The sequence below is a fragment of the Diplotaxodon limnothrissa genome, linkage group LG18 (assembly GCF_057381915.1).
Source record: "Diplotaxodon limnothrissa isolate DT_005_m linkage group LG18, D_limnothrissa_male_GT1.1, whole genome shotgun sequence".
Lineage (NCBI taxonomy): Eukaryota > Metazoa > Chordata > Actinopteri > Cichliformes > Cichlidae > Diplotaxodon > Diplotaxodon limnothrissa.
Window position 1 is genome coordinate 39,533,502 of NC_140613.1, and position 72,089 is coordinate 39,605,590.

General features: G+C 40.6%; 2 protein-coding genes and 2 pseudogenes across 2 annotated transcripts in view; 2 read left to right on the top strand and 2 right to left on the bottom strand.

Moving 5' to 3' along the window:
- The first annotated feature begins 10,138 nt into the window (after positions 1–10,138).
- LOC146614164 (uncharacterized) lies at positions 10,139–11,694 on the top strand (annotated as a pseudogene).
- A 2,234-nt stretch (positions 11,695–13,928) lies between these two features.
- On the bottom strand, positions 13,929–30,583 carry LOC146614165 (uncharacterized; annotated as a pseudogene).
- On the top strand, positions 15,745–19,815 carry LOC146614166 (uncharacterized). The gene is made up of 2 exons (XM_085377578.1): positions 15,745–16,827; positions 19,780–19,815. The coding sequence occupies exons 1-2, from the start codon at positions 15,751–15,753 to the stop codon at positions 19,813–19,815; spliced, it is 1,113 nt and encodes a 370-aa protein (XP_085233704.1). The 5' UTR covers positions 15,745–15,750.
- A 31,959-nt stretch (positions 30,584–62,542) lies between the features above and the next one.
- Positions 62,543–72,089, bottom strand: part of brinp2 (bone morphogenetic protein/retinoic acid inducible neural-specific 2) — a 278,121-nt gene continuing 268,574 nt past the window's right edge. Inside the window, exons 8-9 of the mRNA XM_085376930.1 lie at positions 64,688–64,994; positions 62,543–63,364 (exon numbers count right to left, since the gene is read on the bottom strand). Coding sequence (XP_085233056.1) covers positions 62,543–63,364; positions 64,688–64,994 — 1,129 coding nt within the window. The remainder of the gene's footprint in view (positions 63,365–64,687; positions 64,995–72,089) is intronic.

Consider the following 72,089-nt stretch of genomic DNA (forward strand, 5'->3'; position numbering starts at 1 on the left):
GCCTGATACCTGCAGGCCTGACAACAGGAGATGTATCACTCCTGTGACATGCAGTAGTCGCCTTATTGTTCTGACACTAGTGATGTGTCGGTCGCGAACGAAATGGCTCTTAGAGCCGGATCTTTGACGTGAACGACGCGAGCCGGCTCCTTATCGCAAGCCGTGGGTTGTTTTTTTTCCCTTCTCTTTCTCTCCTCCTCTCACACTCTCTTGCACTTTTTTTCCACTTCACTCCGCACGCGAGCCCTGTGCTTTGCTGGGCAGAGGGGGGAGGGGCGGTAGTTACACTCTCAGTAGCACAGGAACAGAGCGGGAGGGAGAGACAGAGAAAGAAAGCCAGGGACAACAACGTCACATTAGAAAGGTATAGTAAACACCCACAACTATATTCAGTTGACAGAGAATATGCATCTTCTTTTTGTTTTCATATTTTAATTTATATTTAATTGTGTTGTGGTTTGCAGTGTTTTTTGTTGTTTCACTTTAAATTTGTAAAAAGAAAAAGCTGAAAATTTAAATAGTTAAAAGTTGAAATTTGAATAGTTGGTTTTTGTATTATATGATTTATTTATTACATTTTATGTGGAGTGAAAAAATAAAAGTTTATTTAATTTTCAACTTTAACACTAAATGTTCTGCCACTCAAATATGAGCGAAGCCAATCCAGTGCTGCACCTTTAATGCCAATCAGTAAGATCTAAAACCACAAGGATCACGGAACTTCCACAATCAGTAGCTAAAAAGATATAGTTAAAAACACGTAAAAGTGCTGTTTCAGTGGAGTGTAGATGTTTAAAACCAGACTGAAAAGGTTCCATGATGCCATTAGCATCTAAAAACGTATTCAGTTGGGTAAAAACAATTTTTACACACAACCGGTTGAAAACGTCCCAGTTCAAACATCAAAAGTTCAAAACTGGAGGGAGGAATCAGTACATGGAGTTGCTTGCAATTAAAGTTATTTTTAAAAACTTTCAATATTCCTCCTCCTCTTCCTGATATCCTTGGAGCATTTAACAATGAGCAGTCAGAGGGCAATATTTCAGAAATGAAGCTAGACTCACCAATTTTCATCCATGTCTCAGTCACAAAAAACGAGATCCAATCCATTTGAAGAAAAGAAATCGTTTATGACAAACGTTTTACTTGCTGTATTCTAATAAGACACCTTATATTTTGGTAAGAAACTGCACATATTTACAGTATTATAGCAACATTTATCAGGCTTAGCTATTAAAATAGTAAAACTGAAAAAACAAACTCCAAGAACAAAATATTACTGTTCATTTGTTTAGCATAGTTTCCTTTTATAATGCTCTGGTTATTACTCGAAGTTCTGTGAAATTTGCAGATTTTAATTCCTCAGTGTTGTATACTCATACAGGGTAAAACGTGTCCTGTCACTATTCTTCCGCATAAGCCTAATATTTACCTACTATTGGCCTAGAAAATCTGCCAGGAAACTCATCATTTATTTTCCACCATTTGATGCTCTTTAGACTTTGAGTGTTTACATGGAAATCCAGAGGGAAGGAGAGAATCAACAAGAATCCATCATACTAAGGAGAGCAGACATCATTGACAAACAGATACGATACTGATTATGAAAGGATGAGCTGGAGTGGAGGTGCACCTGATCCTCCTGGACTGTGAATGAGGGAGAAATTATTGGTTCAGTGATGCCAGCATGCTGACAGTACATTGGCAGCTGGCAAAGTCATATAGAGAACTGAAGTAGAACCAAGTGCTTAAAACAATAGAAAGTGTCCAGTGCAGCCAATGCCTGAGCTTTCCATTTAACATTGTTTTCTTTTTGCATTCTTCATCTACTATGTTGTCATGTTCTTCCCTGTTCTATCTCACTTGTCAACCAATCAGCTTTCGACCAATGCACGGCATCATTTATATCAAGCAGCATGCAGTTAGGATTCCAGAGGACTGATAGAGAACATCCTTGTTTCGGATCAACAGAAGGACACCTCTTACATATCATCACTTTGGGGTTTTGGCCCTTACATTTTGGGCAGCTCTGATTTTGAGATCTTAGCTTTCATTACTTCAACCAACCAGATGAAAACGTGTAGACCACTTTGCAGTACAGAATGGTGGTCATCATGTCAGGATGGGCATTCTGCTGCATGCTTGTGGGTGTCTTACCAGCAATGAACTGACAGAAACACTGTCAGATGCCAGTTTTATCAGTGGGTGTTACTATACAAAGAAATGTTATTACATTCAAAGACAGTATTTGACAACAGTATTTGAGACTAGTAATAATTAAATAAATTTCATAACACATTAAATTTATTTCTTACCATTTTGTCTTTAAGTAGCGTTGAATAAACCTTTGTTTGGATCAGGCTCCAAACAAGCAGCCAATTGTGGAAGGGTGTTGCCAATGCCTAGTGACCTCATCACACTCAGGTTTGTAGGCTGCTGTCAACCACAATCCCGTGGCTGTGTTTTGAATTCTTCAAATTTGTTTTTCATACCTGCATGAAGGAAAAGACTTGAAGTGATGGCGGTCATCCGTACATATAAGTCTTAGAACAAAGGAAGCCATCAAATACTGTACATTTTATTTTATGCATAACTTCAATAAACACTTCAATAAAAAAAAAATAATAATTCTTTGAATTTGAATAGTTTGAACGGATGGTGGATATTTAGCTTGATTTGTTGTTGCTGTGCCACATGTTGCCCATTGTTTCCAATGATCTTTTTAGCCTTTTTAAAATAGTTGCAGTGGCACACCCATGTTACTTTGTTTTATAACTTTAACCCATTTGTTGAATGTGTTTCAGCATTTTCACTCATTTATTTTGTAGGTTACAACAACAACAACAATCTTTATTTATAGAGCACATTTAAAAGCCTTGGGCATACCAAAGTGCTTTACATAAAACAATAAAAAATAAAACAATTCAATTGTACTTTCACATTGTCTGTGTTAAAAAAAACAAACCCATGGTGTTTCATTTCTGTGAGGCTTGGGCTTTGTCCTTTGTGTGTTTTGTCCTTAGGGGCCACCTCACACAAAGTTGTCACCCACAGCACGCCCATGCTTGTCAGAAGGCAAGTGGCAGAACAAAGAGCCATATGAAACATCAGGTGGTGACTTCTGCACTAGCTCAGGGGTTACATACGTGACCTTGGAGGAACTCTGAGATGCTTTCTTTGCTCAAAGAAAATCACTCCCAAACTGCTCTTTTCTTTTTGCCTGCACTGCTTTCCTTACTCTTTGAATCACAAAGCACAGCCTTGATTGTTGAATATTCTTTCACACACCACTGATTTCTCGCCAGTATACTCGCTGTCACACTTCTTTCTGCCTCCTTTTCTCCACTCTGTCTGTTATTTTCCACCAATCTCACCCTCTGTTTTCTTTATTGCTAGAAACATAGATTGTTTTTGAAGAAAGTCAGCTCAGATCAAAAATATGTATTTTAAATAAATCCAAAAAAGCAGGTCACTCAAAAAAAAAAATAGTAGAAATGAGCTTAAAATATGCTTCCAAAAAAGTAACATTTGAATTTTTGGTTTTGTCTGTTTTTAACCACTTGATTTACTTGTATTTAAATATATGTAGGTATATTTATTGGAATGCTTGCCCATTTCAATCACTTTCTTGTCTCTTCTGATGAAATTGTTTTATTAGTTAAAGCACATTTGATAAAGGACTGTTTGCCAAGAGAGAGGTGATTAACTCAATATTAAATAGCTTTCGTAGCTGAGGGATGAAGCACAACTAAAACAACACATTATACTGTATGTAAATATATGTATGGAATAGGCTAATTCAGTTCATGTTACATTATGGAAATTTGATTGTTTTCGAAAACGTGACTGAACTTAGTTGTGGGCCCAAACTAGCGTGATTAATGTGCTCCATGAAACACCAAAATGCAAATACATAAAAATATCCCATTGCTTTCACATATGAACTACTTCAAATCAAGCGATGTGATGTAATGCAGGGATTCCTATTTCCTTCTATTCAGAGCTAGCAAAGTTAGTAAACATGAGGCAGACAATCAACAATTTGATTGATTTTCAGATCAAACGCTTTTTTTACACTTTGCTAATATTAGCTTACACATGTATTTTGAGTGCTACCTAATGGCGCAGTCGCACGAATCAAAACAACCTCCTTGTATTGATTTTTTTAAAATTTTATTAATACTTTTGCTTTCAGAGCTCGATTGCAAGTAGGTGTTTAAGGTTGTGTGTAACAACAGAAGGAGTAGACTGAGTAACTAAGGACACTGCTTATTCATACTGTAGCAACTTGTCAATTGTAAGACAGTTCCACCCTGAAATATATACTGCTGTATTGTACTTTGTGACTGTAACAGGAAATAATTTACAAAATTATTATTACAGTGTATTCAGTAACATTTAAAACTATCAACAGAGACCATAAATTCATCACGGTGTGAGGAATTAATTTTTTGACATAGACTTCTATCTGCTCCTTAAGTCTGACTTCATCAGTCATATCTAGGACAAACTGAAGTATTTCTAAAAGACTAAAAGTTGCAGCTCTGTTATACCTTTGAACCTATGGATAAATTTATCATTGAAATATTAGGTTCAATTGTAATTATGTAGCGCCAAGTCACAATACCTCAAGGTATTTGATAATGAAAGTTAAAGACACTACAATAATAACTATAAAAACTAAACAGTAGTGCTATTTTGGAGGGTTGGTTGAGTTGGGTTAGTTGACATATAACATTGTCATAGCAGGTGGTTGGTTACAGAGCTGGAAGATGCATGATGAAGGCTAAATTGTTTTCAGTAAAAGTTCATGTTGCGTGTCCAAAGACAAGTTTCATCATTTAGCAGGAGTATGCCATAGATGGTTATAAAATACGACACAAAAGAATACAACATGCTATAAATAAGAACCCAGAAAGAAGGTTGGTATGTTATTACTTAACAAAGACCATAAACATTTCCGAGCCTTAATTGATTAGTGCCTTAACCATCATTAGGAACTTTAGATTTTCAGCTATAATGAAGCAATCTTTTCAATTCAAACCATGACCTTTCTCTTGTGTCTATATGCAGACACTTCTGACCTTAAATGTATTTGACTGACAGGACAGCAAATGGTTCTTTTGTATTTGTACTATATTTTAGAAGGTGTGGATAAACAATTCATTCAATTCATTTATTATTTATTATTTATATAGCGCTTTTCACAGATAAAAATCACAAAGTGCTTTATAACACAAGAAATGGAAATATAAAACAATGTAACAGTAAAGAAAATAGCAATGCAAAACAATAAAAACAACATAAGAGGAAATTAATAAAATGCTTTTCAAAATTAAAATTTCTTCAGCTGTTTTTTAAAAGAATCAATGGAGTCCGTGCAGCTTAGAGACAGTGGAAGAGAATGCCACTCCCTGAAAGGCCCATCACCACGAGTTTTAAAACGACTGCGCGGTACCACCAGCAGTCTGTGATCTAATGACCTTAAAGCTCGAGAAGATGAAAAAGTGTGTGAAGCCAAATTACTGTACCAAACCCCACGGTACCACTGTCATAAAAAGTAGTTAAAAAACACCCATACTGCAAGAACTTTATTTTTAAAGCAGTTTTAAACAGCAACAGCACACAAACTGGTAACAAAAATGAATAAATACACTGAAGACAATTGAAAATATATAAAAACAACACATGTAAAGGTAACTATCATTAAAATAAAGACAGCTAAAATAAATGTCTGACATTGGATGTCAGGCCACAGGCTACGTCTACATGTACACAGGTATTTTTGAAAATGCTGCTTTTTCTATGCGTTTGGGCCTTGTTTGGCCCAAATTGCTGTTATTTCGCAAATAAATGCATTTTTAATAGAAAGTACAATAAAATAGCAGCTTACATTCAATGCATTCATGCTTTTTAGGACATTTTTAGACTTCTGGTGTTTTCTTAGTTTATTCTAAATTTCTCTGCTTATTCAGGACCTCCAATGTCAGGGAAATTCAGATAAAAAGAAATGTACTGTATACAAAGGCTGATAAATCTATTCAAACTTGCTGTGCATGCATGAGGAGGATTTTCATCAGCAGCAGGCCACACTGCTGATTGCTGATGAGAAGCGTCTGAAGTTGACCAACCATATGTCAGCCAACTCCCTGCTGGTGACCTTCAGCTTGCAGCTGATGAGATGTTCACTATGTTGTATTTTTTTTTACAGCCTCTAAGCTTTATCAGTGATGAAGCCTTTAAATATAAAACTGTAATAAACGTACAGTAGTGCCTGGTTATTTTTTTTATTTTTTTTTTGTAAATTTACAGTAATTATAAATAGTTTGAACACCAAGCAGCCATAATCTTGCTTATTTAAGTCAAATTCATCTGAAGACAAGACAAAAATAATAAATTAACATCACAGGATACCTTTAACTGTATGGACAACATTTCTGGTGTCTAATTATCCCTTTTAGCAGTGTTTGTCAAGTCTGGCTGTGTATGACGGGTAGGAGTTGGACCTGAATGCAGGATTTGTAAACAAAGGTTAAACTGAAAAGCAGTTTTTATTGTTGAACTTAAACATATTGCAAAATAATGCAAAATAAGTGAAAAACAAGAAACCAAATCGTCAAAGAGGAAAAACTGCAAGAGATGACATGACAAAGAGCAGAAAGAAAACTGAAGACTTGCAAATACACATATCACCCACATGGAAAAGATGTATATAAATCTTATAAAGTTTGTATCTGTCTTGTGTGAAACTTGAAAAGCATATAAGAGTGAAAACAGATATAAGATTCCTTGAAAAATTATATAACGAAACGTGTATGTTTTGGATACTTACTAAAACAATATATGAAAGTAATGAGAAAGTGGCCACTTTCATGAGTAAATCATATAAGCCTTATATGATTCACTATATGAAGTAGGCCATATCTTATGCAAGTCTTTTATAAGTTTTTTCTATTTCTTTTAGATATGAGCAGGTAATTAAGGCTAGAGGAACAGCCAGGGGAAAAAAGACAGGCTAACAAAATGTGGGGAAGCAAAACTAAACACAACAAGCATGAGGCAAGGGACTGTTTAGATAAAACAGGAAATATAAACACTGAGAAATTAACACATACAAACTTGAACACGACAAAAAGGTAAACAAACATGGTGGCATGAGAGACTTCAAGGAAACAAACAGACAAATACAAAAGACAAAGCAAAGACAAAAGGAGCCATAACTAAACTAGAGACATAAAATAAGATCATGACAGTGACAGTGTTGGATTTCACGTCTCCTTTAATAAATGAACAAATGAAAATTCTTTAGAAAGCTTACAAAATATCATCATCCTGATGTCCAGCTTGAACCTTCGATATTTTCATTAGTATTAGCATTGCATTGCAGAGCTACAAGCATTTCACCTCATGTCATACTGTGTATGGTTGTGTGTGTGACAAATAAAATTTGAATTTGATTTGAATTTAGTGACATCTACCAAACTCATACTGAAGTAATGATTACAAACAAAGGACTGAATGGACTTCTACTGAGATAACAAAATGCTGAGGCTGTTATACAAGAGTCGGGGCCACCTTTAAATTGGTAAGAACGCTGTTTTGTTTGATTTTGTTATTCTTGCTTCCTGAGTACTGTATGTTTTTAGTTTTGAGGTTGCATACAGTTGACACTTGAGACTTTGTTATTGTTCTTATGGCATGCTACCTGTTAATAAGGGGAACCTGCTTAGTAGAGGTGGGCGGATCGATAGTAACAATACCAATGATGGTATTGGTATTGGATCTATACCATGGTGACAGGGTCGATTTCTTTCTATCCTCTAAGTTCAGCATGTCGCCCACTCAATTGTGTTAAATTATTTCAAGGTTCAAGGTTCTTTATTGGTCACATGCATAGTTGTACAAGTATAACACACAGTGAAATATAACCTGACACGCTCCTCGACTTGTGCAAAAAAAAGGGGGAGAACATTATATATACTAGAAAAAGTTGCATTTCCTGCGAAAATGCAGTGTGAATGCCTTGCAGTGGAATCTGAAAACAGCAGAAGAAGGAGAACAATCTGCTGAAAAGAGCTGAAGAAGCTGAAGTTTGTGGTGAAAACAGCTGACGAATTCGGAATTTGTGCTGAAAAGAGGTGAAAAACTGAAAATGTTCATAACATTTAAGCGTTCATGTTAGTGGAAGGTCTTTTGGATTTTATGTTTTTGAAAGCTTTCTCAAAATTTCTGACAATTATCTCAATATTTTGGAAAAACAAAGTAAAGTTTTAACTTCTAATTGAATTATTTCTAATTAAAAATTTCTACAAATTTCCCAGATGATTATCTCAGTAATTAATAAAAACACGACACATTTTTTGTAGCCAAGTGAATGCATTTCACTTTCGTAGGTTAGAGCATTCTAAGACAATTTTAAAAAAGAATCAGTATCCATATGTTTTATGAAATGTTGCATGACATGTAATCATTATATTTTTGCTATAAACCTATAATTAAAAAAAAAAAAATTGAAACCATGTTACTGGAGATGATTTCTACTGGAATACTCAAATAATTAACAATATAATTTTCAGGAGCTCTAGTTTTAAGAGTTCTTTGAAATGTTGTGCATTACACGTAGATGATAAAATAAATAGTCTTATCCTTTTTCTATCCATGTACATGTGATAGTTGTCGTTTTCTGTGTCTGTCTGTGTCCTCTGTGCTGTAACTTTACATCATGTTGCCAGCCTTTGATTGAAACCTTCCTTCCCCAGCCATCAAATGCTCAGGAAACATCCTATCGGAGTCTACACTTTCAGATCCTTACAACACCTCAGAGACACCTCAAAGATTTCTCAGACCTTTTTTTTGAGCCTCGAAATGAGAGATGTCCAATAACAGAAGTCCCATTGCCTGTCCTTGTTAAATTACATACAATAGCTAGAGCACCTGTGTCAGGTCAACTTGTGCTCTTCTATTTCTTATTTTATCATTTTTAAGGCAGTAGTGTAAGCAGCTCTCTCTACTCCCTGCCCTCGGGACTTAAAGATGATGAGTCATTTCTTGTGCCCTCCCATTTTATGCCTGCTCCCTTATTTCTGACATTAGAAGCTCATTGTGTTGCTTTTCACAGCCGTAGTTATCTCTGGTCTCCCTTTTTGAATGAATTGAGTTCATTTCGCAGCTCTTTCACTCTCTCCTCTTTTTTATCATCTTTCTCTTGTCCCTTTAGGTTGCTGGAACCTTGTCTTTCTACTATCACACTCACTTCTACTTTCTTCTCTTCTCTTTTCATTTCATTTTTATTGTTGCTCTCTGTTAAGTTTTCTCTTCTTGCTTTTCATTTTCATCTCCTCAGCAGCTGGGGCAATAGATGCGGTCAGCGGAATTACTTATTGTGTATGATTTTTTTCTTATATTAAAAAAATAGACCTAAATGTGTTCACTGGCCATCATACTGACACAAGTGAAACTGATTAAACAAAGCAAATAGCATTAGCATGCTGACATGCTCATAAGACCTCCTGTCTGCAGTAATTTCATGGCATTCCCATTTGATAAGATTTTAGATGAACACTGGTTTACCTGAAGCCATGCTACTAGTTGTACAGGATTTTCACAACACTAAGATTTCAAACAAAAACTCTAATTTAAAATGTGTCTACTTATTTTTTCTTTACATACTTTTTCCCTGTAACCCACATGTAACATTGAGATGTAGCGTGGCATTTCGTGTGGGAGAGTTTGTACGGAGCCCCGCAGGGGACATGGGAGAAAAAAAAATTCAGACGGACTTTTGCGAGATCTCGCAAAAGTTTTGCAAGATCCCGAGTTTGTTTTGCGAGATCTCGCAAAAGTCTGTACCATACACCTCCAAATCAGCACTGAAACCTTAGAAACAACCACAGAGATGGAGGACACACACCCATTTGAGCGATTCATCGATTTTTACTTTGAGCTTGGACTAAACTATAAAGACATTAAAACTGTGCTTTGCAGTAGACACAGTTTCCATATAAGCGAAAGACATCTGAAGAGAGTTCTTAGCGCAAGGGGACACACTCGCCACAAAGCGTACTCTGACCTGGCCGTCTTGGTTGAATTTATAGACAACCAATTGCAGTACTCTGGGCAGCTTCACGGATACCGATGGATGTACGCTAAATGCAGGGCACATGGACTACGCGTGAGGAAAGAGGATGTGCGCTTGGTTTTGAAGGAGCTGGATCCCCGAGGCGTCGCACTGAGGCAGGCAAGACGTTTCAGGCGAAGGAACTATTTTTCAAAAGGGCCGAATTTCATCTGGCACAATGCGTACACAACAAATAGTAATCCGAAAGTGATCGGGGGGTATTACATAGAAGCGGTGCAGCGTTTAAAGGGCTGCCCTAGAGTTGTGAGGGGCGATCTTGGAACTGAAAATGGCCATGTTAGAGACTTTCAGCGTTTCCTTGTGCCCGTGGCTCCTAACGACACCCTTGAGAGTTACTTGGAGGGAGCAAGTACCGCCAATCAAAGGATTGAATACTGGTGGCATTTTCTTCGCAGCCAGTGTCTGGAGTTCTGGTTATCCTTATTTGCAGACATCAGAGACAACGCGTACTTTGATGGTGGGTTTCTGTACAAAAACCTCCTTCAGTTTTGTTGCATGGGACTCACCCAGGTGAGTTAATAAAATATGTTTTGTTGAGTGTATGGATGCATGCGTGTGTGAGTGAGAGATAAAGAAAACTGAGGAAGTGATAGAGAGGTAATACACTAAGTATTGTGAGAGATGAGACCTGTGCCAGGTTTAGGGAATGGAGAGACTTGCAGGAAGAAAGAGACAAGACAGGGAGAAGCGGTTGACAGGAGCAGAGAGTAAATGAAATGAAAAATTGTGTAAATACTATAATTTAGGTTCAAGCAATCGGCCGCCTTAAGGAAGAGCTCAACAACCAAGACTACAGTAACATCTATGTTGTTTATGTTGACATGGCATATGAAAATTTCTTATCTATAATATTAACTATTTACAATTTGGAATTATTTCGATTGTGATATCAAAATAACTTACAAATACAAAATACGCTGATCAGTGACATAAAACAAATTGATTATTATGAGGGGAGTAGATGAGCCAAGCAGGTAGTAATAAGACTAATAGTACTAATGTAAGATAACACAGCATAACAGTAACCGTAGTTAGTGTGTGAAACACTTGTACAGATGACATTAGGTAAAGTACATGATTACAAAAATGCACATGATTGTTTAAAAATAATAAATTGCATAAATATAAGAAACCTTCCTCTCAGTGAGTGAGTTGTCTCATCGTGATTTGCGTATATGTATATAAGTACATGCGATCGCATTTCTTAAATTTCTGTATTCTTTGGATGAGGATGAGCTGGATGACACTGCACAGGTTTGGAATACACACTCCATCAGGCCATCAACAAACATCAATATCCCCAGTGGTCGACCTAATGTAATGTATACATTACCTGAGCTCTACAGGACAAGAGACTTCCTTTGCCCCACTGAAGAAGAACATGTTGAAATGTGTAAAACTGAGTGTGTTTTTTGACTGACCAAACCATGTGACCCCGATGTATATGAACTGTGCAATATCATCATGACTGAGTCCCATCTTCTCCACCAACAGACCCATATCAGGCTGTGAACTTGTACATGCATTTAAGAGAGAACATCATGGCATTAGTGTAAATTGGATACACTGCAGCAGAGAACATTTCTCAAAATTGACCTGTGCTATATGTGAGAAAGCTAACTTCTGGATGTTAAACAGACTGTAAACTGTAAGCTTTCTAGTACACAGTTATTTATGAGAATATCTTATATAGAAATATTTATTGTTGTGTTCCAGGAGGGTCAGTGAACTAATGATATTCTGAGTGTTCTTTAGCACAAAAACATTGTAATGTTCTGTCAAATGTTATCAAGTTCTATGTCTGTGTATTACTTCGAATTACTTTAACTGTGTATTTGGCTTGATACATGGATCAAAACATAAGACACATCTTAATTTAATGTGTTAGGAGTTTTAATGTACAGTGTTTACTCAGATAATGGTGGTTTATGTTGAGTATTTTGTAATAATTTTTAAATGGTGAGTTGTTTTTTATTTACACCATCTCTATTTGTTAATGATGGGAATGTTTAGTTGTTGATGTTGGCTAGAATACAGTTTAAAATCGAAGAGATATTCTATTATGCCTTGTTGCTTTATATATATTATAACGCCAACTGTCACACTGGCAGGCTACATGAAATGGTACTAAGGGGCATCATAATCTGAGAGGGGGCACCTTGGCATTTTTCTGAACTCAAGTTTCTCTGGCTAAAAATATAATTATTTCATGTCATTTTTGCTTCTTTTTCTTTAACTATTTATTCTGATTCCAGAAGAGCTTTAGTTTTCTAATGTTGGTTAAACAAAACTGAAAAAATAAAGAACTAAATTGAGACCTTTTGAACTCTTAGAATTTCTAATAGATATAAACATTCTTTTTTTGGTCACTGAATTTATCTGAAGCTTATTTTATCAGTTGAATAACAAATTCTTTGCACCCACCTGTTCTGTTGATGAACAGCAATTTCATTCGAATGCTATTTTTGCAAAACTCACCACTTCTGAAAGGATGATATGTGTTGTTGAACTACCGGACAAATAAACTGAAATCTAATCAATTTCTAATTTTTTTTTGGACTATGTAGTACAGACAACTAAAAAATTGCAAATGACAAAAGCATATCGACAACATCTGTGTATTGACTGCCTGTGTTCCCAGGCACTTTAATTTCAGAGAAGGGTAGACAGAAGTGCATAATCTGTCAAAAATGTAGCAATATTTTATAATTAACCATATATACTATTTAATCTAATTAGAAATCCTGGCCTACAATCTTGTTTATCCAAGAAACTGTTAAATCTGATTATCATTGCTTGTTAATTTGTAATTATATAAGACAGTATAAAGAATTGTAAATCATCTGTATGTCACATTATGGCAAAGTCCTTTCAAAAAAAATAACTTGTGATGGCAAAATGCTTTTTAACAAAACAACTAGTAAACATTTTGGAAGCTAATCAAGGGAAAATAGGACTTATTGTTACAAGATGATGTTTATAGGCCACATCAGCTTTAAGAATTTGTCATTATCATTCACTTTCAATAACTTTTTTCGCAACCATAGTGACATTCTTTACTAATATTAATGGACTTTTCACCCTAAAATCAAATTTACACATTTTTCTGTTCGCTAGCTGTAGTATTCCTTAATCCACATTGTTTTAGTGTGAGTTGCCCAATTTTAGAGATATTGACTGTACAAGCCTACCCTTCTCTTGTTTCACGTGGTACTTAATGCTTAGTAGCAATGTCTTTATGTAGACCTTATGTAGCTTCATGTAGTTTTTCAACAAGGAAGAGATCTCTACAGCTAATATTTCCCAAAACTAGGCAACTCACGACAAAACATTCTAGATGGATAAACAGCAAGCCAATGTGTGTCACTGCAGGGTATGCAGGTGTGTTGAGAGAACGTACCCAAAAGCAGACAAGGAGAGAGAGAGGACACTGAACTTAAAACAAAAGCGAGCCTTTATTCTGGCTGATGGCAGGAGTAAAAGAAAACAATGACAATGTGTACAGCAAATTTTGATGTGATCTGTCCCTCTAACGCTAAACACAAACCTTGTTTTCAACAGAAGTTAAAGATGCGGTCATTTTCAAAGAATTTTAAACAATAAAGAGTCCTTGTGAAATCTGAGCTAACATACAACTAAACCATCAGAAAATTAAATTTGTGACTGCTTGTTATACGGCTGAATATATCAAATGCTTCAATGACAAAATGAAACAAGACAGAATTTATGAACTCAAGGATAATCATACAAATAACAATTACAGCTGTAACCATTAGTACACTCATCAAGTTCAAATGATGTCCATTTCAAAGTAATTGCTGGAAAGGACATTGTCGAACTCTGTGCGAAATTCAGGATAAGAACTGTAAGTGCATGGCACTTTAAGGGTAGCTCCACAGGTGTGAGCAACAGGCCTTCTGTTGAGCCCAGTTTCAGCATTAAAGCACACCAAAATTTTGTCAACACATATCACAGAAGATCCTGTGCAGAAGCGCAGGATTTTTTCAGCTTTGGTTTCATCAGCGTTTTTAACATAACGCTGAAGATGGTTAAACTTTGGCTCTTGGAGAATGGCCTTATGAGCCATTGTTTCAATGGCAGGCTGCATGTTGTTCTTAGGTGGTAGGAAGTGGGAACCCATCCTTGTAAAAGGTCAAGCAGGTCCTCTTCATCATTTTCATCCATTGTGCCTTGGAGAGCCTTCTCAACAGCTGATCTCTCAACAGGAGGGAGATAGTTGAGAAACGATGCAATCAGAATGTCTACATCAACTGAGTCCATTCCGTGGATGCAAGCTAAAATGAAAGCCCTTGACAGCCTCACTGGAAAGACACCGTGGTCTAGTAAGCCTTTCATCCATATCTGCCCAACTGCTTGCCATTCAGCCTCACTAAAGTCTGGCCTCAAGCCTTGGAACTCGTTCATTTTCACCTTCACACTGTTCCAAAAATTGCTCCCAAAATGCAGTGTAAACCTCCCTTGACACCCCAGCATCATCAACAGCATTTTCATTTACAAAGTTCATCTTTAAAGTCTCATTCAGAATGCGACTGTCCATAAATACAGCCAAAAGATCATCAACAACTTTTATCCTGCGAATTGATACATGTAGGGGGCTCTGTGGGTCTCCTGAATTTGATGGGGAAAGTTGGTTGCTTGAATCTAAAGGCAAACCTTGTGCGATGAAATTCAGTCCATGGTCCTGAGTAAAAGACAAAACATGCACATTCCATAAGAAATGCAAATGAATTGTACAGATTACACAATATCAATGTTCTGAAAAAGTTTGAAATTTATTTGTCTAATTTTAGTGGGCTGTATATTCCCAAACCATGGTTGCACTGACAATTTATCTATAACATTAATATTGTGGCCTGATGGATGTCCTTGTATGCCTCACAGAAAATTATACAAGTGTTCTTTACATGTATGAGAAGACTCCTGTGCAAAATAGGTAGAGAACACAATAGTGACACCAAAACAATGTCTCACTGCTGTGTTATGTAAATAATTTTATTTCAAGACTATGTCATGGTCCTGGGCCATGTGGGCCCAGTATTCTTAGTTTTCATGTATTTTTGTATTTTGTTCCTTATTTAGGCCATGTTTTCTGAGTTGCCCTGTTGTGTTGTTCCCTAAGTGTTTTCCCTTCATGGCTCTCTCCCCCCTGTGTGCCCTCTATGTATTTATGAGCCCTCGTCTCCCTTTGTGGTTGTTTCATGTTTCCCCAGCCCGTTACGTCTGTGTTTCCCCGTGCTCTCTCTCCTCCTGTCTGAACCTCTGTGCCTGTACATGTCATGTTCAGTTCACCCCGCCCTGTCTCGTTATGATTATCAGTGTCACCTGTGTTCCCCGTGTGTGCCCACTTTCCTCGTTTACCCTCTGTGTATTTCTGTCTGAGTCTCCCTCTGTTCGGCGTCGCGTTCTCCCTCATGTTGTGTGTAATTCTCCCCGTGGTTCGGTTCCCTTGTACAGTTCATGCTTTAGTTTTCCCAGTTTTAGTTTATTTGTATTGCCTCCCGTGGCCAGCAATAAAGCTGTGTTTTTGAGTTTATCCCCGTGTCTGCGAATCTGCATCTTGGGTCCTTCCCCTGCCTGCCACACAACGTATCATGACAGAAGAACGCGACCACAACATGGACCCAGCAGTTCACAACCCCTCCGCGGACCTCCAGTACGATCTGACCATGTCAGACCCAGCGGACAGTCCGGACGAGATTGGGGAGGAGCTGCAACGGCTCTGCCGGCTCATGACGCGCATCTGTGGGTGCACGGACCCCAGAGTGGTGTCCACCGGGTTGGCGGCCATTGACGCAATCCTCCAGCAAGCGCCACAGCTCCGGCGGTTTCCCCAGCTTTTTGAGGCGTTCGACTCTCTGGCCCCCCTGAAGGAGGAGCTTCGCGCCCGCACGCTGGCCCAGAGGGTGTTAAACGCCGCCTCCGCACCTACGACTCCGACCCGCAAACGGTTGTCGTTGCCGCTGCCTCGCGAGCCGGAGGCAGTCAGAGTAGGGACTCTGAGGCTCACCGCTGCACCGCCATCAACTCACAGTTCGTCTCCGCCACTGTCAAACTACATAGCCCAGCGCACCGAGATGGTGGAGGCCACAGATTTCGACGACGATGAGCGACAGCAGGTATTGCTAGCCTTACGGGAGGACGAGCTTCGTTGGAAGCCCTGGCTCATTTCAGAGGAGGAACTCACACCTGTTGCACCGCCTCGGACCAGCCGCTCGCCCTCCCCACACTGCTCAGACTTTACTTCGCCTGCCTCTTTTCTGGCAAGGATGTGGGCGGACGACGAGGAGATCGCCGCCACATCACCCTCTGCTTCGGTGGCTCCAGCATCCATCGTACACACTTCCAGAAAGAACCGGCGTCAGCGCCGCCGTCGCGCACTGCTACGTCCTGTCTCGCCCTCCACGAAGCGTCCCGCGGACGCTGTGGGGGTCCTGGACGTCGATCACGAGGGGCAGCAGCACGCCGCAGGCGCACAGCTAGTGGAAGAGTTCGGGAGGGAGCCGTGGCTCGCTCCTGATCATGACGAGCGCTCTTTCCGGGGGACTCGACTGGCTCTTGGGGGTCCCCGGAGTTGCCAGGGACTTCCACCGCTCACCCCGCCCGCTTCCACGGATAAAAAGAAGCGGCACTCTCGCCACCGGCACCCTGAGCCTGCCATTTCTCGGACAGTTTTTTCTGAGCCTGCTCCTTTTCCTGCTCGTGTTTCTCCTCCCAGGTCAGTTCAGTTAGCTCCCTCGCAGCCACCCTCAGTTCAGTTAGCTCCCTCGCAGCCACCCTCAGTTCAGTTAGCTCCCTCGCAGCCACCCTCAGTTCAGTTAGCTCCCTCGCAGCCACCCTCAGTTCAGTTAGCTCCCTCGCAGCCACCCTCAGTTCAGTTAGCTCCCTCGCAGGCCCCAGTAGCTCCAGTGCCGCCTGTAGCGCAGGCCCCAGTAGCTCCAGTGCCGCCTGTAGCGCAGGCCCCAGTAGCTCCAGTGCCGCCTGTAGCGCAGGCCCCAGTAGCTCCAGTGCCGCCTGTAGCGCAGGCCCCAGTAGCTCCAGTGCCGCCTGTAGCGCAGGCCCCAGTAGCTCCAGTGCCGCCTGTAGCGCAGGCCCCGATAGCAGTACGGTCCGCTGGTCAGCTTAACATCCAGCCAGGGGTCTCAAATCTCTCTGGCTCTGCATCAGCTCCTGCTGGGAGCTCGGATGAGCTCATCCAGGACTCCGCGGCCCCCACGCCGCCATCTACCTCGTCAGCTGGAGGGTCCGAGGGGCCCGTTCAGCCTCCTGTCTCCGCTGGAGGGTCCGAGGGGCCCGTTCAGCAACCTTCCTCGTCAGCTGGGGGTTCAGGAGAACCGCACCAGCCTCATGCCACGTCAGCTGGAGGGTCCGAGGGGCCCGTTCAGCCTCCTGTCTCCGCTGGAGGGTCCGAGGGGCCCGTTCAGCAACCTTCCTCGTCAGCTGGGGGTTCAGGAGAACCGCACCAGCCTCATGCCACGTCAGCTGGAGGGTCCGAGGGGCCCGTTCAGCCTCCTGTCTCAGCTGGAGGGCCCGAGGAGCCCGTCCAGCCACCTTCTGCTACGCCTGGCTCAGCCTGTGCTTCGTCAGCTGCAGCTCCAGCCTGTGCTTCGTCAGCTGCAGCTCCGGCCTGTGCTTCGTCCGCTGCAGCTCCGGCCTGTGCTTCGTCCGCTGCAGCTCCGGCCTGTGCTTCGTCCGCTGCAGCTCCGGCCTGTGCTTCGTCCGCTGCAGCTCCGGCCTGTGCTTCGTCCGCTGCAGCCTCAGAGTCTTCGTCCGCTGCAGCTCCGGCCTGTGCTTCGTCCGCTGCAGCCTCAGAGTCTTCGTCCGCTGCAGCTCCGGCCTGTGCTTCGTCCGCTGCAGCCTCAGAGTCTTCGTCCGCTGCAGCCTCAGAGTCTTCGTCCGCTGCAGCCTCAGAGTCTTCGTCCGCTGCAGCTCCGGCCTGTGCTTCGTCCGCTGCAGCCTCAGAGTCTTCGTCCGCTGCAGCCTCAGCCTGTGCTTCGACTGGTCCCGCCTCGACTGGTCCCGCCTCGACTGGTCCTGTGCCCACCGGGCCTCGGCCAGTACGCCTGACACTGGAGAGCCGCCGCCGCTGCCTTCCGCGCGGCCGGCCCCCTGAACTGCTCCGTCGTCTCCTTCGCCGCCGCCGCTGCCTTCCGCGCGGCCGGCCCCCTGAACTGCTCCGTCGTCTCCTTCGCCGCCGCCGCTGCCTTCCGCGCGGCCGGCCCCCTGAACTGCTCCGTCGTCTCCTTCGCCGCCGCCGCTGCCTTCCGCGCGGCCGGCCCCCTGAACTGCTCCGTCGTCTCCTTCGCCGCCGCCGCTGCCTTCCGCGCGTCCGGCCCCCTGAACTGCTCCGTCGTCTCCTTCGTCGCCGCCGCTGCCTTCCGCGCGGCCGGCCCCCTGAACTGCTCCGTCGTCTCCTTCGCCGCCGCCGCTGCCTTCCGCGCGGCCGGCCCCCTGAACTGCTCCGTCGTCTCCTTCGCCGCCGCCGCTGCCTTCCGCGCGGCCGGCCCCCTGAACTGCTCCGTCGTCTCCTTCGCCGCCGCCGCTGCCTTCCGCGCGGCCGGCCTCCTGAACTGCTCCGTCGTCTCCTTCGCCGCCGCCGCTGCCTCCCGCGCGGCCGGCCTCCGGACCAGCTCTGCCACCTGTGCCACCCGCCTGGTCGGTCCCCCGACCGTGTGACCCGTGAACTCTGGTGCCTGTGGGCTCTGGGTCAGCCCCCTGAACTTTATTTTGACTATGGTCATGTGCTCCCGTGTTTTCTGTGGTTTATTTTGTTTCCCGTTCTGGTCCCTCCGTCCTGGTCCCCCGCCCCCCGCCCTGGGTGGGTTGTTTTCTGTTTTTGTTTTTGTTTCTCGGGTTTGGGCTGTCGGGAGCCAGCCCTTTAGGGGGGGGTGGTGTCATGGTCCTGGGCCATGTGGGCCCAGTATTCTTAGTTTTCATGTATTTTTGTATTTTGTTCCTTATTTAGGCCATGTTTTCTGAGTTGCCCTGTTGTGTTGTTCCCTAAGTGTTTTCCCTTCATGGCTCTCTCCCCCCTGTGTGCCCTCTATGTATTTATGAGCCCTCGTCTCCCTTTGTGGTTGTTTCATGTTTCCCCAGCCCGTTACGTCTGTGTTTCCCCGTGCTCTCTCTCCTCCTGTCTGAACCTCTGTGCCTGTACATGTCATGTTCAGTTCACCCCGCCCTGTCTCGTTATGATTATCAGTGTCACCTGTGTTCCCCGTGTGTGCCCACTTTCCTCGTTTACCCTCTGTGTATTTCTGTCTGAGTCTCCCTCTGTTCGGCGTCGCGTTCTCCCTCATGTTGTGTGTAATTCTCCCCGTGGTTCGGTTCCCTTGTACAGTTCATGCTTTAGTTTTCCCAGTTTTAGTTTATTTGTATTGCCTCCCGTGGCCAGCAATAAAGCTGTGTTTTTGAGTTTATCCCCGTGTCTGCGAATCTGCATCTTGGGTCCTTCCCCTGCCTGCCACACAACGTATCATGACAGACTAAATTTCCTGTTTAATCTTATCTTAATGTAAAACACTGGAATTTTCTCTGTCAACTGACAATATCCTTTTAATTCAAATGGACCCACAAACTGCCATATCCTCCGAAAATAGCATGAAATTTTGGCATCTCTACAGTATGTAAAGGTAGGTGTTTATGGTTGCCTGAATTGATCCATGTTACCTGTGCAATCTGGGGTGCTTCCTCCTGTATTGACTGCATATGGGGTGTGGGCAAGCCATTAGCTGAAGACAATGGTAGCAGGAAACCATCCATAGGTAATCCATTTGTGTCGGCATTCTGAGAAGGAAGTATGGCATTAATTGACAACAGACACCTTAACCCTTCAAGATTAGAAGACTCTTCTTCAATCTTCTACCTTGGCCTATTCCAAATCATGAATGTTCTTAAAAAGTCTGCAAAATATGTCAATAGGTCTTAAGAAATAGAACAAAAATACACCTCTTTATTTTCAGCCTACATGTCTCACTTACAAGAGTAAAAAAACATATTACAGTGGAATTCCACGTTTTTATCATATCTTCATGTACTTCTTACTACTTAAAATGTTGTATTATTGCTGCAAAAAAATCAAGTTTTAAACAAACAAGAGATTAATTCTGATTAATAGAAATCGAGCAAGTGTTTCACAGTACTGTAGGTTATTTCTTTTAAGATCCAAAAGAATATTACAGAAAATAACACACATGCTTAAATTTTGTCCAAGCAGGAATGCATGATCAGCTTTTTTTAAATCAGAACTATGCAAGTTACTGAATTTGATTATTAATAAATTTCCATATTTTGTCACACTTAAACCATATCAACCACAACTGTCCATGGTCTTACCTGTCTGAGATCCTCACTGTTGACATAATTCAGGGTTATCACGACTGTGTCATCACCATCTGCTCTGACAAGATCCTCTTCAGGATTCCATACAACCGTATCCGCTTCGTCTATGTGTGGAAAACGAAATTCAAAATCTTCTGGAAGTTTGTCCCAGGACTCTAGTTTGAAGGATTTGTTAGGAACTATACTGGTCAGATCAATAATTTCAGAGCAGTGGTCAGGGAAATCATGATCACTTGAGTCAGTCTGCTGCCGCTTCCCACGACAGTGTTTTTAATGTCTGTTGGGGTTGAATGCATATGATGGGATTTTCCTGGACTTTGTGTTGTCACTGCCTCACAGAGTGATTTCAGTTTTTTTGGATTGTGTTCCATCTGGAAATTGTGAATCTGTGAACCAGAAAACAAACACAAGACACAAACGAAAATAATTCAATTATTTTTTCAGCAGCCAGTCATTTTGTACATGTTAATGAATACAAAGCTGTAAGTCTTTCACAGATGTATTAAATGTACCTTACCATACAAGTCAACAACAAATTCCTGGAATAATTTCATCCTACAGAAGTGCAAATATTCGTAGATGTACATAAAGCACTTGAATAACTCTTTATTGCAGTTACACAGTCATACCTAGTACAATAGTACAACAAAATTAGAAAATGTCGCATGTTACCACCGAGCACTACTAAACACAACAAAATACAGTAACTTTAAAGTGATCATTATTTGTAATTAGAGATGGACCGATCCAATATTACGTATCGGTATCGGTCCGATACTGACCTAAATTACTGGATCGGATATCGGAGAAAAATAAAAAATGTAATCCAATCCATTAAATATCACGAAAGCACCTCACAAAACTTGCAACACGCCGTAACTCACCTCAGAACGTTAGCACGTCGGAGCAGTATGCATCACGTGATAGAGCGGCTGTGGCATGCGGGACCTGTGGTCTGGATAGCATTTGGAGCTTCGCTAGCAACCCGGCATTTCATCTCCGACAAAATTATCCCCGAGAGAAGTAAAGCAAGTGTGTAAGTCCATCTCTGAATGTTTGTAAAGCATTCCTGCGTTAAGCTTAAACGATATATGGAGCGACTGCCTCTTCTTGCTGCTACTTCAATCATGAAACTGATTAATGATCAGCTGATCGGCTTTTCTGTCGCGAGTCCGTGTCTCTCTTGTTTGTTTTTGGCCCACTTTGCACCAGAAAGAGGAAACCAGCGGATAAACAACAGCAGCACATTTAAGCTTGATAAGCTGTTGTTAGAATTTATTTAATATTACTTTGTACACCAGGATCTTTTTCTACGTAGCTGACGCTGGTAACTGTGCAGGGGCGGATCTAGCAAAGTTTAGCCAGGGGGGCCGATAGGGCATTAACAGGGAAAAGGGGGCACAAAGACATACCTTTCTTTCTTATTCTCATTTAAAATGTCTAGCTTTTAATAAATAATTATCTGACACCCAAAGTTTTAATTTGATGTAAAATGAATAGAAGTCAATTACTGTATATAGTGACTATTAAGTCTAATATAAATACCCTAGTAAGCTATAGTACTTTTTCCTTTGGAAAGGTACCATCTGTGCAGTCTGCAATTTTGTTGAAGAAAGATGTTGAATCTATTTAATATTTCTTGAAAAATAATTGATTTCTGTGCATTTTTTTTCACACTGCATCAAATTAAGGTTGATTACGTCGATTAAGCATCATGAGGGGGAGTGTGAGGGGTGGTTCCCTATTTTTTATTTATTTATTTTTGTTGTTGCTGGGAGTTGGAACCCTATTAGTTAGGTTGCTTAATATTTACGCTAAGTACTCTTTAAAATACCAGAATAGGGAGGATGGTGTAGGTTTAAGTTTATTAGATTGATCAGTATTGCTGAACTATTAAATTTTTTTTTTGCATACAGGTATAACAGAATAGCTTTAGGGTAGTTGTTGTTTTAAACTTGAGTATGAACTTATACAAAATGCAGCAAGATATTTAAAAAACAGTTTTGTCGATTAAAAAACACTACATCGGATTCATATCGGTATCGGCAGATATCCAAATTTATGATATCGGTATCGGTATCGGACATAAAAAAGTGGTATCGTGCCATCTCTATTTGTAATAATAACTTTCTTATTTTAACAAACCTGTTTGCCAGTGTCACTGTCAGATGAATCCCCATGTTCAAGTAGATCTGGGACAAAATCATCTGTCTCACTGTCAAATCCAAGTAATGTCACCGGTGAATCTTCTTCAGTTATGCTGACAGAAAAATCCTCTTCAGATGAGGACTGAACTGTTAACGGTGTTTCATCTTTCGTGCAAATGTAAAATCTCAGGAGCTTCAATTTGGTTTGTTCATAAAGTTTGCCAACAGGGTCATCTAAAGCAATCGGATTTCTTTTAAAATCACAGACATCAATGACAAAGTCTTCAACTCTCCCTTTTGGTGAGTACCCATCTGGAAAAAACAGGTCCTTTCCCATTTCCAAAATCTTAGCTACAGTTGTAGTTTTTTCCACAGTTGCAAGTCTTGTTCCTCCACCATTTCTGGTTCTCACTTGACGGTACTCATTACTGCTTAAATGAAGCCATCCGATTTCTATTTTTCTGCAGGTCTTCTCTCCTGCAGTATTTAAATGTCTTGCCATCCCTTCACTTTGCTTGTGGAACACACCTGATGAACCACACAGCACTCCTTTGGTTTTTGATCTTACTTTCCGTGCCGCAATTTTATCTCTTAGGTTCTGCAGAAGAGTCTCTTTATCTGTGCTGTACTTAGTTTGTTGACAGAAGGACTGGACAGCTACTCTGTCACCATATGTCCTTATGTATTTTGCCATTTGTCCATCAGTCATGACGGACAGCACTGCCTTATCCACCTGCAGACATAAAACATTAGAGAAATGCTATTAATATACTTTTATTCTAGGAAGCCACACTAGCACACATGGAATACTAACTGTATTAGAATAGAGTTCTTAATCACTGTTCATGATCATTATCAAAAGTTACTCTGTCAACTTCTATCTTATTACTTTACTGTTGTTGTGTTAGTATTGGTATCGGACATAAAAAAGTGGTATCGTACCATCTCTAATATAAATATCTACTACTATTACTATACTGATACCGATATCATAAATTTGGATATCTGTCGATACCGATATGAATCCGATATAGTGTTTTTTAATCGACAAAACTGTTTTTTTAAATATCTTGCTGCATTTGCTGCACTATATACAGTCAATTACTGTATATAGTGACTTAATAGTCACTATATACAGTAATTGACTTCTATTCATTTTACATCAAATTAAAACTTTGGGTGTCAGATAATTATTTATTAAAAGCTAGACATTTTAAATGAGAATAAGAAAGAAAAGTATGTCTTTGCGCCCCCTTTTCCCTGTTAATGCCCTATCGGCCCCCCTGGCTAAACTTTGCTAGATCCGCCCCTGCACAGTTACCAGCGTCAGCTACGTAGAAAAAGATCCTGGTGTAGAAATTAATATTAAATAAATTCTAACAACAGCTTATCAAGCTTAAATGTGCTGCGTTGTTTATCCACTGGTTTCCTCTTTCTGGTGCAAAGTGGGCCAAAAACAAACAAGAGAGACAGACTCGAGACAGAAAAGCCGATCAGCTGATCATTAATCAGTTTCATGATTGAAGTAGCAGCAAGAAGAGGCAGTCGCTCCATATATCGTTTGTTAAGCTTAACGCAGGAATGCTTTACAAACATTCAGAGATGGACTTACACACTTGCTTTACTTCTCTCGGGGATAATTTTGTCGGAGATGAAATGCCGGGTTGCTAGCGAAGCTCCAAATGCTATCCAGACCACAGGTCCCGCATGCCACAGCCGCTCTATCACGTGATGCATACTGCTCCGACGTGCTAACGTTCTGAGGTGAGTTACAGCGTGTTGCAAGTTTTGTGAGGTGCTTTCGTGATATTTAATGGATCGGATTACATTTTTTATTTTTCTCCGATATCCGATCCAGTAATTTAGGTCAGTATCGGACCGATACCGATACGTAATATCGGATCGGTCCATCTCTAATTTATATACTACGTTACTAAAAAATATTTTGCTAGTAAGGTATAAGTAAGGTAAGTTCCACCACCAAGTATTTTGTGCCATGGTGTCCATGTTACCATGGTAATGGCACAGCCAGATAACAACATCCAAATTCATGGGCTGCAACCTCTTTTTTTTTTTTTTTACTTTATTTATCACATTGTCCAAATTCATGGGCTGCATCCTCCTGAGGACCCTTTTGTAGACCGATTATGTCACAGCGATGCGCCGAAGGCTATCCAAATTCGTAGACTCCTTTTTTTTTTTATTTGCACAGAAATGTACAACAATTATGGCAATCTCTACAAAGATTCTATTTTAAATTCGTAAACTCCTCCGAATGCAGCGGACAAATGCGTCCTCCTTTTCACCGATTTTTTTTTTTTTAATTATTGAACTTTATTAAGAAACAGTATACAGAACACGTATACAACCAGAACAAAATTAACATATGCCAGGGGGTGTAATACAAAGAATTACAAACATTCACTTTTCACCGAATTTGAAGGATGGGTTGGGTGTGTGTTTTGTGGCCCACCATATCCCAGAATTCAAAGTGCGGCCCAGCCAAACTCCAGTTTCCGGTAATGGCAGCCGCTAATAAGTTTTTTAAATTGACCGTTATTAATCTTTCTGGGTCACAAAATAAACTTTTAACATATTTCAGGGGAGAACGTGGGTGTATAAACTTGAAATATCTGCTCGGTTTATCAAGATATCGCATATTTGCAAAAGTGCTTCGACGTTTTCCTTGAGGTCTGTTACCCACCAGCTCAATAGGTAGCCGAGAGCTCAAGGGTCACTAAAGCCGCGGAGAACGGCACAACTCCCGGCACATTATTTTCAGATCACCACGGACTTTTGCTACTCAGGCTAAACGTAATATATAAAACACTTAGACATCCTAAAAATGTTAATGTTTGGCTTTTTTCAGTGTTTCATTTGTTCGTGAGTAAAACGGTTTGGCTGAGATTAAAGTTATTACATTAAATTCCATCCATCCATCCATCTTCATCCGCTTTATCCGAGGCCGGGTCGTGGGGGCAGCAGCCTAAGCAAAGAGGCCCAGACCTCCCTCTCCCCAGCCACCTCCTCCAGCTTATCCAGGGGAACTCCAAGGCGTTCCCAGGCCAGCCGAGAGATATAATCTCTCCAGCGTGTCCTGGGCCTGCCCCGGGGCCTCCTCCCGGTGGGACATGCCTGGAACACCTCACCCAGGAGGCGCCCAGAGGGCATCCTTGTCAGATGCCCGAACCACCTCAACTGGCTCCTTTCGATGTGGACCAGCAGCGGCTCTACTCTAGTGATGGTAAATTTGATTCTTTTTACTGAATCGAGTGTTAATGAGTCACTCACCAAAGTGAATCGGGTGTTTTGAGTCATTTGATTCACTGAGTCAGTTGATCAGAGAGTGCAAAAATTTTACATTTTCACTCAAACTTAATTTGTTTCCCTTTTCATGTAAATCCCACTGCTAAGATGAATGATTAAAAAAAAAACCAAAACAACTATTTTATAGAGAAAAAAAAGAGCAAAGACATTTCTAAAATTAAGCAATTTCCTATCCAAATTGCTTAATAAACATTTATTTTGTTTATTTTTATTTTATTAGTATTTTCCTTAAGTGTGTCAAATATATATTTTCTCATCTAAATGTCCACTGCGCTATGAGCCAGGGGGCGGTAATGCGCCTTAACATTGGTTGCCAACCAAGAAGAAGAAGAAGCTGTGAGCCAGGAGGGAGGGGGTGAGTGAGTGATTCACGCGCTCGCTCGCTCTATGATTCAGCACAGGAGGGAGGGGGTTAGTGAGTGAGTGAGTGACTCGTTCGCTCGCTCTATGATTCAGCACAGGAGGGAGGGGGTGAGCGAGTCCTGAGTGATTCGTTCGCTCTTTGATTCAGCACAGGAGGGAGGGGGTTAGTGAGTCCTGAGTGATTCGTTCGCTCTTTGATTCAGCACAGGAGGGAGGGGGTGAGCGATTCCTGAGTGATTCGCTTATGCTTACGATTCAGCACAGGAAGGGACGGGGTGAGTAGCTCAAATGTGTTGTTAGCATGTTAGCAGCGCGATGCTACTGTGAACCGTGGAGCTATTTTGTTGATGTGAGCTTCTACTCAGGGTTTTTTGTTCCAGTTCAGAGCAGAATGCTTTTGTTACGAAACTGGCTGTTGTTTTTCCCCCCACAATTTTAATTATAAGCTAGATATATTTCTACTAATGGAATTAGTTTGCTAACAGCAACAGGGATGAGTCAGTGAGTCAGTTGGGCTTGTGAATCATGATTCACGAGTCAGTAAAGTGATTCTCGAGTATTGAACAATTCGTTCACAAATCGAACATCACTACTCTACTCTGAGCCCCTCCCGGATGGCCGAACTTCTCACCCTATCTCTAAGGGAGAGGCCAGCCACCCTTCGGAGGAAGCTCATTTCTGCCGCTTGTATCCACGAGCTCGTTCTTTCGGTCACTACCCACAGCTCGTGGCCATAGGTGAGGGTAGGGTCGTAGATCGACCGGTAAATTGAGAGCTTCGCTTTTACACTCAGCTCCCTCTTCACCACGATGGACCGGTGCAGCGTCTGCATTACTGCAGCTGCAGCCCCAATCCGTCTGTCGATCTCCGGCTCCCTTCTCCCATCACTCGCGAACAAGACCCCGAGATACTTGAACTCCTCCACTTGGGGCAGGAACTCATCCCCGACCCGGAGTGGGCACTCCACCCTTTTCCGGCTGAGAACCATGGCCTCAGATTTGGAGGTGCTGATCCTCATTCCCGCAGCTTCGCACTCGGCTGCGAACCGTTCCAGTGCGAGCTGGAGGCCCTCACCCGATTAGGCCAACAGAACCACATCATCCGCAAAAATCAGAGATGAGATTCTGAGGCCACCAAAGCGAAAGCCCTCCGCCACTTGGCTGCGCCTAGAAATCCTGTCCATAAAAATTATGAACAGAACCGGAGACAAAGGGCAGCCCTGGCGGAGCCCATCACCCACCGGGAACGAGTCCGACTTATTGCCGGCAATGCGAACCAAGCTCTTGCAACGGTTGTATAGGGATCGAATGGCCCGTAGCAATGGGCCAGACACCCCATACTCCCGCAACACCTCCCACAGGACACCCCGAGGGACACGGTCGAATGCCTTCTCCAAGTCCACAAAACACATGTAGACTGGTTGGGCAAACTCCCATGCACCCTCAAGTATCTTCGAGAGGATAAAGAGCTGGTCCAGTGTTCCGCGACCAGGACGAAAACCGTATTGTTCCTCCTGTATCCGAGGTTCGACTAGCGGACGAACTCTCCTTTCCAGCACCCTGGCATAGACTTTCCCAGGGAGGCTGAGGAGTGTGATCCCCTGTAGTTGGAACACACCCTCCGGTCCCCCTTCTTAAAGATGGGGACCTCCACCCTGGTCTGCCAGTCCACAGGTACTGCCCCTGATCTCCACGCAACATTGCAGAGGCGTGTCAACCAGGACAGCCCTACAACGTCCAGAGCCTTCAGGAACTCGGGGCGGACCTCATCAACACCAGGGGCTCTGCCACCAAGGAGTTGTTTAACTGCCTCAGTGACCTCGCCCCCGGAAATTGGCGGGTCATTCCCCTCATCCCCAGACTCTGCTTCCTCCTCGGAAGACGCGTCAGTGGGATTAAGGAGGTCCTCGAAGTATTCCTTCCACCGCCTGACAATTTTCTCAGTCGACGTCAGCAGCGCTCTGCCAGCACTATACACAGTGCAGGTAGAGCACCGCTTTCTCCTCCTGAGATGCCTGACGGTTTGCCAGAATCTCTTCGAGGCAGTCCGAAAGTCTTTTTCCATGGCCTCTCCGAACTCCTCCCACACCCGAGTTTTTGCTTCAGCCACTGCCCGAGCCGCATTCCGCTTGGCCTGTCGATACCTGTCGGCTGCCTCACAGGCTAACCAAGCCCGATAGGACTCCTTCTTCAGCCTGGTGGCTCCCTTCACCTCTGGTGCCCACCATTTGGTTCGGGGATTACCACCACGGCAGGCACCAGCCATCTTGCGGCCGCAGGTCAATGCAGCAGCTTCAGCAATGGAGTCGCTGAACATGGTCCATTCGGACTCAATGTCCCCAGTCTCCCTCGGAATGCTGTTGAAGCTCTGCCGGAGGTTTGCGTTGAAGATCTCGCGGACTGGGGCCTCTGCTAGACATTCCCAGCACACCCTCACTACGCGTTTAGGTGCACCAGGTCTGTCCAGCGTCCTCCCCCGCCACCTGATCCAACTCACCACCAGTTGGTGATCAGTTGACAGCTCAGCCCCTCTCTTTACCCGAGTGTCCAGAACATATGGTCGCAGGTCTGGTGATACGATTACAAAATCGATCATCGACCTACAGCCTAGAGCGTCCTGGTGCCACGTGCACTTATGGACACTCTTCGTTATGGCCAAACTGTGATTAGCACAGAAGTCCAATAACAAAGCACCGCTCGGGTTCAGATCAGGGAGGCCGTTCCTCCCAATCACGCCCCTCCAGGTCTCCCTGTCGTTACCCACGTGAGCATTGAAGTCTCCCAGCAGAACAACAGAGTCTCCAGGTGGAGCACCCTCCAGCACCCCCCCCCCCCCCCCCCCCCCCCCCAGGGACTCTAAGAAGGCTGGGTACTCCGAACTGCCACTCGGCGCATAAGCACAGATGACAGTCAGGACCCGTTCCCCGACCCTAAGGTGCAGGGAACAAACCCTCTCATCCACCGGGAAAAACCCCAACGTACCGGCAGCAAGCCAAGGGGATATTAGAATACCCACCCCAGCCCGCTGCCTCTCACCAGGGTCAACTCCAGACTGAGACAGAGTCCAGCCCCTCTCCAGGAGACTGGTTCCAGAGCCCAAGCCATGCGTAGAGGTGAGCCCGACTATATCTAGCCGGTACCTCTCAACCTCACGCACTAACTCAGGCTCCTTCCCCACCAGAGAGGTGACATTCCATGTCCCTATTGCCAGTCTTGGCAGCCGGGGGTCAGTCCACCAGGGCCTCCGCTCCTGGCCGCCACCCAACACACAATGCACCCGACCCCTATGGCACCTCCTGCGGGTGGTGGGCCTGCGGGAGGATGGGCCCATGTCTCCTCTTCGGGCCGTGCCCGGCCGGGCCCCATGGACTAAGGCCCGGCCACCAGACGCTCGCCCTCGGGCACCCTCCCCGGGCCTGGCTCCAGGGCGGGGCCCCGGTAACCCTATCCCGGGTAGGGTAAACTGTTCCCTCGGTGTTCTTTTCATAAGGGTCTTCTGAATCGCTCTTTGTCTGGTCCCTCACCCAGGACCAATTTGCCATGGGAGACCCTACCAGGGGGCGAAAGCCCCCAGACAACATAGCCCCTGGGATCCCTGGGACACACAAACCCCTCCACCACGATAAGGTAGCGATTCAAGGAGGAGACATTAAATTCGATAAAATAAAACTTTATTAATCCCCCGGGTGGGTTCCTCCTTGGTTTTACACCACTTAATCAACGTCAAACAGAAAACTGATTAAACAGAAGTGTGAGATGGTCGAGAATTTACTCCAGTGTCGTCTTATATTTTAGATAGCAAGGAGCGGGCAGCCGAGTTTATTAAACTCCACCGAGATAGCGGTGACGCAAATCAGAAGGCTAGACCATCCAATTTCCCCAGCCGTTTACTTCCGGCCTACCCGACCTTCTGAGGACCCGGCCCACGTAGACCACGAAGCCCGAGTTCTCGGGAGGATGCAGCCCATGAATTTGGACACGATTTGAAATTTCAAAACATATGTGCACTTAATGAGTTATGTTTAATGAACCTGAACATATTTACAAGAATTAACATTAAAGGCCTGCATATACGACCTCGGTTTTTCAACAAGTTACTCGCCTTTTGAACCGCGGTGTTTAATGCTTTGTTGTTTATACGTACTTTGTCTTGTTGCATGTGCATGATGTCGTCGTGTGGGACCTCTCTTGACCGCAAGAAATGTTCTAAATCCTCCTCCATGTCCGCACCGTACGGAGCCCCATACCATAGCACCGCACCCTTCAACTGAAACGCTATCAAAAAAGGAGCGGGATCTTTTGCGAGATCTCGCAAAAGTTTTGCGGGATCTTGCAAAAGTCTGTCTTAATTTTTTTTTCTCCCATGTCCCCTGCGGGGCTCCGTAAGTTTGAGTACAAACAGGGGAAAATTAAAGCATTTATTTTTAAAATCAATATTTAACTCTTGCATTCTGTTTAGATCAAGTGTCCAGACATATGACAGAAGTAAAGACCCTAAATTAAATTTCTTTAAAGAGGACATGAAACACTAGACATATAAAGGCTAATTCACATCATGGAGCCGTACACTCAAAAACTGACAAAGATGTCTGTGAAGCTGAATTTAAGAAATAACTTGAGATTGTGTGTTGCACCATCTTCTGTCAGTAAGGAACATGACGTCATGTGGTTGGTTGCGGCTGATAGACTTACATTAGTTTATGTTAGCTAACTAGTGACAGAATTGATAACTTAGATGAAAATAATGACACTAAATCTAAATATCAGTTTACGGGGGTCACTTTTGTGCTGCCCCTGACTGCCACACTGAGGATATACTGTCCACTTTCACTGTCTGTCTCTAAGTGGCAGAATGTTGTTTGGCTAGCTGCACTCAAATGGAAAAATCTGCCGTAGCCACATTGTTTGGTTTGTAAAGCACTTGAGGACTGTGTGGAGGAAAGCCTGTTTGAGTCAGAAACTCTGATTCAGAATTTCTGACTCTAGATCAGAACTCTGATCAGCTGATGGGATTAGCGCTATTTTATGCAATAAAATAATCTTTCTTTTCAGTGTCTGATGGGCTATTTATACATTATAAATACATCTGTTGTTCAACATTTCTTAGAGACACATAATTGGTGGCCCAGGTCAAAACTAATGTCATTTTTAAACTAGTTTATTTTTTAAGCTAGACAGCATATGATAATTGCTTCTAGCATTCATTAATTATACAAACAGAAATACAGAGTGCCCGAGGCTACTGCATCTTTTTCAGTCAGGCCAATGGGTGTGCATTTGTAGGCTTACAAAGGTAAGCGTGCTTACCAAGTATGGCTCTGATCTGTAGAAGGTATAAGAAGTGACTTGGGTGAATGTTCGCCTCCACATATTGAGAATGTTTACTTGATGAACAATTATCATTCATTACTGCTAGCTCTCAGCCCTTCTCTCTCTCTCTCTAGTCTGTTCTTCACTTTCTCTCTCTTTCTCTCTCCTAGATGTCCTTCAGTGATCAGCATGGAGCTGTCATTCTGTCAGCACTCCATCAGCCTATTGATTCACTGATCTTTGCCCATGGACAAATGCTTGCATGCCAATTCCTGTCCAATTTTTACCTTTTTTCCTTATACTCGCATTCTCCCCAGTTCATACTCACTCTAGCTTGCTCTTTAACTTCAGTAGGTTTGGCAGGAAAGGTAAATAATCCATTCTAAACTTTGTTTTGCTGTGACAAGAAATATTGCTCTTTTAGACGAGATAAAAAAGCGGTGTGCCAGTGGTGTTTAGTAAGACTGATAAAGCAGGGAGTGTGGTGTTGCAGAAACTCAGAAGTGATCATCCTGCAGCTCAGGGACTGATATTCAGTCTGAAAGGCCATTTTATTTCTACTCATTATGGTTCTAACTTTGCCTCTATGTTTTCAATTGACTTTGGGAGAGGATCTGACTTTCCAAATAAATATTAACCTTACTTTCTCTTAGACTATAGGTTAGCATACAGTTAACACAATTTGAGGTTTCATAGAGATATTTCTAGAAAAAAATATAAACACAAAAACAACAAAAATGTCCTTAGGTTAGATTGTTTTAATAGGATTTTCCATTCACATCTCCCACTGTGGTTGTCTGAATCCAGAAAATGCAAATCAATTAGCCACTGGGCTTGGGTGCAATCTCAGAGTGGCCAACCTCAGCACCAATAATCACAAGTTTACTTGGTTTTAATCTCTATAGCTTTTTCTTCCCCTCAAAACATTGACAGGCTCTGCCAAATATATTTGCAGTCCAAGAAGTTTTTACTCCAGTTTTGATGAAATTCTTTTACTCTGTTAGCTAGCACTAATTAGCAGTCATCTGTGTCCTTGTGTTGCCCCCATATATTTTATGAATGCTGTTTGCCAAACTAGCTCACTGGATTTGCCTGATAACTTAGCACTCCATCCAAACGTGTTTACTTCTGTCTTCAAAAAAAATTTGATAGACGTTAAAATGCTTGAAAAAAGTCCAAAAACAAAAGGGTGATGCCATTATAAAGCAGGTGCAGCCATCCTTCATGGTGCCTTCATCTCTCTTTTACATACAGTCACACCATAGTTTTCATTAGTGCGAATATACTTATACAGCTGCTGCTTTAAAAGGTTATGTCTGTTAGTTGTTCACATGGAGTGAGCTATATTAGTCAGAAAAGCTATTTATTTGCAGTAACCCTGACAACAAGCAAGGAAAAAGCAATATTTATCAGTGAGTCATTTGAAAGCTCTGAGTAATAAAATAAAGAAGATGTTACCACATGTTTTTTAAAAGCACACACTGAGGGAAAAAACACCCCTTCCTAACTTAGGAAACATTGCAAAATGTGAACGCAAACTTATTTCACTTGACATTTTCATTAATTTTGGTCTGCCCCTTTAACTGGTAGTATGACCAAAGTGGCTTTTTCTATGTTCTGTTATCAGCTTTTAGAGGTTTAGTTTAACTGAAAAAGCATGAAAGTGTTTGAGGTCATTATTCCAGTTAATGTTAGGGTTAGGGTAGTTAATATAAAATGAGTAACAGTAGGCCAGACATTAGGTAAGGCTGCACTTTTTTGCAGTGATCTTATATAGAAAACTGTTTCTGTATCAGTAAAATGTTTTCTTTTTGCCTGTAAATAATCATTGGAAACTGCACATAATTATTTGCAGCTAGCATGTTGTTGGTAATGCTATCAAGTCTAAAAACAGTAGGGTAAAATACCTGGAGATCCTGAAGGCTGCTCCAAAAATGATCAGATACTATTTTAAATATTTGTTCAGTTCAAATCAATGTAAATTTTCAGGGGGGTTTTCTTAAAGAAAACTACTACATCATGTATAATTTTTTATGTCATGCATCATTTCCATTGCAAATATTAATCACAGTTAAATTAAGAGGGGATGGCAGTAAAAACTCTGGAGCTGTGATGTCATCACGCACTGCATTCTCGACACTGGACTCCCGTGTTAACTTAGTCCGGACTAGCGAAAATGCGAGTACGGACGGACGTACTTGAGTATTGAGAAACGGCCTAACAGTCTGCAGTCAGCTAACACCAGCCAACAATGTTAGCTCGGTGGCGAGTAGCCTTAATTAATAGTAATAAAGATAACACAGCAATAGTACATCGAAGATACTGAAGTTTTGCCCATCCCATTTCCAAGAAAGAGATGCAGTCCTGCCCGTGCACTGCTAACAGAACGCTTACATTAGAGTCTCTTATTGCGTGTTTTGTTTTTGTTTTTCCAGCAATCAGAATCAGAGAAACTATATTAATCCCAGATGGAAATTGAGTAAAAATAATAATAATAATTTTCTTTTTTAAAAAGGGAACGTGTCATACTCTAACCAGGGCTGGCCACTCTCGGCCATACGAAAATACGATACATGCTCATTTAACTGAGCTAAACCGGCGCCTCGGGGTGGTTATTGATCCCACCATTATCAGATACAAGAACAGGGCTCAAAAGCTTTGGGAGGGACATGTCATTTCTGACACTGATACTATCAGGGCTCTGTGTGCGGGCAGGTGGAAATGTGGATCCAAATGCAGAACTCCGAGACGAAATGTAACTGAAAACCACAGCTTTTATTGCTGGCATGAAACTGAAACCAAACCATGAAACCATGAAACCAAGCAGGAACAGGCAGGATCTGAGGGTACAACGTGACACCGAGCATGGGAAAACACAGGGCTTATATACACAGGGTATACGGGGGAATCGGCAACAGGAGGGAGACACAGCTGGGAGAGATCAGGGCTAACAAGACATGGGGAACAAAGCTGCACACACTAACATAAGACAAAGACTTTCACAATAAAACAGGAAACATGAATCACAACTCAGAGACACGGACTCAACACAGAGACAGAAAATGACACATGGAACTGAACTATACATGAAACCACAATTCCTAAAACATGGATAACAGATACATGAAACTCAAATAATAATCATCACAACCACAACAAGAGAACAAGAAAACAATCCATGATGCAAAATTAAACCAAAACATAATAAACTCAAAATACTGGGTCCAACGGACCCAGAACCGTGACAGATACATTAATGGAGAATCCTTTAGGTTGTATGGGCATGCACAGCGTAGTCCAGTGCGTCAGGATGATCTGGCACATCCTGCTGATGGTTGATCAAACTGGAATTTCTACACATTTTTTCCAGTATTCTGAATCTTGTTTTTTTTATTTGTTGTTGTTTTTATCTTTTTGTTGTTATCAAATTCAAAATGACTTTTCCCAACAAACAAACAAACATAATAAATACAACAAATTTTGTAGTTGTCAAATTTTCACTTTAAATTTAAATTATATGTATAAATAATTGTATTCTATTTGCTGTGCATTTTATTTGGGTTAGACATACATACATGCAACTCCTGAAATGTGCTTTTCTCTGACCAGAGATACTGCAAATACTTGTCAGGTGTCACATGAAGCTTAAGTGCACTGATAAGACTCATTCATTGTATTAGTGTGGATTAAAGGTGGGCTCACACTGATGGGTTTGCATGCCATTCAGGGGTCAGCAGAACTATTATTTTGCTTAAATGCATGTTCTGGTGGCCTACAGTCGAAAATTATGTTAGATCTTATGTGTTTGCCTGCTCAAGTAATAAGTCTAGTTTCAAATCACCCACTGTTTTGTTTTGGGGTTTTTTATCTGATGCCTGGACCTAGTACGGTCTGGTCGCATATACTGTAGCTCTAGATCTTGAGACTTTCACTCTTTTTTACTTTTACCCTCCCTGAACAAGGGTTTCTTCATAACCCTTGTTAAGCTACCTACAGCGTTTGAAATACCAAAGCTCTTAGTGCAACATGTGTTCTGCCTGCACAGCATTCCCCTGTACACTGTGTCAGGCAGTAGCCTTCAGTTCACATCTTGGGATTAGGAAGCTTTCTGTAAGGCTTTAGGGCCTACTGTTAGTAGAGACCATCCCCCAAAATACACTTATGCTGCATTGCCTCTGCCAATCCATCCAGTTGGAGTACTGACCTCTCTTAGATTAAATATGCCCACAAAACACTTCATCTACTCCTGGAGGAATAGTACCACCTTTCAAGGTCTCCATAGACTACGTGCTTACCTTCTTTGTTTCCCTCCCAGGAAGAGGAAGGGCAAATTGCTATTTCTTGTGTATAACATAAACTACATTGATTTGCAACCAAACTTCAGCAGCTGTCCTGGATAACTGAAGGAAACTTCATTGGTCTGCTAGCATACTAGCATCCTACATGGTTTGGCTCTGGGTTGGGTTCTTCGGTCTTCATTTCAAAACATGACACTATTGGCATATTAAGAAAAAGCATTTTTAGTCAATCTGATGAAAATTTTTAGAAAATCAGCAAAAGACAATTAATGTGCAATGAAAAATTCAAATGCTTATAGTTGTAGTTATTGAGATAAACAGCTGGCACAACGGAAGCGGTTGTGGGATTCATCGGGAAACTAGCGGATGATACCGTGGAGACAAAGACTATCACAACGTTTCCCAACCAGAAGCCGTGGGTGGATAAAACCATCCGCGACGCTCTGAGATCCCGCACCGCTGCCTACAACACGGGACTCATGACGGGGGACATGGACCCGTACAAAGCCGCGTCATATAACGTGCGGAGGGCGGTGAAAGAGGCGAAGCAGCGCTACGGGAGGAAACTAGAGTCACAACTCCAACAGAGTGACTCTAGGAGCCTGTGGCGGGGACTAAGGACAATAACGGACTATAAAGCACCAACAACCGGTATGACGAACGCGGCCGTGACTCTGGCAGACGAGCTGAACACTTTCTATGCTCGCTTCGAGGCTGCAGCTAAGGTCTCCAACAATGCTAGTGTTAGCGGCGCTAACGGCTGCAGACCGGAAGATACTGCCAGCACCGGAAACGTGCTCGTCATCTCCGAGCATGAAGTAAGGAGAGCCTTCAAGAGAGTGAACACCAGGAAAGCAGCAGGACCAGACGGCATCCCAGGTCGTATCCTAAGAGACTGCGCATACCAGCTAGCTCCTGTGTTCACTGAGATATTCAACATCTCTTTATCTCAGTCGGTGATCCCCACATGCTTCAAAGAGTCCATCATTGTTCATGTCCCGAAGAAACCCCACCCTGCTTCTCTCAATGACTATCGCCCTGTAGCCCTCACCTCAGTAGTGATGAAGTGCTTTGAACGCCTGGTCAGAGACTTCATCATTTCTTCACTACCAGACACACTGGACCCACTACAGTTCGCTTACCGTCCAAATCGTTCCACAGACGATGCCATCTCTCATCTCCTCCACACATCACTCACTCACTTGGACACTAGAAGGGGGAATTATGTTAAAATGCTCTTCATAGACTACAGCTCTGCATTTAACACCATAATTCCCTCCACACTCACCACCAAGCTGGAGCATCTGGGACTCAGCTCATCTATGTGTCAGTGGATCTCCAACTTCCTAACTGGCAGACCACAGGCAGTAAGGATGGGCGGACATGTCTCAGCCTCCACCACTCTCAGCACTGGAGCCCCCCAGGGGTGTGTTCTGAGCCCCCTGCTGTACTCCTTGTACACATATGACTGTGTGGCCACTACCAGCTCCACCACCATCATCAAGTTTGCTGACGACACCGTCGTGGTGGGCCTGATCTCTGATAACAACGAGACGGCCTACCTGAAGGAGATTAGGAATCTGGAGAACTGGTGCCAGAGGAACAACCTCCTTCTAAACGTCAGTAAGACAAAGGAGCTGATAGTGGACTTCAGCACTAAGCAGGAGAGGAACTACCAGACCCCCGTCATCAACGAGTGCCCAGTGGAGAGAGTGGACAGCTTCAAATACCTCGGAGTTCACATCACGCAGGACCTGTCATGGTCCTGTCACATCAACACCGTGGTGAAAAAGGCCCGACAGCGTCTCTACCACCTCAGACGCTTGAGAGACTTCCAACTGCCCTCCAAGGTGCTCAGGAACTTTTACTCGCGCACCATAGAGAGCATCCTGGCGGGAAACATCTTAACCTGGTTCGGGAACAGCACCATGCAGGACAGACGAGCTCTACAGAGGGTTGTGCGGTCAGCTGAGCGCACCATCCGCTCCGAGCTCCCTGACCTGCACTCAATCTACAGCAGGCGGTGCTGGACCAAGGCCAGGAAGATGGTGAAGGACCTCAGCCATCCCAACAACAGACTGTTCTCTCTGTTGAGGTCAGGAAAGCGATTCCGCTCCCTGAAGACCAACACAGAGAGACTGAGGAGGAGCTTCTTCCCGCAGGCGATACGGTCTCTCAATCACACCACCACACAGTACTGACCCACACATATGGTTCTTACACACACACTGGACTTTCTGGACTTTGGTTTTGCACAACACTGGTCACTATATTCTTCATTTCCGGTTAATACTTGTACAGCTGCTGTTATTGTGTATATATTTATTTATATTTAGATTCCTTCATACATTCTTATATAGTTCTATATTGTGTATTGTGTATTTTGTTGTACAGTTATTTTATTTTCAACTTTAATTTATATATTTATCTTTATCTTATTCTTCCCAGTTAAATTTACCCTTCATTCTAATTTGTGTTGTACAGTTATTTCATTTTTAACCTTAATTTATATTTTATTCCTTCCTAGTTAAATTTACCCTTTTTAATTTTTCATATTTATTTCCTTTCTTACTCATAGCCTTTTCCTTTTTTGTTTTCTTTAGGTCACGAGCAGTTGTCCAAGCATTTCACTACATATCGTACTGTGTATGACTGTGTACGTGACAAATAAAAATTTGAATTTGAATTTGAAAGTTAAGTATCATCAAATTGCAGACAAGGAGGCAGTTTTCACACTTAAATTGGGTGGAAAATAAACATTTAAATGCTGACATGAGCCTTCTAGGATGACCTATTTTGGTCATGTGTCTTCTTTTGCTCTGTTTAAGCATTAAAAGCAAATGATAAAAACACAATTAATAGGTCCAGAGTAGCTCTTTGACATTTTTCTGTTGCCCTGTCGATCTTATTAAGGTTGCTATCAATCATTACAGTTTGGACACACGCACTAATTCTGTTTGATTAAATAGTAATTACATGCTTGAATATTAACAAAGTTTTTTTGTCAACCAAGTATGTTGGAAAATGCTTTGCTAAAAGATAGTATTTGTGTATACTCACTGTACACTGATGGATCTCACTGCTTTACTTTGGTAGCAAAGATATCTGTCATGGTCTCCACTGTCCTTCAGGTGCCACACCTCTTTTTCTGTCTCATCCTCTTGTTCTCTCTATCCCTCTCTGCAGTTGGTGGGGAATGGGTGTGACTGAAAATTAGCCAATCTCTTGAAGTGGTGGGCGTAGTCTGAAGAAACACTGTAAAGTCTCACCTGTCTTCCATCTTTAGTCAACTTAATAAACTTATAAACTTAATATCAGGGTGTGTTCCAAAAGTCAATCCTGTCTTGTAACCTTATAGTGGACAGGACAATTTATCAGGAAAAAGGAAGAGCTAGTTTATTATAGAACCAGTCTGTCACGAACCGGGCCATATGGTCATGACAAAAAAAAAACCCCAGACATGGTTAGGAATGTATTCCAAGCTGCTTTATTCTTTTAAAAAAAACTAAGACAGAAAAGAAACCCTATTGTCAAAAACAAACAGTGGTGTGTGTAATCATTACCATCAGTAGTGTGTGAAGGAATGGATGAGTGGAGATGATGCATGTAATCGTGTCAAAAGCAAAAACCAAACCTAACACAGCCAAAGTCCAACCTGGCGTCTTAGAGCCAAACAAAACTATGCCCTAAAGGCTTTTTATAAAGAGTGCTGGCACACTGGCCCAGGTGTTGCCAGTGTCACTGATTGTAAATGGGAACTCCACCTCTCCAATGCCTGCAAACAAGACACACATGAGCCAAAAGGAAGGCAGGGTGCAGTGGGTCATCACAGTCTCCTATGCAATGATACACGCTGAACGTGCAGTGGAATGTGCAGAAGATAGACTACAAAATGTGCACCCTAATTTACACCAACATATTTTAACCGTGTTGTTTTATGCAGGTCATTTAAACAAGAATAGCATGTGAATTTTTTACAGCAAAAGGAGCATTTAGGGTCAGCTTTAATAATGTCTACAGCAGTCCAAAGCCTTTTTTAATGTTAAAAAGTTATTGGATGTACTAAAGGGCAGTGTTGTGAAGGTTACTTTTAAAATGTATTCCACTACAGATGACAGAATACATGCCCCAAAATGTATTTTGTAACGTATTCCATTACGTTACTCAATGAGAGTAAGGTATTCTGAATACTTTGGATTACCTATTATATTATCATGCTTTTTACAACTACATGAATTTACTATTGCTGTGTGAATTATTACTTTCACTGAAGGCTACTCGCCATACCAATACTGGCTAGATTTTTAAATCTTAATATAAAATGAGTAACAGTAGGGTGGACATTAGGTAAGGCTGCACTTTTTGCAGCGATCTCGTATAGAAAACTGTTTCACGCGTATATAAAACAGGTCCCTGGCTCCGAACCGTAGTAAAGGGACCTCGAGTTCATGTCGGGCTTGTAGCCGAAAACTAGCTTTACTTTGTTGTGTGGGTCAACTTTGCTTACAAGAGACAGAGAGAGGCGTTGAAAGACTGCTCCAACTGAACTTGGAGAAAAACACGAAAAAAGTGTACAGTCGAGTCTTAATAGCTTACTTACAACTGGGCTCGTAAGGCACTCTTCTTGGCTGCAGTGGTTATTACATGCTTCCATCTCCTGTTTCTTCTACAATTCGTACTTTTTGACTCTCCTTTTTCTCCCTCGCGCTCACAAACACATAACAGGTATGGCAGTCCATTCTCCCTGCAGCCATACTACACTGCCCGTGAAGCTACATTCTTTAGGGCGATGCCTGTAACACTCTGCCTGTTGCCTTCATATTAAATCATTTTTGTGAATAATTTTTTTAAATATTTCTTCACGTCATTATGCGGTCCACAAGGAGGGGTGACATGGGCCGCGAGATTGAGACACAGACATTAGAGCCTCTTAATGCGTGTTTTGTTTGGGGCGTGGTAACCAATAGCCGAACATATGAAACAGGAAAATACCGCCGTGTAATCCCTTTATTTCAGCAAAGTAACTATATTCTGAATACCACCTTTTTAAATGGTAACTGTAACGGAATACAGTTACTCATATTTTGTATTTTAAATACGTAACAGTGGTACATGTATTCCGTTACTCCCCAACACTGCTAAAGGGGCACTGCATCAGTTTTGTGACTTAAAGTTGTGGACAGGAGTAAGAGTTTCCATTTTATGGGAAGAGAATATTTAAATGAGTCATGGAAATGCAAAACGCTTTTCCCAGGAATGAACTGAACTGAGATGTCTTTCTCAGCAGTGTGCAAACAGTGTGTGACTTCTCACTGCTGAATCTGTACCAAATAAAAGTGAAATGTCTGTGAAAACGCAGCTATTAATGCTAGTGTGTTAGATTAAGGCCTGAATGCTTCAGTGTGGTATTTTAAAATAAATGGGAGAAAAATTAATACACACATTTACACATTGCAGAAAAATTCCCTCCATTATTTATCCCAGCTGACCTAAAGTAAAAATTAATTTATGATAACCCTAAAGGCAGCAATATCTTTACTTTTCTTCTTCTTTTGTCCCTAGCTGGCAGTCGGCAGGGGGTCTTCCACGAAGCCAATACATCACTGTGTCATTTTGGTCATCGATGCACTTCTAGGCCTTGTGATCTCTGGCCTTGAGGGTTCGACGTCATTGTTTAAGATTGTCTCCAATTTATTTGATCCAAGTCTTACCCACACCCCCCTTTGCAGTTATTTATTTGTAAAAAATGTTTGGAATCATGTATGATTTTCGTTCCACTTCTCACGTGTACACCACTTTGTGTTGGTCTTTCACGTGGAATTCCAATAAAATTGATTCATGTTTGTGGCTGTAATGTGACAAAATGTGGGAAAGTTCAAAGGGGCCGAATACTTTTGCAAGCCACTGTAACAGGTTGTTAAAAACTCAAAATATATCAGCAGGTTATGGCATGAAATGGAAAATGCAGTAATAGTTACACTTAGCATTTACATTTGTATGTTGTTTACTATATGAAATTGTTTTCATAGATAGTTGGACAGTCTGTCGCAATTAACTTTTGGTCAGACATTTTTAAAACTTGATTATTCTTTGGCTTCTAAAGCATGTTTGTATGCCTTACTATATGTGATAGTATTATTATTTCAAAAGAATCATTACCTGATTTTCTCATTATAAAATAGCTGGGATAATTACAACATAATGCCCCGATTTTTTTACTTTATGTATGAAGTATTTCTTTACAACAAATGATCAGAAGCTGCACTGCAAAAATGTATTTTAAAAAATAAATGTTTTTAAAAGTACATAAAACTGTATTTTGTTGTTAATGACAATTCACTATAGAGGGGAAATAATTAACAATATCCATCTCTGTGGAAGAATTATTCTCATAGACTGTATACAAAAGATGGATACCCACTGTGACATCAGACATCCAGCAATGTTGATTAGCAAGATGCATTTATAACCTGCATGGACACAATGTTGCTAATTAATGCTATGAAATGGACTACTAAAATTCTACATTTTTACTCACCACAAATAAAGCACAGGGCCTGTACCACACTGTAGGTAGGTCTAATGAAATGCTACAGCAGGTATCAACAACACAAACATGATTGTGAGCTCTTATTCAGTAAAAAGTGGAGGGGAGGCCTTGTAGATGGTGATTTGCTAGGCCTCTAACTCTCTCTATTACACTGAGCTTTACCATTATTGGAACGGATGTGAGAAATCTTTTGCATGAAACTATAAACATTTGCATTTGTGCTGTAAAATCAAGCATTTTAACATGTGACTCTGTGTAGTTGACTCACTTTTGAAGACAGCCCCTGCAGCTTTTGGCATTTCTACATTGGCTTAATTTGTGAGGTTATGGCTATTCTCCTTAATGACAGCTAAGACCTACGAGTATTATAGTGTGTTTTCATCACTAAACATATCAAACTTTCCCAGGAACTTGGTATGATTGAAAATTTTCATTTTCCCCCCAATTTTCCAAAAGCCCAAAAAACAGTATTTATACATACTAATATTTGATCTTGTGATTTGCTGCTGTGCTGGATGATGTTTTGTACAGTTTGCTAACAAACAATTTGGCAATATTCATATATTCTTTCCATGAAAGACTGTGAAATTTTTCCCAAAAGGCGTGAAATTACATTTGTGTGATAGCAGTTAACAGGTACTAATGTATATTGTCCATCCCCTGTATCTGGCTATGGCAGTAGTCCCCTCGCTCTGCCCAACAGGATAAAGTGTCCTCCTCTGTTGTATGCCATCCTCTTTTTGTTCAGGCGCTTGCTCAAATGACAGGATCACTATCACAAGGGACAGCTACTTCCACTGGGGAATATTTGCATGTCAGCCAGCCTGTCTGCCTCTTCCTGTCTCAATTTGTCATCCTCTCATTGTCTGATTTTCTAGTTTTTTTTAGTTCCTTCTTTTATTCTACCCAGCACAGTCTTTATGTCACTCATTCATTCAGTGGATGCTGGATGAAAAATGTGAAAGAGCTGCAAGAAACAAACAGAGATATTCTCACAGAAATACAGTTGGATATGCTTTATGTTCCTGTCACTGTTTAAATTGCTGTATTTCTGTTTTGTGAATATAATAAAGCTCAGTCCACTCCACTGGGCTAATTACAGCTCTTATTGTATAGACACCAAACCAAACATGTTTATTACAGAAAGCTGCAGAAAGCTGCATTTGCCAAAAGGCTCAGTACTGATTCTCTCTCTTCAGTTGAAGAACTGTACTATGTACGATGGGGTACTGTTATCCCACCACATGCTAACTGGAGCTCTTGCTTTCTAGAGCAAAAGGCGTGCATAATTTGGATTCAATTAAAACCTAAAGTTACTTTTTCTCATTAACTTCTGCAAAATGTTCCTCAGAGTTTCCTCACCAGGGAAACAGCAGATACTGGTATGATTTTGTGGACTGCTTTTATTTTAACTTATGATATTTCTTTTGAACCCTACCCTCATGGTCTAAATAGGCTTTGCTTTTTGTATGTTGCCATAAAGCACACGTATGACAGATTTGATGAGTTGGCTTGTTAAATTAACTTTAATGACTCACTGGACTATGTTGTGGTACGAAGTACTATAACACAAAAATATGGCCTGACATTGATTCAACTTCAAAGTTTATATTGCTAAAGCAGAAGAGAAAGGCTGGATAGATGGATAATACATAGGTACATATAGGGTTGCCAACTCCCTGAAAAATAAATAAGGGACACCTCGTGGCCAGGGCCGGGCAACCCAGTTCACCCTTCACAGTGTGGTGAATTTTGTAGCTCTTTTTTTGTGTGTGAAATTATTTTTTAACCATTTGACTTGAATTTGATTTAAGCAGATGCATATTCTTTGTGATATGACCAAATTCTTTACAAATCCTACCATGTGGATTCATGGATTTTTTTTTTTCACATTCTGTCTCTCACAGTTGAAGTGTACCTCTGGTGCAAATTACTGACCTCTGTCATCATTTTAGGTGGGGGAACTTGCACAATCGGTGGCTGACTAAATACTTTTTTGCCCCACTGTACGTGGGGTAACGAGAAGCGATTAACACCTCACGACCAGCTCCCGATCATCAATCGCTCGTGAGGGTGTCACCGCAGCCGCTCACACTGCTCACGCGCAAACATGTAAACGTCGGTGTAAAAGACGGAGCAGCACGGCAGTGCAGCCTGTGATCTGGACACAAGCGATGGAGGCACAACTTGTAGAACTTTGGAAAGCTCATCCGAGCCTTTTCGATGTGGCATCACAAAATTATCACGACCACAACAACTGTGAAAATAGTTGGATCTACATTGCTGCTCAATCACAGCTGCCTGATCAATGTTTTTCATTAGCAATTTAGCAAAGTTGATGGTGGTGGTGTGTCTGTGTGAGTGAAAGACCGAGAGAGAGAGCGACAGATTTTCTGTTATAACCTTCATTTTATGGAGGCACAGTGTGAGCACTCAGGTCGCATCAGAGCATCGGGCGGTATAGTGTGAGACCCTGCATCGTGACCTACCAACTTCTAACCCCTGCGAGTCAATCGTACAGTTTGAGCAGGAGCTGAATAACGTGACTGAAAAAATCGCACAGTGTCTGCCCAGCTTTAGGTGTACTGTCATCCGAGACTTGCACCGCAGTGTCGGCGTTTGTTTCCCTGTTGGCCATGCTTCTTGTTGTGGTCATCTGTTGTCTTCCGGTATTTTCTCTGTAAGCGACCTTTCCTCGACCAATGAGATAAGCGGTAATCTGAATTGTCATACTCGAATTGTCATAAGTGTGCTGTCAGCTCATGTGTCACAAAGCAGGAGAGGGGCTGGGAATTATGTTTTCAAACAAAGCGTTAATTCCATAAACATTTATAGACTACTTTTGATTCTCACTGTATTACGGGTGTGATATTATTCTGTTATCATATGTTACCTTATATATGTAATCAAAGTAGTTGAATTATGATAACAGCTGTAGGACATATATTATCCTTTAGTTTAGATGGTGTGCGGTGTATGTAGTTTAGTCCTCATTATACTTTTGGGTTAAAAGAACATAATCATTTTTGTAGTTCATTAGATAAGTGTGCATCACTCTGTATCCTTGATCTGCTGTGAATGTGTTACACTGTTTTCTTGACATGCTTTACTGTTGAATCATAAAAAGAAAGATTGTTCAGGAGACTCTGTGCCTAAGACAGGGGAGATAGACCACATTCCATACCCCCACCTTTACAGAGAGCAGAGAAAGACAGGGAGCCGAGGTCATAACTTAGGCGCCGTAACATAGAAAGAATGTGAATGTTTGGGCTTTTACGAGTAGATGGGGGCCACTAGCGGCTATAAGAAGCTGAGTAACACATCACCATTTCGAGACTTGCGGTGACCCTCTTCAGGCATGTCTCCCCATCATGATGGTCCTTATGCTCTTAAGTGTTGAATTGTATGGAAATAAAGTATTGTTGATTGAGCATAAATACACTGAGTATTGTCCTTCCTTCAGCCCAAAGATTCAAAGAATTGGGAGATTTCAACACGGGACAAAGTGCGTCCCTTATTAGCTCAATACGGGACGTGAACTTTTGTTTCTAAATATGGGACGATTCCGTTTTTTAAGGGACGGTTGGCAACCCTAGGTACATATCAAATATTATAGCAATGTTTTTCTCCACGTTGTTCCTCAGTTAATTTCAGAATTTTGCCCAAGTGTGAAAGAAATCATATTCATAATTAATAGAAGCTTTAACCCTTTAAAACCGGTCAGCACGGGCATGCTCCGTTTTGTGTAACTATTTTTAAATCCCGGTAGCACTGCAACCGCGTAAGCTAGCGCAATAATTTTTTTTGCATATGAAACCGGAGGAGTTGTACTTACATCTTATGCCATCAGCCTAGGTCACGGTTTCCCTCCACATATAGCTTTGCAAACATTGCATAAAAGCGCTTGCAGACAAAAAACATAATATTCCACAAACAGCTTTGCCGATCCGATCAGCTGTTCATAACACTTCCTATGTCCATCAGCATGAACTATCACATGTCCGCCATGACCTGCCCGAAACCGGAAGTGACGTCATTTCCGCGGACATATAGTTTTTTACCATCAAGGCGTCCTGAGCCTATACTGGTGTTTTTAAAAGTTATGTTTGACTTTATGACTTTCTGTGTCGTTTCTGGGATGCTTAGAAGTCAAATTGCACTGCTGGAAATAGTTTATTTTGATGCATATGCTGCTTTTTTGCAAATTTGCACTATAATATTTATTTTCATTTTTCCTGCAGTGTATAGAAATTGGTGTATTTCAAAAATAAAACTATGAAGACACTCAAAATAAATTTCCTGTGGTGGGAAACTAGTTTGTGCAACTTTTTTGTATTTACAGATTTGAGGGATAAGCCTCTTAAATTTCTCTAACTAGAAATATATGTTAAAAAACAAAAACGATTTAAAATTTTTTTGTAGTTTATTGCTCTTTTTTGCAATTTATGTAATTACTATGCACTTAATGCATGCATATTATTAAAATTTAGGCTGTAATGGTTGTATTGATGTATAGCAACTTGAAATGCTCCCAAAAGTGGCACTACAGCATGTAAAAATATAATATAAGCTCTGGCGGACTTGGTTCTATGGTAGGTGTTAAAGGGTTAAAAATTGCAAACAGTAATGTTGTCTTTGTATCATTTATCAGCACTGATGATATGGCCAAATTGTTTGAAATTATAGTGATTTTCACCGAATGAAAGCCAGTTTGGGACTTCCAGCGTGAGTTCAGCATTTTGGCCTGTTAACTGAACAGTGTGCAGAGAAGTCGCAGCATCAGGGCTGTTCGCTAAGCAGGCAGTGTCAGTTAATGGTTCATATATTTAAAAAGATTAGGAACAACCACAGACTGTATATAAAAGATGGGTATGGCTGCTGGGTCTCAAAAGGTGAACCTAGTGCAGAAAACAGTTTTTTGTTATCTATCCTTCCACACACTTGGTGTGGGATAATCTCTTTGATCTGCATCTCTTTGATGGCCTTCCTGCCATCTTTGGTCATTATGGGTCTAAACTGAAGATTTCTTGCCAGTTTTAGACTTGATTGGTGCCCGTTCACCACTTTTTTTTTCTTTATTTTGTTGTGTCAGTCCTGTTCTGGAAGAAATAGGAAGTAGGCTCATCTTCCTATTTCTCGCCTGAGGCTTTAAAGGCTCTTTTCTCAGCCAACCTCATTCTTGTTTAAATCCATCCAGGCAACCTTTTCCTACTCGCATGATCTTCATTTTATGCCAAGCCTCAGGTTCAACCTTGTGTGTACTTACTCTTCTTTCATCAAAGATCTCTCTCTGAACTCTGGCTAACTGTTTAGCCAAACACTGGGGTCACGTTCTTCTACAGCATTTGAGTTGACCTTTAAATCTCATTCCTGTAGTTTTCTCCTTCTCTGAATCTCTTCTTTTGTTTAAACTATTCCTAAACTTTTTATTATAGAGCTTCGGTTCTAAGTCAGTAAACTCAGTGAGGGTGTCTGAAATTATAGAAAGTCCCTTTGGAGCAGTAGATGCAGCCATTCACAGTTACCCCAGCCATCTCTTCCCTGAAGTGACCAAGATCATTTGCAATAAGTTATCCTCAGTTGCTTGATCCCTGATAACGATTCCTTTTCCGAGCACCATGACTCTGCAGGGCCGTTTGTGGGTCCCTCTTATCTCCACAGGATCTGAATGAGACGAAGGGCTCTCGTTCTGGGAATAAGTTTCTTGCTTGTAATGGAGTGTAATTGTTTTCCTCTAGGGGCAAGTCAACTCCTTGGGGCCCTTCCTTCGAATATTGGTTGTCAGTGAAGACTCTGTCAGCACAAATCATTGAACTCTCAGAGCCTCCTGAGCAACTGACCAAGGTACTGTGCACCATCATCTGGAGTCAGTTAGTTCTCCCTTGATGTGTTCTGAATAACCTGGCCAGCTGACCATGTGCCCATTCAGGGCGGCTATTCCATCCCAAGTTAACTCTGTAAAAGAGGTTTATGTCCAAAAAGTCCAAAAGGTGGCAACAAAACAATATCTATAAATCCAAATGGTGGCCAACTCACATACAGACATACAGGAAACAAACAGGATGAATAATGAACACATACAAATTGAAGTTTTTATTATACTGAGGACTAATCTGGGGAAAACAACACACCAGAAGCAACAAAAAAAAAAAGAATAGGTGAAAGTAATCAAATATAATGTTTGTGTCTTTGGTGATGTGATTGCTTCTTTTAATGTAGATCATCACTGTGTTTTCAGTACACTTGATGGATTTTGCTTTTATCAATTTAATCAATTCACCACCCTGTTGCAATTTTTCTTGTCCCCAAGCTGAAATGCTGATGTTGAGTCTCCATTGAGACTCCGTGGTTTATGGGCTCACAGAGCTTAGAGTTCTGCTGCTGAGCAGGTTGGAATTATATACACGAGGCTGCCTCTGGCTGACCTGGATGAGTTCCAGCTGGCGCCTGTCAAACATAAATAAAAATAATGATGCAAGTCTTCTAATATTATTAGACAAAATGGTTCAGTAGCCCAAATGAATCACATGGAGTGACCCAAAAGTGTTGTAGTGACCCTAGTGTTGGTCCTGGGAACTTGCTTATTTTGCCAAGAACAAGAAAACAGCATTTTACAATAAAATTGGGTCACTGACTAAAGACCTTTGTGGAGTTCCACCTTAGCATGATCACCATAACCTGTTAATCTTTTCAGCTTGAGTCTTATCATGTGAGACTTAACATGTGTACCTAATTGTATTGAGACTGGTCAGTGACCCCCTGGTGAAATGTACATTCCCTTTTTTTGTTTTGTTTTGTTTTGGAGGGGGGGGTTCACAGCACGGCACAACTTTTACTTTGAACTGGAATGTTCTCATTGACTGGTGTGACCAGTCTCTAGGCTTCTGCGACTGATGCCTAAAATGTGAAGTGTGAAATGTGAAGTGAAGACAAAGTTTGATTCTGTCGAGGGGCATTACAGCGTACAGGCTTCCACTGTGAATTTGCTCTGTGCTGCTTGCCAGCAAAGTGTTTATGTCCCACATTTACCAATTTTAGAGTCCTCGCTTCCTGCAGTCAAATACACTTTTTGATATCCTTTATAGTTACATAAAGAAAGATCTATTTCGATGGAAAGAAATCACACAAATGCTGCTTCTATCTGACAGTCGCTGGGTTCAAAACTTCCCTTTATGCAAATGTCCTGTGATGCAGGGAGTAACAGCCTGTCTGCTTCTCTCTGTAAAACAGTTTCAAATAAAATCGAGGTTGGAAATATCATCATGGCTAACAGTTGTCTAGTTCATGATGGCCAGACTTTAACAAGTGAAAACTAAGTGAACATTACTACACAGAAGCAGAGTGGGAGTCTGCTCTTCAGAAAGTGAAGAGCCAGAGACAAAGCGCAGAAAGCACATTTACATTCACCTCTCACACAACGTTGGCTAAATCTGAAAAGATGAAAAACAGAAAGCAGTTGATTGAGCAGCAAATGTTTTTTCTTAAATGAGTGTGAGTGGAAAGGAAATTTGACAAAGATTATGAAAGCATGTGTTAATGGAATTCTCACAGATGAAATTAGGAACAGGAATGATGAAAATTGATGGAAGACTTGTATCTTGACTATAACTGACAAAATAGATTTTCTGATTTGTCTTCAACCAGGGGCGATTTTAGCCCATTTTTGGAGGTGCTTCAGCACCCCCAAAAATGAATCAAAGCACCCCCAAAGATTTCTTACTTTTTTGACAATATTTCCTGTTTGTGTGACACACTACTAAAAGTATAAAAAGCATACAGTACTTGGTTGGGACGTAAAATTTTAACAACAAAAGTATAGATACCCCCCTCCCCCATAATAGTTTGTTCCAGCTCGCCTCTCCCCTACTCTCTAGCGCCCTTTCTGCCAGAGCGATGGTGGCTGAGACGCAGCGGAGCGGAGGTGTACGTGCCTGCCTTAAAACAGGACATATTAGCTGCATTTAACCTTCAGTTACTCTTTATATAGTTAGGTAGGAGTCTTTTTGTTAGTGATCTTAATAGTATACTATTAAGATCACTAACAAAAATTATTTAAGTATTTAATATTAAAATATTAAAATGTATTAAAATTAATTATATATTTTTATGTGGTTCAGCCACAACTCTACTAAAACCTCAGCCAGTAATAGGTAGGCCAACTTTTGGACCGTCCAGTTGTCTGTATGACTGCTGCAGTACGTGCACCAAATTTGCACACTATCAGAAAGAGCCAAACAGCCCTGGTGGAGTGAGGAGCTGTAAAGAGCAGCAGATGCTCTGTTTCTATTCTAAAAATGTTTTAAGCTTGTTTCAAAGATTCTGTACTGCAGCTTTAAATGTTTTCCAAAAGCACACATACACTTATCAGTGTTTCTCAAACTTTTTACAGTGTGGACCACCTGATAAAAATGTCAAGCTCTCCCAAGCACCACTATGAAAGCATGAAACTCATAAATCTTACAACACAAAATTAGTATTATTAAATTAGTAAAATTAGTATCTGCAGTAAAGATTTTTTCATGCATGGTATACATTCTACCACAGGCAAAGTTGCCTCCATTTTTATATATTGTTTTTAATATTTTGTAATAATTTATTTGTAATAATTTATTCTGTTTTGGGAGTGTTTTTTTATGCATCTGTATTGTATTATACATACACATTAAAAGTGAATCTCTGTCCAAAAAATGCACTCAGTTTACTTTTTACTCACTGTGAGCATCATTCATCATTTTCCCCAGTAATTAAGGTTAGGAAATGTTTTGTTTTTTTTATTCCAATCCATTCTTCTTTTGCAGCATTTAAATAACCTTTATCAGATTTGATGGTTTTCAAAAAAACTGTTTTGCTTTTCTTTCACAAATGTGGGATTAAATTGTGTTAAAATGTACAAAACAGTGATGTCATGTTTTGTGACGAGGACCCAGGCACAGAGAGACTTGATGAATTTAAGAAACTTGTGATTTAATAAAGAAATTTGCAGACTTGCACAGAGATGGTAAAATTATGATGACTGATAACGGAGACGAAGACAACAGACGATGAGGACAGGGAGGAACAGGGGTTTAAATGCACCAAGGAGACAGTCAGAGAGAACTCGGGACAACTGGAGGCCTTTAGGGATGCAGGGACTGACAGAGACGGGGAAGAAGTCTCATTGTGACAAGTAAAGTTTATCTTGCCTACTGGGGTCAGCGGGGGAGCTGGCCCCAGGGAGGGGTCACTTGCCCCTCCCTTCCTTCCCTCCCCATCTCCAGCTGCCCCCCTCAGACATCGGTGCGTTGGTGGTTCTTTGTGTCTGGGGGTGGGCGTCCGGGTACACACCGGCTCACTCCTTGGCGGCCGCTTATCGGGGCCTGGAGCCTGGGGCTCGCTCGGGCCACTTCGGAGGTGGGGTGCCCCCGGCCTCTCGGCCTGGGGCTCGGTCACTCAGGCACAGCTGGCTGCCGGTGGAGCTCACGGGCGCGTCACTGCAACCCCCCCTGGCTTCTGCTCCGCGGCTGCTGAGTGAGCCCTCATCTGGGACTCTCCTCAGCTCTTTCTGGGACAGTGGCGCGGCTGCCCCTCTGTTGGTCTTCCTTGGTCTCTTGTGTTCTGGGGGCCTCTGGATGTCTGGAGTTTTGATCTCCTCCATACCTGCTTCATGCCCTGGAGGACGGGGCTGTGCCCCCCCCCCCCCCACACACACACACACACACACCCTCTAGCAGATCATTACATGAAGGAACCTTTTAAAAAAAAAACAAGCGCGTCCATGCTCACAGGTGTACACACGGGTGATCACACCCACAAACTACACCCTTTTTGGCTCCTACCTCAAAGCACACTGTGTTCTGTTGATCTTATGAGCTGCACAATAATGTTTAATATTCAGTATTTACTGTCATATTCCCATATATCATTGTGATGTTGTTTATTCTAGTAGGGGAGACCGGGGATAGTTGTAACATTTTTGACATTTCTGTCTGTAAATTGGAGCTCGTTTAAGGTAGTGGATTCAAAATGTAATGCAAAGTATTTACATGTCTCGGCTACTAAATAGTGCAGCTATTTTCTCTGCAGCACAATTACCCATTGCATGTATGGCCTCAAACACAAAGAGTGAAATGTTACAATTAACCCCATAGTCTGGGTTAGTTGTAACATATCCTGGGGTGAAATGTAACACAATGAAATAAGGGTACTGACAAAATATTAACATGTAATCTTTGTTTATTCAACACATGAATGCACTTAGAGCCATTTATGTAGCTGTGTGTGTGTGTGACAGAATGCAGAAATCCAGCTTTTGAACATATTCCAACCCCCCAAAAAAGACAAATTATGGAATTTTCTGCAACTGAATATTTCATTAATTTCGATTGGTCTTCCTTGAGTTTGGCCTCATTGGCTCAGTGGGCATTATAACCTACAACTGTTGCACCAATTTTAAACATAACAATGAAGCTGAAAAAATGTAGTTGTTCACCAGCATCGCAATTCCATTACTTTTTATCATGGCTTACCTTGGTGTGGTTTGCAAAGTGCTTCAGAAAGATGAGGAAATCTGTTTCTTGCATCCATCCTGATTTATTTCCACTACCAGTACTTCCTACTGGTCCATCTCTGACACAGTGTGAGAATGTGTATGTGTGGGAACACAAACAGTGAAGTAATTTTGTTACCAATGGCATTAACCGCATATACAAAAGCGACTAGTGAACCTCTCTCTGCTGATGTCGTTGCCCCAACTTGTTTAATATAAGTTAAAGTAATAGTGTGGTAAGTTGTAACATCTGCATTATTGTTACAACTAACCCAGACTGTTGCTGTTACAACTGACCCAGACTCCTATAGCCATGAACTAGCTAACATTACAGCCAACGGCTAAAACACTAGCACTAAAGACCTACACAGAATATATTCCCATAGACATACAAATAACATCATTTAAATTTGATGAGTTTAACTGCAAAGCAGATAATGCTATTAGAAATTGAAATAAAGTAGAAAAACTTACTTTTTGGCATACAAATTACTTTTTTTCATGTTAAATTGTCTGTGTTTGACAAAATGTGCTGATTTTTCACATGTGATAGCAGAACTGAATTGGGCATGCACAGGATGAGTCACATCATTTGAAACTTAGCCCTGATTGGAGAAATTGGAAGTGTTACAACTGACCCACGTTACAACTATCCCCGGTCTCCCCTACTCTTGTTCTCTTCTGCTTGTTTTCTTTTTTCTTTCTCAACAGGTGATCCAGGTGATCGATATATGCATTTTTTTTTCTTTTTTGTTTTTTCCTGCTCTTACTTTGAATGCACTTCCTTATTCCACTACCAGGTCTCCTTATCTTTGTTCCTCTTTCCAGAGAATACACTTTTTTCCGTCACCACTTTTTGCTGTACTTTCCACCACTGTAAGTGCTTGCTCATAGGGGTTTGTTGTTCTCTATGTTGTTGTAGTGTCTTTCCCTGACAATATAAAGTGCCTTGAGGTGACAGTTGTTGTAATTTGGCTCTATATAAATAAAATTAAATGGAATTTAGTCACTCTGTATGATAGTATGCTTTAATACAAAAAATAATAGATACTACTCAAGTCTACAGTGTAGTTCAGTTACCTGCCAACAACCTGGGTGGATGGATGTTATAGCTAAGACGAAAGGTCACAGTGAAACTGTCCAAAGTCATGATGCATATTTATTAATTATTGGGTTTTTCAAATATATTAGCTGATATTTATGCAAGAAAATTTTGTCATTTTATCCTCACTTATTTGTCTGTATTTTTATTGTTTGCAGTATTTCCACTGTTAAAGATAGTTAAATTTTTATAGTTATCTTATATACATTGATATGGAGGCATGTGACACACGACACAGGAGCTCTAGTTTTACACTCCAACTTTATTCACCTCCAAACATGAACTGAGCATATTGCGCTCAAACACAGCAGAACCCTTCCTCCCAGCTTGGGTGTGAGTGGAGCCCTCTAGTGGGTCGCCACATTGACATTGTTAGGACTTGTCACTAGTTGAAAATTGCATGCTATGTACATGTAGATGAAAACCAAAATACTACTGCTAAAAATTTTGCATTACAAGTAAAGAAAAAAACTGTTTTTTATTGTTTACCGTGTTTCTTAAATAGAAAGAGATGTGTTCAGACATGTAATTTTGTCAGAGCTAACAAGCAATTTTTCATCGCAGTTTTTCTTCAAAATGCTGACAAAGAAGAAAAAAAACTCTTTCTGCAGCACCAGTGAATTTGTAATGTGACCTTGTCTGTTCTTGGTCGGAGGTAATAAATGTGTTTGCCTAGTGAGTCTTGGGAAGCAATATAGAGAATAAATTATTTTTTGGGATGTTTTTACAGGCTGTCATGTGAAACTGATGAGCTCTATGAAACTTGAATTTCAGATTTGTCAGCCATGATGTTGCTGTTGATACACTTACAATAAACCACTTTATGATAAGAACAACTGTCTCCCTGCCTGCCTCTCTCTCAGTCAAGGTCAAACAAGCTCCAACTTTGCATTTAAATGCCTTACCCTGTTAGCAAACATGACTCATTTCTCTGGATACATTTGTAATAATGTAATTTGAAAGTCATTTCAAAACTCAAATCTACACCATTATTGATGACTGTGTCAAATGACCTACAGGTACACAGGCATAAAGTCCACACACACACACACACACACACACACACTGGTCGATTTCACCAAATCTACCTCATTAATTCAAGCAGTCTGACTTTCTAAACATCATAAATCACAGCAGAACTAGGAGCCCAACTCTCCTCACCTTTTCATTCCCTCCCACTTTCTTTTAACCTTATCTTCTCTCCATCTCTCGCTCTATGTCATCTACTCCTTCCTCAGTCACTCTCTCATTTTCTCTTGCTTCCCCTCACTTCTTTGGGAGGTCCAGAAAGTTTGCAGTCTGCAGTCTAAATAGTGCTCTGATGGATTGGCTGTCTTCCACGGGCCTGAAGATTAGCCCAAGGGCAAACCCACTTCTGTTTCCTGGGTGCCTTGCTGAAGATGAATAACTGTTTATTAACCCAATGCAGAGTGAGTCCTTCCCCACATCATTATGGGGTAGAGGGGGAAAAATACAGACAGCTTGAGCTGGCCAGTGTAGCACTCCCTCACCTCATCTCTGTCACTCTCTCTTCTCTCTCTCCCCATTCCTCTCTTGCTTCCTCTTGCAGATAAACCAGCAGCCTGATGTAATGTGACAGTGTACGTTTGGTTCCTGTTTGCGCCCTGACAACTCAGGAAATTGGCTTTTCATCTTACAAAAAATACTGCCTCCCATATATTAGAAGACATTCATCTTATTATGAAGAGCTGATGGTAATTGGAAGTTTGTGCATCCATTATATTAAACATTTTGTGGTGAACATTTTGATGTTGCATGTAAAAATTTCACCAGGCTAAAGTCACAGCTTCAATGTCATTTAGGCAATTTACATGCAGTGTGAATTGTCCTCTTATTGTAGACCCAATTGAGGGAATTTGAAGAAAATAATTTCTAGAAGATCACTTAGGTCACCAGTAACGTAGTGGATACTGTCATGGGATATGTTTTGTTTTTGTGACATGCTAAATAAAATTGTATATCTTTTGACATTAGACATGCTAAATATGCTTCTTATTTATTTTCAAAGCTTTTCCATTTGAATGTTCATAATGGATGAAAACTATATCAAATGTTCACCCTCTAGATCATCATCAGTGATAACTCATACCCTAACACTATGTGTTGGAGACAAGCAAAAAGGAAAAACATGTGAGCAGTTTGATGCATTCGAGGTAGAATGCCATCCATCCACTGTTTGTTTGTTTGTTCTTTGTTTTTGGTTTTTTGAGTGCAAAGACCTGAGAGAGCAATTTTTTTAAAAGAACAAATGCTCTAATAACAGAATTAGGTAAGATGTAGACCTCAGAGGGTCTGAACCTAAGGCCTGCGATGCTTTGCAAGTTGCCTCATGGATGCACTGAGGTCAGTTTGATTGTGCAAGCATAATGAATACAACACAGAAAGTTGCTGTGAAGAAGAGAATATGAACCAGCCTTTATTTACCTCAAACCCAACAGCAAAGTTTCCATTTAACTTTTTACATTTTTAATACATATTCCAAACTACTGTTAGACTTATCTTAGAAACTTGGTGCGATGAGATAGTGTTGAAGCCATCTCTCTAGTCTCACGTGACATTACAGAAGAAAAGGGCACAATGTGACGGTATAATTATATAAATGCCAGTCAAATCGCAAATGGTGGAAATTATGATGAAAGTATGACATTTCTGTCACATTTCTTTGTTCGTGTAGTCTTTTGTAGAACCTCTGTCTGTCTGTCTTTTCCCTTCATTTCTACATATCTGTATTCATCTGCTTTTTTTTGTTTCTTTAATTGAACACTGTTCAAATTTGCCATCTCTGCCCAGCATAAAACTGTGGTGTATTATTTTTCTGAATTTCTAATTTTCTTTTCCTTCTAGCTGTATTATTCGAAACTTTAAAAATGTTTAATCTCTAGGACTATGTTCTCTTTTTCGTGTAATATTATCAAAAATGAGAAACCTTTTCTCTCAGAACGACGCTACACATTAGTTCATACATTTCTTACCTCTAGGCTGGACTGTTACAATTCTGTATTATCAGGTTGTCCTAGTTTCCTGGTACAAAGTACCGCAGTAGGAATGGGACTCCCTCTGGTCACACTTCATTGGCTTCCTGTTAAATCCAGAATTTAATGTGAAATCCTTCTCTCGTACACTCAAGTCCTAACTGATCAGAGCCTATCATCTCTTAAGACCGACAGTACCACGTTATCCTGATAGAGCACATCACTCTTAGGCTTTCAGGCTTATTTCCCAGAGTATTTACTTTTTAATTGTATAGTTTTTCAGTTCAGTTTTTTCAGCGTTTAGTCTTTTTTTAATTACTATAATATGGAGGGCATACGTTAGAGGCAAGATTTACAAAAATTAGTACAGGTATTACAATAAAAACACAGGCGTTTTCAAAAGCAGTTGACTCACCCTTTTGTAGACATCTAAAGTCCCAATAAGCACATCCATCAATGTCTCAACAGGAACGTGTAATGCAATTTTTACCAAAGTAATGCATATTAAAGCTAGGGATATTTCCTCTATTATTATTTAATTTTAGTTAGTTTTCCAAGTTTACAAAATCGTTTCAGTTCAATTTAACACTATACTAAAAAAATTAATAGTGAATATTTCAATGAGAAACTGAAATATTCAACTTTAATAATAATAATGATAATTCACCTTTAAGAACAAGATTTGGAGGCTCAATGGACTCTCTATTTCAGAGATACAAGTGAATCAAAACAATCAATCAAATTTCTTATAAACACCTAGAGTAAAGCAAACCTGAAGCTTTTCAGGCCATCTATGTTCTGTCATCAATGGATAGTAGCCCATTTTTTCTGACTGATTATCCTGGTTGTTGAACAGGAAACATGAAAATACCAATTATGAATTTAAGAATGTAGGACTATAAAGTTTTAAAAATGTTTTACCCTCCTTGTATTAGATTGTATTTTGTATTAGATGTCTAGTTCAGTCAGACCTCATCCCCTTAACCTTAACCCCACTACCAGCATTGCATTTTCCACTTCATACTTCACTTCAACATTTTCATAGTGAATCTCACCAATATGTGTTGGAAAAGCTGAAGACAGTCTTATCTGTATAATACTTTATTGCTAATATGTTACTTCTTAATCAACACAAAAAGGTCCTCAAAGCAATAAACCACTTTGTTATTACTTAAGCAAGCAATATGTCTATTAGACTCAATTTCTACTTTTGCAACAACAACAAACAAATCCTCAAGTGCCAAACTGCATTATATTTCTTCACGTCAATATATGGGCCGCACGTAGGGGCGATGTGAGTCGCAGGTGGCCCCCTGGCCGTGAGTTTGAGACCCCCGTCTTAAAGCCTGGAGGACCTTTAATTCCTTACTTCTAAAGTCACATAAACTGAAGTTATTGTTCTCAGCCTTAAAAATCTTTTAAAAACTTGGCGACAAACCACATACTTACTCTGGATGGCATTACCAGTCATTTTTGACCAACTTCCTAAAAAGCCTTCACTTGATCCAGCATGTTGCAGTGATGACAGGGACTAGAAATAAACCATATTTCTCCCAAATTATCTAAGCCTGGTTATGCTGGAGGTTTCTTCCTGTTAGAAAGTATGTTTTTTCTTCCCACTGTCACCAAGTGCTTCCTCATAGGGGATTATCTGATTGTTGGGGTTTTGTCTGTATTATTCTAAGGTCTTTACCTTATAATACAAAGTGCTTTAAGATGACTATTGTTGTGATTTACCAGTATATGAATAAAACTGAAATGAATTTAATCAATCTGGAATGGGTAAAAAGGACATTTTCAAATCATCTTGTAACCGGAAGGTTGCCCGTTCGATCCCCAGCTCTGTCTGTCTTGGTTGTTGTGTCCTTGGGCAAGACACTTCACCTACCGCCTACTGGTGTTGGCCAGAAGGGCCGATGGTGCGATATGGCAGCCTCGCTTCTGTCAGTCTGCCCCAGGGCAGCTGTGGCTACAACTGTAGCTGCCTCCACCAGTGTGTGAATGTGAGAGTGAATGAATAGTGGCATTGTACAGCGCTTTGAGGGCCCTGAAAAGCGCTATATAAATGCAATCCATTATTATTATTATTATTATTATTATTATTATTATTATTATTATTATTATAGAATCAAATGTACAGCCATCTATCCATAGCTTTGCTGACATTGGGTCATGCAACTGGACAATGATCCAAACACACCAACAAATCTTCAACATAATGGTTGAAAATTCATTGACAGTCTAATTTCTCTGCAATATTCCACTTACTCGTGTTTTCTTATATTTGCAATGAGTTTCCTAATCTTTAGCTGACAGATGTGGTTGCCATTGTCTTCCAGCTGTTTTTCTCACCCTCTCCATTCAACCTGTTTCATGAATCCAATGATAATTTCCTCTGTGCTTTTATTTTGTGGACACAGTGAGAACATTTATATTCACATATTAGTGAATAAGGGTCTGTGTTAGTAGTATGTTTTAAAATATTGAGTGCTTCCATTTAACTGTAGTTATAGTAGCATATTTGTTTGCATGAACTGTGGACAGTGACTGAAAGAACACCATCACCAAGTGAAATTACACTACCTGCAGACTCAATAGATATTTACTTTTGAAATAGCAACAATTTTGGAGAAAATACAGTAGAAATTCCTTCATCACTAGTTTTATAGCGTCACCCTGTAAAAATATAGTAATGTTCTAAATTAAATTAATTGAACCATACTAACAGAATGTTACTGTAAAATGCACATTTTTGTCTTTCACTCTTGTTTCTAACTTCCCATAAATGAGCCTCTGAGGCAGGGAGTTTAATGCAGTTAATCCTGTTCTTAAGGTTAACCTGTTAGATCAGATTAACCTGTTCTGTTTGGCTTTGACTGGCTTCTTTCCAGTTGCTGTAATTGGTTGTTACATGCAGGCAACAGCTGACTAAATATTTAAAAAGGGTATAAGACTTTAGTATAAGATTAGTGCACAAACTAGCAACAATAATTTTAAAGTCTAACAACATCACTTAGTTGCTGATAATTTACTTGGCTTTGAGACTGAGATAAAATACTGAAATATTTGACCTGTTACCACTTCTTCCTTTTGCCTCCCTGTAGATGCACAAGAATGCTCCTCTTCATTTGAAAAATTGATCCACAGAAAATGCATTACCTGCCTTTAACTTAGTTGGAAACTGCAGCATGGTGACCTAATTTATAAGTCCACCGTCAAAAGCTGCAAATATTATCGAACATGACTATGTTGAAAAGGTCTAAATGTTTATGCAAGGCTGGTTTCTAACCAGCATATCTGGCATAAAAACAGCTGCAAATTAGTCAAATGGTTTCAGTAAGGACATGAAAACAAAATAAATGACTGAATTTGTTTTGGTTTTTTTGATTAGTTTCCCATTTTTCCACGTTGATAATTCTGCCTGGCACCCATTAGGTGGACCGGAAACAGAAACAGTGTTTGCAATAGTGATAGTGTGACACATGTACTTAACAAGAAATTACTTAACAACAGATCTGTGTTGTCTGTGAAATAAATAAATGCAAATGTGAAAAACTGTGCTTACACTAGAACAATGAACAGCTAGTGGTGGTAAGATGAGACGGTCTTGCGTCACCCCCTCCCCTTACTACCACTATTACTGTAGCTCTGACCACATCCGCCATCATCATTGCACTTTTCCATGACACCATCTTCACAGCTAATCTTATCAATATGTCTTTGAATTGACCAAAGACAATGTTGTAACATGCAGGCAAAGAGGTAATATGGCAATAATGCTATATAACAGACGTAACAGTGAGGGTTAAAGTTTTGTAAACAAGGAAAAGGCTCTCAGATAGATAAATCACTTTGTTTTTACTTAAGCAAGCTGAGCACAGAAGAACTGTTGATAATGACATACAAGGTTTTCTAACTTTCAGTGAGAAATTAGTGAAGCAAAAGTAAAATCATATCAAGTATCATCCTGGTTAAGTTTGCAGTTTTCAAGTGTACCATCACCGCCCCGCAGAAACCTTGTAACTCCAGTTGCCGTGGTAACTGCAGCTCACATTGGACCCATATGTCAAAAAAAAAAAAAAGAAAAAGGTTTCATAGACCTGAGACTAACCGAACCACTGAAAACCTTTTAAAACCATAAATTCGAACATGTTCTATTATTTACTGAAAGTTTATCTCATTGGAGGATTTTGCAGAACAATTACATTATGCATGTACTGGTGTGCACTGTGAATGGTGATTCAAAAGTTTCACAACACCAAATCAAAACAAGTACCTGCAGAACGAGTGACTGGCATTTACATGGAAAAGCTACATTACCACGTACTCTGGAGAATGCGTCTGTTGTTCTGTCTTGGTAGAAATATTGAAATATAAAAAGCAATACAACCTTCGCAGGGAAACCAAACACAGAAACTAAATGTGCTTCTTACCTTAACATTGACTCTCCATATAAGGCATGAGTTTGTTTTGTTATAAACATTTTTTTGGTCTTTGAACTCAGTTATCTAAAAAGCAATGTGCACTTGTCCACAACCTGGGTTAGATGGAGCGTTATTTACAGCGCTATATCCGCAGACCTTTTTGTTACCACATCTGAAGGTTCCATTATGAATTATTTCAGCTCAAAAGTGAAAGAATAATAACTCAACATTTACGATATTTTGCCATTCAAATTGCCAATGTGTTACCTTCTTTTGGTACAGACAAGCCACCAAGGACAGAACATCACTAACAGGCTTCTCACTCAGATGTTAAGCATAGATACAAGTTTTCAAATGCCAGATAAAATGGAAGGTAGGGTTTAAAAAGAAATATTCAAAGACAGTGACAGGGTTCAATATTATCAAATTTTAAACTGTTAAGCATAACATAACAACTCATTCACCACATATATATAATTATCCCATTTTCCCTTCCCTCAAGATTGTTCTGTAGCCAAAGAAAATAGGGTTAGAAAAGGGAAATCCTCTTCCGCTAATTTTTGAAGACCTCTGAAGAGTTCCTCTTATAAGAAAACCGCGTTTGTCTTTGCAAGGCAGGTGTCTTATGTATGATCTTCTTTTTATTGTTCCAAATCACAAAAACTTGTCAGTGAAAGAAACCTTTTTAGCCTTGTCCAGTTATGCAGTTTGCAGGGCAGTAATAGCAAAAGTGAACCTCCGGGTGGGTTCAGTACAGCCTCCTAAACAGAGTCAAAGTATCCCTCGTTCTCCGAAAAGTCAAGGACATGATGCTGTTTGTCAAAGGTAAAACACCAGAAAACCAACTGAGAGTGACCATAAAAAGGCCAAGCATTCAACCTTCTTCAGAGTACGTTAATCCAGATGATTCGGGTCCAAAGGCCATCTCAGCAGAGTCGTCCCTGAAGTAGCAATTCCTCTTTCTACGAACAGCATCATTCCTGAACCTGGCGATTGTGCTAAACTAGCTAGCTACAGAGCTGGGCCAGCTCAGGTTCAGGTGAAGCATTGGGAAGCTTGGAATTGAAGATCTGCAGAGAGTCCTTGATTCGTGCCACCTCTCCGGCTGACAGCTTGAGGCGGTGGCGCAGGAGACAAGAAAACAGATCTAATGGCTGTGGTGCTGGTGGAGATAGCCGATTAATCCGGTCTCTCATCTCCAGTAACATCAGAAAGGCGGCATCCTGCGTACCCTGTGTGTAGGGGTAGTCCAACTGGAGAATCAGATCCTTGATGCCCTCAGGGTCAAAGTGCATGCTGTATCCGAACACCTTCAGCGTGTTGATCTTCATGTAGCCCAGGTTGGAGGTCTGATCATCCAAGTCCAATGGCTCATAGAAGAGAGTTTCATTCACTGTTGGATCATCCGTGACTATGCGGCTTCTCAGGTAGATGTGCACTGTTTCAAAAAAGGATTTCCACTTGCTGCCCAGAGACAGAGTCCAGTTGTAACACTGTGCAGTGGTGACGCTGTCCAGTCGAGTTCTCTCCCAGTTAGAGAAGTCAGGCTGGTTCACTGGCATGAACCAGCTCTCTGAGTGACTTCCCCCAAAAGGATTCACATAGACAGCAGGCACGGGTTCCAGTGTTGAATTTTTAGTTGAGCATATCTGAAAAGAAATGCCCATTAGCATGTGGATGAGGTTGGACTTGTTTTTGTTACTCTTGAGTGTTAGTAGCATCCTCTTCCTCCAGGCAGGATTGAACCAACTTCCCAGGCGGACATCATTGCTGATATAGATGGCATGGACCTCTATCCTGCTGTCCAGTCGCTGAAGCAGGTACTTTACCTGAAGAGGGATTAACAAACCGTGAGGCTGCAGTCAATGCAATAAGCAGATAGATAATTAATGCACTGGTTCTCAAACTGAGCTATTACCAAATTTTAAATTTCAACTACCACCTTTGCCAGAATTTATAAATCTCATCAAGAGCCACAATGGATGTTTTACAACTTTAGTTTACAAATGCTGAAAACCGTTGTAAAATGTCTGTGAAGGTTCTCAGTCATCCAGGTCATCGTAGTCTAAGGAGCTTGGAAAGAAAAGCGTCTGGACTTCTTTAAGTTTTCTTGAAGACGTTTCACCTCTCATCCGAGAAAGTCTGCCATCTATAATCCAGTTTTGAGATCCCTTCCTAGACGCCTTAACGCCCACTCACATCCTTTTCACACCATGGCTTGTGTGATTAGGCAGAGGATCAATAGGGGGTCCATGACCCTCTTGGGGACACTCCCATAGGGCTTAAAATTTGGGACTCTCCACCAATTGCTTTTAGAACTGAAGAAGCTTCTCAAATGAAACTTAAAGAAGTCCAGACGCTTTTCTTTCCAAGCTCCTTAGACCCCTTGTAAAACTTTTAATGATTTTTAAAGACATTTTAATAAAAAGCAAAAATTAGACATTCTGATTAGGCATTGGCATTATAAAATGTGATTATTTAACTATAATAAATACATAATAAATAAATTTGCTTAATATAAGTTATTTTTATTATAGTCAAAAGCAATAAAAGGGAACTATTGTAAAGAAAAAATGTAAAGGCATACCATTTACTAGAGATCACCTATTTGCTTCCACATCTTTGCTAGCCATTGCTATTGAGGTTCAGCAAATTAAGAGGATCATTTTCATATTTATCAAGTTTTTTGTCAAAGCCAAAGGAAGACACTCAAGTAGGTCTAAAGAGCCACAATTTGAAGGCTTGTGAACTAGGATTAGAGTTAAGGCAGAGGTTCAACAGTGACAACTTAGACCTCTTGAGGGCTAGAAAATAACTGCTGTGGTGATTTATTAAAAAAGCATAGTATGAGTTTTTGCTCCTGGGCTTGCTGAATGAAGGGACTCTTTGCGCTGTAGGTACTTCAGAGTCAGCTTTCTATTTTGAAACCCCCTCTCAATCCCTGTTTAATACTGTATTCCTTTTTGAACAAAAAAACTGTACATGACTAATATTTGTACTGTTATGTAAATCTTGTATGTTCAGTATAAAGATTCAACACAAAAACAATTTAACAATTGATGGCATGTGAGCCCTTTGAGGCACTGTTTGTTTAATTTGTCCCAAAGAGCTTTGAGAACCAGTGGAATACATAATTAAGGAGCTTTGAGAACCTCGGCATCAGGCATGTCCAAGTCAAAGTTCAGGTAATGATCTAGCGATGCAGCAATGCTAGGTCGACAGGAACCAAGATGGAGGATGTTGCCGTGATGACAGGCTCCACAACGGGTGGCGTTGTCAGAGGCGCAGAGGGTGCAGGAGGTGGTGGAAGTCCCTACAACACAGGGGATGACTCCTTGGCAGTTTGGCTGCTCCACGGGGCAGCTACAGCTCATCACCTCCTCAGAGAAGGAGCCCAGCATTCCATGCTCATTGCAGTAGAGCAGAGACTGAGCCCTGGTCAGCCAAAACCCAACAGGCCTGCAGTGGGCAAAGAGAAGATACACTAATGCAGTTATCTATACATCACAGCAACATCTTTGGTAAATACTGAAGTAATGTTGTGGTCATTGTGTCCTATAATAACACCTTTCACACAGACTGGGGTAGATCTGTGGAATGAAACCAACAACAACAGTTAAAAACAGTTACCCCCCCCCCCCCCCCCCCTCCCTCCCAGAAAGACTTAAAATACATAAGACAATCATGTAAATTTTTGGGACTCAACCTTTCAGTGTTGACTCACTTAAAGGTCATTCCTTCCTAAACCATTGTGGCTCTTCTGCTTGACTACCTCTGATTTGCTGAACAATTTTATAATTTTTTGGGCTATACATATAATGATTCCTTTTAAAATTTTCATTTCACATGCAAAACAATTTTCAAGCTATATTTTTTTGTAAAATGATATGTCGACCAATTCCAAGCATGTATTTTTTGCACTTTCAAATCCAAGGCAAAGTCCAAACATGGAGATGCATGCATCTCAAAAATGATTAAAGATAAAAGCCTGACACTTTCTCTGGCCTTTCTTACATAAAAATGAATTACAATCTGTCCCCAGTGTATTGGATATATTGGATAAGAATATTAAAACACAACAAAAATAATAATCATAAAGCCACCCTGCAAAGTCCCAAATTTGACCACACACTAATAAAAAAAATTGGGGTTGGAGTTTTGGGTTAGGGTCTTGTAAAGGATTAGCAACAGCGCTGTGTGAGCTCAGCAACTTGCCCTTGCAAAAAATCAGTATTTGTTATATTAAATTATAAATTTGCAGGGAGACTGCAAGTCACAATAAGTTTAGTTGCACTATGGTTCAGATCCACAGTTTCCTCTAGTGTCGACCTGACCCACTCTAGAAAGCCAACCTGAGTCCTAAGCATTTAGGGCAGTTTACTAGAGGTTTCCACATTTAACACTGAAATTACTGGCTAATTCAGGTGATGTTTTCCCCATCTTGAATTTAGTGTGTTGTTTGTGTTCATTGTCATCTATTAATGTGTGTATTTTTTCCATGTAGTGAGTATTAGAGAATTTTAGTTAATAATGTGAGTGCTAACATTTTAGTTAGTTACATTTTAGTTCAGTGCTTCAGCTGTTTATTTGTTCAATAAACACAGCTGTTTATTTTGGTCACTAACCTTTACAGACTATTTTCTCCTCGAGTCTATTTTAAAACTCTTCTAATAGGCCATTAGAAGGCACTTTATTACAGTTTACCGAGCTTTGCTACTCAGAAGCTATTTTTAAACAAAAAACAGAGCTATATTGTAACAGTTATTTGGAAACATTATCTACAATGAGTTTAGCTTTCAGTGCTCAGGATCAATAATAAATCTAATTTTTAAAACATGCTCAAAAGTTTTTCTTACCTTGAACCAAAATAAAGTTTAAAAACATCTTGCCCTGCAAGTTTTACTTTACAATACTGTTGTTGTTAAATTCTACCATGGGTAACAGACATATACAGAGATTTTTTTCTTAGAAGCTAAATAGTGTGTAATGTATCTTCAAACATTCAAATTCTCAAAGCCTTCTGTAATGTCCTTGTATGTGGTCTTCTTATTTACTGTTACTTTATAACAGTAGTTAAAAAATAAAATAAATGGAAAAAAAAAACACGAAAGAATTGAAGGCGAGCGGGTAAGAGACAGACCTACAAGATAAAGTCCGTAAACTGGAGAAAACTGAGAAAAGATGTGTACACCTGGAACAGAAGCTGGAAACCACAATCAAACAGATAGAAGCACCTAGCATCAGTCATCCAAATGTAACTGTCATTGAGTATCAGGGTGTTCTCCAAGTTAAAGAGGTAAAGTGAAAAAAGCAAAGTATTGATTTAACCCTGGACAATTCTGGCAAATTAGCAAGAATAGAACAGTGTCCCAATGTATAGTAATAATAATAATAATAATAATAATAATAATAATAATAATAATAAAATCAAGCAAATACAGGTGAAATCTACTGTAGAACTAAATCTATTGACTCGATGTCAAGAGAAGTAAAAAACCAATGGACAGTGTTGGTTAATAGTACATCAGTGGCAATATCTTTGTTTTGTTGTAGCTCTAAATAGTCATGCCCTTTGCTCACACTTTTTGGATTTCAACAAGTGAAAAATGAATCCATAGTTTGCTCCATCTTCTTAATACATAAGATTATACTATAATGACTTGACACCTTTTTGTAGAAGGGTGGGTGTTCGGTGTGCCTACAGTACAGATGGAAATGAAAGCATACATAAATTACCATCCACTTTGGTGCAGTAACAGTAGCAACAAGTTTAGACTGAAAATTAGCTCTGCTGAGATTCTATCCCCAGGCTAAGCTTGGGAAATAACACAAAAAATTGCCCAAATGCTTCAGCAATTCCTCCCCCTCAGGCCTGTGTAAATAGACAAAAATAAATGATGATAAAACAAATGGATTTGTGCAGAAGAAAACAGGAAGCTTTTTCAGCTGTAGCAGCAACCATTAACTTGTTGCCGGCGCAAATGGGGTTACGACTGAGTGACAGGGTACGATAGAGAGAGCAAGGAGCGCGAGAGTGAGACAAAGGTAACTGAGGGAGAAAAATAAAGACAAGACTCTACACAGAATGGGCAAAGGGAAGATGGAGTGATTGGTGGAGGGAAAGGACTGTCAGGGAAATTAAAGTCCTCTGTAAACAAGTGCCAAGCTGTCAGTCTGTGAGAGGACTTGATTACAGCATGCCACAGAACCATGTACCTCAGCCTACAAAGGCCCCCACAACCTGTAACTAGACCCCTCTTCTCTTCTCCTCTCTTCTCTTGATCCAGTCAGCACTTATCTCTTCTCCCTCCTACAATGGAAGTGATATGCTAACAGTGAAGGGCTAATAGCAAAAATGGGTCCGCAGTATTATATGGATGATGCCATTAAAACCCACATTACCTACATCTTTTTTTACTCACAACACTGATGAATCCTACGGTTCTTTTAAGCATATTTCAGTGCAGCCCTTCGCATGTTTTGGTATCTGTCACTTCCACAGCTGGTCCGTGACATTAATATCGCCCCAAAAACGCTTCTGTCATATTTTGTGAGATTTTTTTCTACTTGTAGTGTGTTTTATTTAACTTCTGTTGTGTTTTATTCCCATCTCCACTGTGTTTTGTGTGCTTTTTCAGCATTGTTCTGGTGTTTTCTTTTTTTTTAAACTTTTATTTAACTTTTCCCCCCAACAAATACAAGACTGGTTCACGTCCAAAATAACAATTCTGCACAGCACTAGAATATTACAACATTATGTCCATAATAATTGTCCATTAGGGTCCAGTTTACAAGTTACTCCCAGTGCTTCCAGTGGTTTCTTCCATTTGTCCACAAAACCTCGGGAGCTCCCATCAATGTAATGTCCCAAACTGATCAGAGTCATAACATCAATGATGAGCGACTTCCATAGAGAAATGGAGGGAGGCTCAGCTGCCAGCCATCTCAACATAATGCTTTTCCTGGCCAACATTAACAGTGACTGAATTACATGCTCATGTTGTACCAGTGAAACAGGGATATATCCCAATAAGCTAATGGGTGTTCTGTCACCTGCTGACCAATGGCTGTACTAATATTGGCGCAGACCTCTTTCCAAAATGATTGAATAATAGCACTTTCCCACAAGCAGTGGAATCTAGTGCCCACTCTGACCTTACACTTGAGACAATTTGGAGATGTTCCCATATTATACTTACTATAAATATACGGAGAAATATATACGTTGTGCAGGATTTTGTACTGCAGTTCTTTAAATCGGTTACAAACAGAGATTTTAGATGGAAGGAGCAGGATTTTGTCCCATGCCTGTATATCTATTTCACATTTAAGCAACGTCCCCCAAGATTTTCTCAACCATGCCAGTTTATCCACAATTAGGGCATAAATCTCTGAATGAAACTTCGATACAAAATGTTTATGCTCCCTATTATCTAGAAAGAATTTCTCCAACCGAAAAGAGGCTGTTGCGATTTGTAATGATTTAGCATTTTTTCACACATAATTTCTCAATTGCAAATACTTATAAAACTCAGTCTTTGACATAGAATACTGGGACTTCAAGGATTCAAATGATTTAAACTCACCATGTTTAAAGAGGTCATAAAACCTCTTTACACCTACTTTATGTTTTGCGGGAGAAGATCTGGATTATTTATAAACGTTGACAAAATATTAAACAGAAGACTACTGTTAAAAAGTTTTCTCAGTCCACATAGCATTATATATTAGTGGGTTATACTTTATTACGTGAGGTAAATCATTTAGACGTTTCCCTAAAAAGTTAACAGGTGAGGATGGTTTACATGATACTTCCTCAATATTTAGCCATGGCAGATCAGAATATTCATGTATCCAGGCAGAAAGAAACCTCGCTTGCATTGAGAGAACATAATTTTCTATGTTTGGCACTCCCCATCCGCCCAGATCTTTCGGTAGCTGTAGTGTCTCCAATTTAATTTTGGGTTTTCTTCCTGCCCAAATGAAATCCACCATAGCCTTGTTAATTGCTTTAATATCTTCTGATTTCAAAATTACAAACAACATGCCTGTATAATATAGGGGTGGGGGAAAAAATCGATACTTTGTAGTATCGTGATATTTTGTTTGCTAATAATGTATCGATACAGGGACAGCAGAAATCGATATTTTGTTACAAAAAACGTTTTTGTGGACTGGAACATGCTCTGACTTCAGAGCATGTTGATCCTTTTTCTGAGCAAGAATCCTGACATTCCTTCACTGTCCAAATGTGTTTAACTTCTTTTTTTGACAGCAATAAACATGACAGTTTACTTATTTTAATTTAAGACATGTTTTATTTTAATTAAGTTTAAAACTTTTTTATTTAATGTAAAATTATATTTTGTTTTAATTTACTTTCAAATTCTTCAGTTGCTGAAGGGGCTGCATAGTTTTCATAAATTGCATAGTTTAGAATAGCTATAATTGTACCAGATGGTTGCATTCAGTTAAGTTGGACTAGACTGTAATACAAACCGTTCAGTCTGTCAACAATAAAACTGACTGAAATGAGAGAAGGACTGAGTGCGAGACTTTGATATTAGATAAATGAATATTGATAAAGTTTACCTTTATGTACAGAATCTGAATATCGCAAAATATTTTAAAAAATTGCAATAATATCGTATCGTGCGTTAAGTATTGTGATAATATCGTATCGTGGGATGTATGGTGATTCCCACCTCTACTATAATATAGTATTTTCGGTAGGATTACCATCTTAATTAGATTTATTCTTCCCAAAAATGATATTGGAAGTCACCTCCATCTTGTCAGCATCTCTTGAAGATCTTGAACCATTCCATTAATATTTTCTCTATATAAGTGACCAACATTTGGTGTAACTTTAAGTCCCAAATATACAAAACCTGATGGTGCCTAATGAAAAGGTTTAACATATAAAGGTTCAGTGTCCTTTCCACTACACAGAGTCATTATAACAGATTTATCAAAATTTACCTTGTATCCAGATATAAGACCAAAGTCCTTGATACACCTAGTAAGAACAGGTAGAGAGTTAGCAGGGTCAGTCAGTGTCAGAAGAATATCGTCAGCATAGAGCAGGATTTTATGTTGTCTATTCCCAATTTTAACTCCAGCAACACTTGGATTTTGTCTAATGGCCATGGCCAAGGGCTCAATGGCCAAAGCAAATAATAGTGGTGACAATGGGCTACCTTGTGCTGTACCTCTGCTCAATGTCATTGGGGAAGATAACAAGCCGTTAGTTAACACTGATGCTGTTGGTGATTTGTATATAATTTTGATCCACCCCAGACAGTTTTTTCCAAACCCAAATCTTCTCATTATTTCAATCAGATATTCCCATTCAATTCTATCAAATGCCTTTTCGGCATCCATAGAAACAACAACCCCAGAGATCTGATAAAAATTAAAAAAATGAATAATATTAAATAGACGTCAAGTATTATTGTAAGAATTCCTCCCCTTAATAAAGCCTGTCTGGTCAGCATGCACAATAGAGCACATCACTTTTTCTTATTATCAACACCAAGAAGGCTAATAGGCCTGAAAGATGAGCATAACTCCGGGTTTTTATCTTTTTTAGCTATCAATGTTATATTAGCCTGGTACATAGATTCAGGGAGTTTCGATTCTTCAAATGCTTTATTAAAAACCCTTAATAATAAACTATTTAACTTCACTTTCACTATCTTAAAAAATTCTTATATATTCCATGACTGGAGTGCAGATATAGCTTTATCCACCTCCATCAATCTAATGGGTGACTCCAGCAGGCTAACCTGATCTTCAGAGAGCTGAGGGAATACTAAGTCGTTTAGAAAAAAGCCTGAGTTAAGCCTTGTTATATCCATCTCAGACTGATATGTTTGTATAGAATTCTCTAAAGCACTCATTAATCTGATGGTTTCCTACTTGCCTTTCACCATTCACATCCACAATAGCTGTGATAAAAGAACTTGATGGAGTATTCCTTACAAGACGAGCCAAAAAGCGGTTAGGCTTATTAGCTGATTGAAAAAGCCGTCGTCTGGCAAGAAGGACGTCTCTTTCAGCCTTTCGCATTATCAAATTATGCAAAGATGTCCTGGCAATATTAAGCTCACTTAATGTTTCAGCTGATTTTGTTACATAATATTGTTTCTCCAGCTTTTTTATATTATTCTCGATCTCTAACTGCCTTGTTAATCGTTGCTTTCTTTTATGACTTGTGTATGAAATAATCATCCCTCTCATGTAAGCCTTATAGCTATCCCATAAAGTTCTCGTGTCTATCTCCCCTTTATCATTTATTTCTAAAAAATAATGTTGTTTGCTCTGTTATGAAGTGTATAAATTTCTCATCCAAAAGAGACAGTGTGCTCATCTTCCAAGACCTAGAGCGCTCAATATGTCTCATGGGTTGGGACTACAGGAGCATGGTCAGAGAGACCTATATGACCAATATTTACCTGCTTGAACTAACTGACTGATACACTTGGACATAAAAATATAATCTATACGAGATGCTGACAAGTGAGGGTTAGAGTAGAAAGTGTATTCTTTAGA

Bases quoted from the DNA above. Each gene is read 5' to 3' on its own strand.
- LOC146614166 (XM_085377578.1), top strand. From the start codon at position 15,751: ATGACAGAAGAACGCGACCACAACATGGACCCAGCAGTTCACAACCCC. The intron at 16,828-19,779 runs GTTTTTTCTGAG...GCATCTCTACAG, and splicing joins AGCCTGCCATTTCTCGGACA to TATGTAAAGGTAGGTGTTTA.